This window comes from Seriola dumerili, unplaced genomic scaffold (assembly GCF_002260705.1).
Source record: "Seriola dumerili isolate Sdu_G_001 unplaced genomic scaffold, Sdu_1.0 BDQW01000388.1, whole genome shotgun sequence".
NCBI lineage: Eukaryota > Metazoa > Chordata > Actinopteri > Carangiformes > Carangidae > Seriola > Seriola dumerili.
The window spans coordinates 1-68,574 of NW_019174643.1; the positions used below are offsets into that span (position 1 = coordinate 1).

The following is a 68,574-nucleotide window of genomic DNA, read 5'->3' on the forward strand; positions in this document are numbered from 1 at the left end:
AGATGTACTTGCATGTAAATTTACAGAGAAGTCCGTACATTGTTCTCCAATGGAAAAAAAACACCAGTTACCCATCTACCCAGTGGGTGGAGAGACGCTGATGAAGCTGCCTGGGTTGTAATGAGTCAGAAACAGTCACAGCAGCAGTTTCATCCGGTGACATCGTACCGAGTTTTAAATGGACAATGAGGAGCTCAGTCAGAGTTTTTCACCGTTGATCTGTTTGACTCTCACCGTGTTTTTGCTGCAGTTCACCTGCATGTCTGCTGAAGGTAAGCTCATGCGATACACCTCATGTACCTGCTCATTAAGCTCAGTGTGATTAGAGCTCTAATTTAAGTCTGTCCCATATGGCATGAAAGTTATCTTTCATATTATTCTGTGACATATGTGTTGTTTTGTTCTGTTTATTTCTTTAGACATTTGGTAACAGTCGGTAGATTTGATTTGATAATCTAATAATTTAAAGATTCAAAGTCTCATAAAAACAAGCTGTTCTCGTTGAAAACCCAGTGATTCTGTTTGTTTCATCCAACAAATTCAAACTGGAACAACATGTTTGTCGATCCGTGAATCATTCATTTAACAAACAGCTGAATGAGAACCAGCAGACTAACCACAGGAGCACTTTATCTTTAACCTACATATTCACACAAAGAGCTGGACTCATAATGAATTGAGTAACAAAGGGCTGGAAAGATAAGCAGATCTCACAGTATGGCAGCTGGTTTTCCCCCCATCATGTCCATCTGGTTCCCCACACCCACACAGCCACACAGCCATAGATGCCAATCTTCTGAATAAAGAAGGAATCATTTGTTAAAGTGAAACACAATCTGCTTGTTTCCCTAAACTGTTTTAATCGGCCACGTTTCCGTATTTTATATTCACGAAATTCAGAAACAACAACTGCTTGCATGCAAGTTGCTCCTGTCCTCTCACAGGTGTTGTGAGTCGTCAGGGTTACATGAGCCATATGAGCCATAACATCCATTCACACCGTGATCTTACACTGTTTTGAGATCAGTTATAATATTGAATACATGAGTTCAGAAACCAGTGGTGTAGTGGTCCCTGGAGAAGTGGGTATACTCTCAATTTTTGCCCTTTTTTTAACGCAGCCCAGAAAAACGCCCTGTTTTAGAAACAGTGACATATAAGACTACTTTATTTAGTTTACCCAAAAATCCGTCAGTAGTATTTGCTCATTGTCACATAATTTCTGCTGTTTGATCTCAGGGAGGAAGGATTATGAAATTACTAAACCAATACTGGCCCACAGACTAGTGAGAGACAACTATGCATTTTGAGTGAACTATTCTTAGTCCATCCACAGTGTGGATGGACTAAGGAATAAGGAATAAGGAATGACACCTATTCTCTCACTTGGCAAGTCAGTAGTTTCTTTTGTAAACTGTCTCTTTGAACAGCTGATTTGCAACAGATAGCGTGGGCCAGAGTGTGCCACTATTATAAAATTAACATGACTTGATCAGGAGCAGTTTGTAGGTATTACTGGTCACACAGGCAGCCTGCATGAATGTAAAATATACATGAGGCAAACATGGTGTTTCAGTTATTTTTTGAACATTTATTTAAATAAAATACTTCAGATCTGAATTTGACAATGCATCCATGTTCATATTTCACCTTAGATGAAAAAAAACCGCAAATCATTCTCTTCCACACATCAAAACCAATCAGATAAACTCAAAAGTGCACTGTCATAAAATTTAAATAAACACTATTTTAGCATACCTCATTAGATATATATAAATATCATATGATGATTGGGCTTAACTGTACCGGTGTAGCGTCGCTAACATTAGCTGAGTTGCTGGCTGATGTTGATTCGCGAGGACGTTTGTAATTGTGAAATGAAATTTTAGTTTGAATAGCTCGCTTCATCTTACCGGTTCATTACATATCCTAAAGGCAAATCATTTCAAGTAAACTTGTAAAAGTAAATTTGTCAGTTAGCAATATTTACCTCGGCATGACCCGCCCTTCTCTGCCTCCGATTGGCTCATCAGTCCTCCTGCCTAAAGTTAACCAATCTAATCAGTAAAGGCAGCGAGTAACAGCCAATTCGAGGCAGAGTAGCGTGGGTCATGGCTTCACCATCATAGGGAAAAATGGGCAATTTGGCTCGCAGATACTACTGAATGGTGCGCATCAGGGGGGATTTAGAAGTGGGTATACGCAATGCTGGCTGAAAAAATAAGTGGGTTTAGCCGTATACCAGCGTATAGCCTGGACTACACCATTGTCGGAAACTATATTTAGGAGGTAGATGTAGAAAGAAGACGAGCAAATTCGTGACAGGCTCTGAAAATAAGAGAGATTTGTTTATCATCAAGAAGTTTCGGTTGGTTCAAAGTCACTACACAAAACCGTATCGTAGTAAACCGAGTATCTGGGGTTTGGACCGTTGGTCACTTTGGACCGTGGTATGAATTTGCGCAAAGTTTTATGCAGTTAAAATAATAACGTTGAAGGTGTTTTAATGAAAAGATTTCAACATGCACCAGAGCAGATTCCAGACTAAAATTTCCCTCCATCTCTCAGGTCCGTTACAGGTGATAGGATCACCTCAGCCCATCTTGGCCACTCCGGGCGATGACGTCATCCTGCCGTGCCACGTGGAGCCTCCGGTGAACGTGGCGGGGCTAACGGTGGAGTGGTCGAGGCCCGACCTTCGACCTGATCCCAATGATCTGCAGAAGCGGGTCGGTTTTGTGCATCTTTACCGGGACAGCCGGGAGGTCCTGGACATGAAGATCTCGTCGTACGTCCTGAGGACGGCGCTGTTCTTAGACGACCTGAGACGAGGCAACATATCGCTCAAGATCACTAATGTGACGCTCGCAGACGAAGGGAGATACAGATGTTTCATCCCAAAGTTAAAAAGCCTGAAAAAATCTTCTATTATTCGTCTTGACATTGGTGAGTTCATTTGTTGAGATGGTTCATGGTTTGACTTAAAACTAATTTATTAACCCAACGTTTTGTCTTGTCTGCACAAGGTCAAGTCATAATACACATACAAGATCACCTCGACCATTGAGGGTCATTTTGTGAACGACTTCTATGTTGCTGTTGCCCTGAACTACTGTTGTCTCCCTTAGATACTATTATGTTGTAAATCATTAAGAAACCTTCTGTTCTCCCAGATCAAAGCTCAAATAAGACGTCAACAGAGACGCCGCTATATCCCAAAATCCTCCAAACTCCGGGTCCTACAGAAGAGATGCACAGTGAGGGTGAGAAAATGATTCAAACATGAAATTGTCAACGTTATCAGCAGAAACGTTTTGCTTTTTAACCTCTTTTTATTTACATTGAGTATTTAACACTTTTGATAGTGGCAGTGGAGTCCACCATTCTTGCTCTGTGTTCACTGAAATGTTCAACTGGTGAAACACAGAGGGGCTTTTATTGTGAGAAGGTCACAGGAAATGTGACCCGATCACTCAGCGACAGCGTTCATTGTATTAAGCTGCACTTTCTGGTGCCACGGGTAACCACGGGTAACCACTGGTAACCACGGGTAACCACGGGTTACGTTGCTCTCGACTCTGCTTGATTTTCCAGCAGGTGACGTGTCCAGTCGGAGCAGACTGGCCCCCCTTTTCGCATTTTTGCTGATTGTGGCTTTTGTAGTCGGAGGATTTTTAGTTCGTGTGTGTGTGTGGAAAAAAAAAAAAAGAAAGAAGGTAAGTCAGATGCTTTATTTTTTATTCTTGGCTTCTATGTATTTTCTTCAAGTGCTGGAAAATAAAGGAAACAGAATGTGTAATTTGTGTGTAGATCTTTTTCTTTGGGAGACAGTTGACTAATAATTTTCTTTTAATTGTTCCTCCAGCTTATGACATCACCTGAAATATACCTGTGAGGTTGAATACTCTGACACCACTGTCAGCTGCCTTGCCCGGTAAACATTGTTAAAGGAGATGCGAGCACCTGCACATGAATCAGTGGTGGTGCCTATCACTTACCACAGCATCTGCAGTTTTGCCATGTGAACCTGAAAGTTGAATTTCCTGGAACTGGAATTTCGTGGAGCGCTTGAGCCTTCAGTAGTCTCCTGTTTCTGTATCCAAAGCCAGATCATTCGGCTGTTTAGAAATGTTGCAGTGTTTCCTTATCTCCAGTCACGGACGGAAGCAGATTGACTATGGCCCACATTTTGACGCCTTTGCCAAACTGTATCTCTCTGATTCGCTCCTGTGGAAGTGTGCTCATTGTTTGGACCTCTCACAGTTTAGATGCACATCACTGCAGGGCGATGTAGAAGCCTTTAGATAAAGTGAGAGGTGGTTATTTTAATTCTTCACACTTCCCACTAGACTGAAATAAATCAGACTGAGCAGTTGACTGGAGGTCAAGTTTCTCTCCTATTTTTGTGCTTTTTTAAAATGACTGTATTCTGTGTAAATGATCCAACATTCAATGTCTCTCAGTCAAACTCCGCAGTTATATAAAAGAATCACCCCCGTACAGTTACAGTTGTTATGAGGGAGTAAATCAGCTGTAGAGACCAGAAGAAGAGTCTATGAGGATTGACAGCATCTAGTGGTCAATAGAGGAATTGCATGTTTTGGCAGTTTCATGTTGGCTCTTCGAGGTTGCTGCTTGCTGTAAACCTATCTTTGAAATGTGATATTGTTCTGTCCTGTTGGGTTTGTTTTTATTTCTTTGTTTTTTAATGGCTACTTTTTGTAACCCTGTTGTTGATTAAAAACAGTAACTAGACTACAACTGTTGCCTTTTTTTGTGGTCAAATCTATACAGTCTATGGTTCAAACATTGTTAAAAGTTTATTTCAGTTAAGTGGCCAGTTGCAGTGACACGCATTATGATTGTTGATGATGTTATAGTTCTGATTTTGTCATCTGTGACAGTCTGGGTTAGTTAAAACAGTCACAAACAAAACTATATTTATTTATTTACTGATGAGTGCGAACAAAGTCAAAGTGTCTTACACAAATACTTTTATGTTTTGTTTTATTTTCAACACAACATGATACAGAAACATTTTTATTGACTTTCTACTCCAGATTTAGGATAATAGTAGTCAAACTAATAGTCTCATTCATGCATTTGCAATACATATGTTATTATGTGAATGTTGTAAATGAGTATTTTTATGTGAGTTTGTCTCTTTTTTTAAAAGATAACTAATGGTATTGTCAGAGACCCTGAGTATCTCTCAAAAAATAAAATAAAGTAAAATTAAATTAAATTAAATTAAATTGCATCAACAATCAAAATCTTTGCCCAAAATACATATGTTATTATGTGAATGTTGTAAATGAGTATTTTTATGTGAGTTTGTCTCTTTTTTTAAAAGATAACTAATGGTATTGTCAGAGACCCTGAGTATCTCTCAAAAAATAAAATAAAGTAAAATTAAATTAAATTAAATTAAATTGCATCAACAATCAAAATCTTTGCCCAATGTTTTCTTTTATGACAACATTGCCACCCAATGTAATAAAAGTAATAAGCTAATGATGATGAATATCGTTTTCCAGTCACACAATCATATAAAATGTTCAAATATCAACCATAAAGTTAAAACACACGACCACACAGTGGACAATGGGCCTAAATTAGAGGATACAGTCGTATTTTTTGTGTCAGTCAACATATTATATATCTGGCCTTCTTGGACAATGTATTTAATAATTGTAACATTTTGCTCAGTAACATTAATAATACATAAGTATTACAAATTTAGCAACAGCTCACTGGCTTCTAGCTTTTATTGCACACGCATGAGACTAAAACTAAAAACTTAAAATATTGAGGTGTTTTCGCCCAAGTCTTGAAGGGCTGCAGTACGTTGCTCAAACCAACAGATGGCGCTGTACTAGCTTCCTACATACACTGACACACCATCACCAACCACCTCTGAGTGAAACTAATTTTCCTGCAGCAGGTCTTTAGTTGGAAGAAACCAATACGGCAGGATCAACACTAGACCAATATAAAGTAATGATTAGTCACAGAAAACCAACATGATACAGAAATAAAAAAAACAAAGAATACACATTTACATTTATGCAAGTCGCCCCCAGAAAAACCCCAAACTCACATACTACCTAAATATTGTGTATATCAGTAAATGGTGATTTGAATTATAATATTATATAATAATAATAATATATAATGTTCAGTATAACAGGGAACACTGCAGCGGAAATTATTTGAATTGGTATCCCTTCACATTACATACATGCATGATACATTTTTATTGCATGAATATGAAAACAAGATATAAAATCTATATACCGTATCTTTAAATTTAGAGGTGGAGATTGTCTTGTTGGTTTAGCTAAAACAAAACGCCCACCAGGTGGCAAAGTAGCTCCCATTTGATGACGACTCCTCAGAATACTATAAATAAATCTCAGTACCTTGTCAGGAAATCACTGCAGTGACCTACAGTGATCATTTCTGTCCGGATGATGAAGCGAGAGCTCGGAGCTCTGCAGAGTTCAAAAGTCCCGACTTTCCTCTTGCACTTAAATACATCATATGAATTGAGGTTGTATAGCTGCTGCTTGTACTTGCTGTCTTTGCCCCTCCGCATTTTCACCTCACAATGAAAATATCCCACCGTGTGTTCCAGTTTTCTTTATCTTCATTTGTTTCTTCAAAAAATATTTTCATTTTCTTGTTAATTTGTTGTTTGTATTAGGAAAAGAAACTCAACGACACTGACTCACTTGTAGTAACTAGAATGGACAGCATCTGTTGTTTCCCCAATAAGTCAGCTGACAATCAGCTGAGAAGAATAATCTTCCTTACAGGAGATGGAAAGATCTATACAAGGATGCAGCTGCATTATTTCCGTGGTTTTGCTTGTTATTTCCCCTTTCTGCATCTGCTCTGGAAATCCGGAGCCAAACCAAACAGGTCACATTTTAGGTTAGCGTCGATTTGATGATCTTACAAATCAAGATTCCAGGTTAAAACTGTTTGAGTAAAAAGTAAATGTGGAGTAGCTGCACATGGAAATGCTACATCGATCAGCACTTAAGGTGTGAAGGCGTATATGCAGTACATATTGTAGGTGTGAGCTGCCAAAGAAATGGTAGACAAAGACAGGAAATGGAGGCTATTAATAGAAATAGACACCGTTTTATGACACCACAGACAGAAATGTTATCAGACCTCTCATCTCTTACTGTATTTGTTCAGTCTTCAGATCAGACACACAAAAATTCTCCAAATCAAACTTTGGGGTTTTTGTGTTGGAGAAAAGCAAAAGGAGACGTGAGGTGACAAACACAGATACAGACACGGAGCTTTGTTTCTTTAAATCGTCTCTTCTTTTAAACGTGAGTTAGTGTGTGTTTGAGTTTGTTTGTGCCTGTGTGCACTCAGCTGCAGGGACGAGGTGAGATACAGAGCAGATGAATAATAAAAAGTACTTAATTAAAACCATATTTCTGGTTCTGCCGGTTCCTCTCAGGTGGCCACTGCTTTGAGTTTTGAGTAGACAGTTGATTGAAAGTTGATTTCTGTGAGAGACACAAACATGAAACCTCTTAACAAGGTTACAGCAGTTTAAACAAGTTGGGCAGTTTTTAATGGAGACACAAACTGTATGACTTCAGGTTTCTGCTGCTTTAGTGATGACTCATGTCCTGTTGTTGTTGATAACACAGCGACTCATGACTGAAACCTTTCTGATAAAGAGAACAAGAGCTGGTTGTAGCTTGAGAAACTAAATGTTTTGGGGAAAAAGGTCTATCATGTGTGTGTGTGTGTGTGTGTGTGTGTGTGTGTGTTTTACCTGTTTGCCTTGTGAATGGCACTTCCTGTGTGATGGTGACGTCAGTGTATGCCACGTCACTCTCAGCTTTACCTGTAGCACGATAACACACCTGTTGAGATTCAACTTGTAATTGCCATTTATTTTTCGGTGATTTACAACGAATCAGAAAAGCTGAATGACAATAGGAAAATAACTCAAACTGTATTTTGTATTATTCAAGCTTTTGGACAATGAAGACATTTATGCAAATGTTGAAAATATGGATTTTATGGTTCTGGTCTTTTGTTCTAATTTTACAAATGTTATGTAATATAAATATATATATATATGTGTATGTGTATATATATATATATATATATATATATATACATAATATAAAACAACTTTATCAGTTTTGGTGATTTGTTTTAAATTAAATGTTTACATTTAATGGTTCAGATGCACATATTTGAAAGATTAAAGGTCCCACACTCGTGATTTTTTCTCTCTACACAAGGTCGTGTTCAAGCTGTGAATCAAACGTATGATTTGCTTAAAATGTTGGAACCACAAAAACACTTCAGCAGGTCTCATGAAGTCTGTGGGACGTTAAGAATAACAGACACTTCCTGTAACAAGATGCTGCTGTAGAAATTTTAAACTTGACTCTTCCATGCTGCGAGCATCACAAACCAAACGCAACATTCATTTCCACTGTGCCGGTGTGGAGGCTGACATGTCGGAGACGGATATCTGGAAACCTAATTTGTAATTCTTTTCCTAATTAAGGGAAATGACTCTTAAACTGAATATTTCATGGTGTCAAATAGGGCTGTCACAATACCAGATTTTCACTATGTGATCATTGTTGCCAAGAATTCAAAAGAACAATATTATCACAATATCTATAGAAAATCGAAAATAAATAAATAAATAAATGATCATTTTGTTTCCCGCGTTTTGTCTCTTTTTTTGGCAAATAAATTACGACTCAAATACAATCGTACGAAAAGAACAATTACATCTGATAAACTAAAGATCCACAATCAGTTACTGTCAATAGTTGAAGATTGGATTGGATTTTTCTTTTTTTTCCAAACTACATTAGTTTAAAAAAACAATCTTGTGTTTTTCTATATTTGTCTTAACGCTCATCCACGTGTTTTTAAATAGCGTTTGGACAACGATAGAAGTCTATGGCACAGAAGAATAAGACGTATTTATACACACACAATACTACTATTTTTGTCATTTTCATATTGTTAAGGATCAAAAACACCAATAGAATATCACCAGGCATATCAGTGTATAACAGAGGCTGACCTTTTCGTTTCCTCCACAGGTACAGCAGCGCCACAGAGGCCAGCGAGAGGCAGATGCCCCCCAGCACAGGAAGCAGAATGAGTGCGAGAGGTGGTTGAAAAGATTCAGGACGCCCAGCTCCAGCACAATAAATGAGAAAAACCACAGTCTGACCTCATTGCAAACACAACAACAGCTCTGATGTTTTGACACAGTTGGTGCTAGGCTAACGTATTTCACACCCTCATTGCTCTATGCTTTTGAAAGTGTGTCCATCTTCGAAAGATGACATGCCACTTAAAGCTAAGTAACAGTGTGTAGAGGGATCTTAACGACTATTTCATGGCTGAAGCTCGTCTCACCTCTGACAGCCAGCCAGCTCTTTGCTGATCTCTCTCCTCCAGTGATGTCACACTGGTAGAAGCCTTCATCAGACTTTCTAACACTGTGGATGGTCATGTCTCCTGTGGAGCTGCTTCTGACGAGGAGGTCGTCTTTGTAAAATTCAGCTGTGAGGTTGGTGGAGGACGTCGTCTGATTTGTGCAGCGCAGAGTCACGGCATCTCCCTCCTGCACGGGATGGACAGGGCTCTCCAGGATCACGGTGCCAGCTGAACGACAGAACGGCAGGAAGATTAAGAAATAGTTGGAAGCTCAAGTTGTCTTGATGCTACACTCCTGCAGAGGATGAATCCTACTGACTTTATTGAACCCCTGACGTTTACCTCTGGCGCCACCATGAGGTTGATATTTGTGGTTTGTATGTGAAACTTCTAAACAGCTCTTGAATGGATGGCCTGCTGTGCATTTGCGTTAATTAGCATATGTTAGCATGCGTGCTAAGATGGTGATATCTCAGTAACACCTTGACGAAACTTCTTCAAGTTTGGCACAAACATTCACTAGGACTCAAGGATGAACCGATTAGATTTTGGTAGCTGAAGGTCAAAGGTCAAGGTCACAATGAAGGTCCCTCTTCAAGGGAATCCCGTCACATTTGGCACAAATGTTCACTGGGACTCAAGGATGAACACAAAACACTTTTTAGCCATAACTCTTCACACAGCCATTATGACAAAACCTGAAACTGAGTGGCAGAGGCAGACAACCATGAGGCAGTAATTCTAGTTTTTCACCTTAAATTGCCCTGATGCATGAATGACTGTGGCTGGAGGTTTGATTAAACTCACCGGTCACAGTGATGTTGACGGCATCGCTGCACTCTCCAGCTCCAAACTCACACCAGTACGCTCCACTGTCTGAATGGTAAATATCATGAAAGTTGCAGTGGGACTCGTTCTTTTTCCCCCAAGGGTTGGCACACTCTTCGTTTTTCGCTGAGGATGTGTTCCTCTTTACTCTCCAATCAGAGGAGTTGGTACCAGGCTCCACACAGCTCAGACTGACGGTCTCATACTGAAAGAACTGGGATCTGTCGGGAATGATGTTCAGAGCAGCTGCAAGAAACAGAACGATGATGACAAATTGAGATTCTTGCAGAGGTGAACACTGCGGCGTGTTGGGACAGTCACTGAGTAGATTTAAGCTGATCAAAGCTGCGCCCACGGCTCGAATGACCCAAAGTTTACACCATCTGCCTCCTCTAAACATTGCAGTTGCACAATGTGCACGTGTTGCCCACACATCAAACAAGCTGCTGCCAGTGTGAACTAACAATAAGTGTTGTAGGTTTGCCTCTACAGACCTGCAGAGGCAAACAAGGTTTCAATTCATCTGAAAGAAGCTCTGTGGCTTTTTGAATGATGCTTATTATAACTGGATATCAGATATAGCTGGTCGTGAAGGAGGGCAAATGGTTTTGTGTTGCATTTTTGTTCACAGAGCTTTTCTTCCGGTCCTTTTTTTTACTCTTTATATCTTTTATATTTACTTCAATACAACACTTTACTGCCACAACAGTGTAGTTCATAGGAATTTGTTTGGGCGAGCCAGCGTACAAAAAAGCGACCACAGTCAACAATAAAAATTTAGTATTTATGAGAGTGAAATTCAAAATATAAGATAATCAGATTCATATAATAATTTTTGTAAAATTAAACATAAAAAAAAATACAGTAAAAAAATGTACAGGCATTATTTAGCACAACTACGTAAAGTAATCTATTGCAAATTGTATTGTGCAGTTTATTCTTGTGAAACACCAGCATGTATATTAATTTGATCATTTCTCATAATACAAGCAAAAAATAGATCCTAACATTAATGGTTCATATTAACACAGGCGACCACACACACAGAAACACACTTATAATAATGTATAAGTCACTCACCCACAATAGTGCAAAGTGCTATTACCTCCATGTTGCTAGACTGTTGCGAACCGAATGGCAGCTTGTGAGGGGCTGCGTCACACCTCAGTGCTGACTCTGTGCCGGATGTGTCAACATCAACCACAAATTCTTAAAGGTTTTGCTTTCCCTAAGTTGATGAAATCAAATGTGTTGCTTTGTACTGTAAACAGGAAGTGTTTAGGAATTCATTTATCTCTCAATGAAAATAGTGACAGAACTTTTTTTTTTTTTTTATTTAAAGATTGCAACTGTGCAACATTTCAGTTCCTCAGTGGCTTGTTGGACTTCTCGTCGCTGGGATATCATCACATTCTGCAGGGCCATTTGGAGGTTATATGTGCAGGTGTCACCTAAATATGACAACAGTTGCTTTTTCATTGCACAATGTCTCAAGGTGGCAGTTAATGTCAGAGAGGAGAGGAGCCACCTGGGGGGGCGTGGACACCAGTGCTAGTGTCTGGGCTTATCAAATATGTGTTGTAAACATATTTCCTCTATAACAGAGGTGATAGAAGATATGACCAATAGGAATCTCCCAGCAAGTCATTACCTCGAACCTGCTATTGTCCACTGATTAAAATCTGCACTACACAAGAATGAGCATCTAGGTTGTTTTGTTTTTTTATTAATCAGTACAAGAGACATACAGAATAAGGCAGAAAAGAAGCGGCCAAAGACAAACAAAAAGACAATCTTCTTCCTTTTTAAAGGCACAAGAGGAGGGTTTAGTTTTTAACATTTCATTAATGGGTAAAGAAGGAGGCACCTAACGTGGCCACACTCCCCTCTACACTTGGTCTGTGCGGAAGCGTCTGTGCCGCTCTTTAAGAAGCTGTTCAGAGAGCAGCTTCTGCTTTGTTACGGAAGACATGTGATGAAGTCTGGACCTCTTCTCCAGCTGCAAGACTGGACTGCAAAAACTACTTTCTGGTTCCTCGCTGCTTTTTTTATTTGACATTGTCTATCGACTCCTTTTAACTGGAAAAGGAGGGAAAATCCCTGCACGCGTTTCCTTTGTATTATTGTTCTTTGTTTGTCCATTTTTCGCTCTTATAGAACACAGCTGTGTGGTGACTAGGTGAAGCACAGATGTCTTTAGAGATGTACTTGCATGTAAATTTACAGAGAAGTCCGTACATTGTTCTCCAATGAAAAAAACACCAGTTACCCATCTACCCAGTGGGTGGAGAGACGCTGATGAAGCTGCCTGGGTTGTAATGAGTCAGAAACAGTCACAGCAGCAGTTTCATCCGGTGACATCGTACCGAGTTTTAAATGGACAATGAGGAGCTCAGTCAGAGTTTTTCACCGTTGATCTGTTTGACTCTCACCGTGTTTTTGCTGCAGTTCACCTGCATGTCTGCTGAAGGTAAGCTCATGCGATACACCTCATGTACCTGCTCATTAAGCTCAGTGTGATTAGAGCTCTAATTTAAGTCTCTCCCATATGGCATGAAAGTTATCTTTCATATTATTCTGTGACATATGTGTTGTTTTGTTCTGTTAATTTCTTTAGACATTTGGTAACAGTCGGTAGATTTGATTTGATAATCTAATAATTTAAAGATTCAAAGTCTGATAAAAAAAAAGCTGTTCTCGTTGAAAACCCAGTGATTCTGTTTGTTTCATCCAACAAATTCAAACTGGAACAACATGTTTGTCGATCCGTGAATCATTCATTTAACAAACAGCTGAATGAGAACCAGCAGACTAACCACAGGAGCACTTTATCTTTAACCTACATATTCACACAAAGAGCTGGACTCATAATGAATTGAGTAACAAAGGGCTGGAAAGATAAGCAGATCTCACAGTATGGCAGCTGGTTTTCCCCCCATCATGTCCATCTGGTTCCCCACACCCACACAGCCACACAGCCATAGATGCCAATCTTCTGAATAAAGAAGGAATCATTTGTTAAAGTGAAACACAATCTGCTTGTTTCCCTAAACTGTTTTAATCGGCCATGTTTCTGTATTTTATATTCACGAAATTCAGAAACAACAACTGCTTGCATTCAGGACTTTGCCTGGTCAACAGCTGACGGAGCAAGTAATTGCTTCCTCCATTCATCCCCTGTCTGAGGATGTATTGTCCCGCAGGGAGTATTTAACCCAGATGTCATGTGTCCTTATCCTTGCTTTTTGTCCTTCTTCACTCCTCTACATTATGCTTCCCCTTCCCTTATTATATTAAGACCTTGGTTGCCCCGGTTACACAAGATAAAGATATCTCCATCTGGACACCATCAGTTGTTTGACGTTTGTACTTCATAGATAAATTAAAGGAGAAGGACACTGGTGATTTTGTCCTCCCACAGGTGTTGTGAGTCGTCAGGGTTACATGAGCCATACCATCCATTCACACTGTGACTCATTTTCCACTGTTTTGAGATCAGTTAAGATATTGAATACGTGAGTTCCGAATATTTGCGCATTAGAGAATCATTTCAACGGTCTTGTCTTCATAAGCGTCAGGAGGTAGATGTAGAAAGAAGACGAGCAAATTCGTGACAGGCTCTGAAAATAAGAGAGATTTGTTTATCATCAAGAAGGTTCGGTTGGTTCAAAGTCACTACACAAAACCGTATCGTAGTAAACCGAGTATCGGGTTTGGACCGTTGGTCACTTTGGACCGTGGTACGAAATTGTGCAAAGTTTTATGCAATTAAAATAATAACGTTGAAGGTGTTTTAATGAAAAGATTTCAACATGCACCAGAGCAGATTCCAGACTAGAATTTCCCTCCATCTCTCAGGTCCGTTACAGGTGATAGGATCACCTCAGCCCATCGTGGCCACTCCGGGCGATGACGTCATCCTGCCGTGCCACGTGGAGCCTCCGGTGAACGTGGCGGGGCTAACGGTGGAGTGGTCGAGGCCCGACCTTCGACCTGATCCCAATGATCTGCAGAAGCGGGTCGGTTTTGTGCATCTTTACCGGGACAGCCGGGAGGTCCTGGACATGAAGATCTCGTCGTACGTCCTGAGGACGGCGCTGTTCTTAGACGACCTGAGACGAGGCAACATATCGCTCAAGATCACTAATGTGACGCTCGCAGACGAAGGGAGATACAGATGTTTCATCCCAAAGTTAAAAAGCCTGAAAAAATCTTCTATTATTCGTCTTGACATTGGTGAGTTCATTTGTTGAGATGGTTCATGGTTTGACTTAAAACTAATTTATTAACCCAACGTTTTGTCTTGTCTGCACAAGGTCAAATCATAATACACATACAAGATCACCTCGACCATTGAGGGTCATTTTGTGAACGACTTCTTCTATGTTGCTGTTGCCCTGAACTACTGTTGTCTCCCTTAGATACTATTATGTTGTAAATCATTAAGAAACCTTCTGTTCTCCCAGATCAAAGCTCAAATAAGACGTCAACAGAGACGCCGCTATATCCCAAAATCCTCCAAACTCCGGGTCCTACAGAAGAGATGCACAGTGAGGGTGAGAAAATGAAATTGTCAACGTTATCAGCAGAAACGTTTTGCTTTTTAACCTCTTTTTATTTACATTGAGTATTTAACACTTTTGATAGTGGCAGTGGAGTCCACCATTCTTGCTCTGTGTTCACTGAAATGTTCAACTGGTGAAACACAGAGGGGCTTTTATTGTGAGAAGGTCACAGGAAATGTGACCCGATCACTCAGCGACAGCGTTCATTGTATTAAGCTGCACTTTCTGGTGCCACGGGTAACCACGGGTAACCACGGGTAACCACGGGTTACGTTGCTCTTGACTCTGCTTGATTTTCCAGCAGGTGACATGTCCAGTCGGAGCAGACTGGCCCCCCTTTTCGCCTTTTTGCTGATTGTGGCTTTTGTAGTTGGAGGATTTTTAGTTCGTGTGTGTGTGTGGAAAAAAAAGAAAGAAGGTAAGTCAGATGCTTTATTTTTTATTCTTGGCTTCTATGTATTTTCTTCAAGTGCTGGAAAATAAAGGAAACAGAATGTGTAATTTGTGTGTAGATCTTTTTCTTTGGGAGACAGTTGACTAATAATTTTCTTTTAATTGTTCCTCCAGCTTATGACATCACCTGAAATATACCTGTGAGGTTGAATACTCTGACACCACTGTCAGCTGCCTTGCCCGGTAAACATTGTTAAAGGAGATGCGAGCACTACCCGCTTACCCAGATATAATTAGTTGATGGATTCACACCAGAAACGTCTCTGGCCACGAGTGAACTCAGAGCCTCTGCACCAGGGAGGCTTTCATGATGTGGATTAAAAATGGACCTGTAATATTTAAATACTGAAACCTGCTCTGATGACATCTGTTGAGTTGAAATAGTCTGTCCTTCATTTGAATTATATTTACATCTTCTGCGTGCACACCCACATGGACTTTGCATGCAGCTTTTTAGTTGGACGTGGACACACAGAGGCATTTCATACACTTCCTTTGGAGAGAAAAGCAGCGTACCAATATTAAAGTATACATGTTGCAATATGCAGGCATATTGCAGATCCATATGCAAATAACGCACCAAACAGGTTTGTATAATAACATAGTAAATTCTTTACGGCAGAGTCATGACATATATGTTCCAACTCATGTAATTTCACCTCCTCCAATGCAAATCTCTCCCGTGCACCACTTCCTCATGTGCGATGGTGGATTTCGCTGCATCATCCTCGCTTCCGTGGAAGTGTGCTCATTGTTTGGACTTCTCACAGTTTAGATGCACATCACTGCAGGGCGATGTAGAAGCCTTTAGATAAAGTGAGAGGTGGTTATTTTAATTCTTCACACTTCCCACTAGACTGAAGTGTCAGACTGAGCAGTTGACTGGAGGTCAAGTTTCTCTCCTATTTTTGTGCTTTTTTAAAATGACTGTATTCTGTGTAAATGACAAAGTCAGTACAGAATCAAGCTGCCACTATACGCATCAGTGGTGGTGCGTATCACTTACTGAAAGTTGAATTTCCCTACTAATGAAGCTGTTTTTCATCTGTTCCCTGGAAATTGACAAAGCTCCTTTGAGCAGAGCACATGTGTGAACATGTGTCTGAGTAGCTGGTTGATTTATTAACTAATTAACTAACCAATTAAAGCTGGTCTTTTTCACAACTCTGCTTCTTGTTCATTTGCAATTATAGCCACTTAAAGCACATTTGCAGCGCTTACAGCCAGTGACAAGTTCATCCGTTAACTGACTTGAGAGCAGTTAGCAATGTTCTGCCAAAAGTCCCCATTATCCTCTGGACAGGGTTCAGCAGTTGAAGGTTCAACCGTGGGTCTGTTTTCTTTTTCATTATGGTTCAAAGGGAGGAAATGGTTTTACACCTGTGTGATGTCAGTAATGTGATTAACAGTGTTGCTATATAAAATATTTCTGTTGAAGGGCCACATTTGCTTCCCACCAAATCTACATCCTCTCACCAAAGCATTACTAATTATTTTATATGTTGACCTTGTGTTCTCAGCTTCTATGACTCAATGAAAAACTGGGTGTTATCTTTGATTCTGAGTCATCAAGACTGAAACTGATTCTGTTTCCCATGATATGGAGAAAGTGATCCACGCCTTTGTCACAACTCGACTGGACAGTTGTAATTCCTGGTATTTAGGCCTTCAGCTGTCATTATCTTCACTCGCAGATGCTCCAGAACGCAGCTGCAAGGATGTTGAGCACATAGTTCCAGTTAACAGCCGGACCCTCTATCACACATCACTGGCGCTCAGCTCCGAGATCGCACAGATCTGAAAGCTCATCTCTCTTGTCTGTCCCACGGTCACGACTAAAACTAAAAGGTGACTGAGCTTTTTGAGTTGCTGCTCCAAAATTATGGAAAAAGTTGCCATTAGACGGTAAATGGACTCGCACTAATATAGCCACTTTCTAGTCTTACTGACAAGTCAAAGCGCTTTACAATACTTGCCACATTCACCCATTCACTCACATTCATACACTGATGGAACAGCCATCAGGGGCAACGTGGGGTTCAGTATCTTCAGTATCTTTCCCAAGGATACTTCGACATGCGACCTGGAGGAGTCTGGGATTGAACCACCGACCTTCTAATTAGTCAACGACTCGCTCTACTTCCTGAGCCGCAGCCGCCGCGCCCAGATGAGCTCACTCCATCTCTATTTTTAAATCTCGGCTGAAGACAGATTTATATTTATCATATTTAGTATGTTTCCCTTGTGTTTTCATTTAATTGTCCTTTGTTCAGCTCAAGCTGTGTTAAAATCTGCTCTAAAAATAAAGTTGACAAACGTGTTGGAGGAGCTGGTGGGTGTTCATCACCTCAAAGCAACAAGACTGAGCCTTGAAGCAAGATCTGAAGCTTTAACCTCCACATCGTGACGTCAAGAGTCTAAAACCTACAAAAAAAGCAAAAAAACTTGAAAGTGCTTAGTTTTTGGAAAGTTCTTTTATTTCTCCATTTTCATAAATTTACATTTCTATAGATGTGGCCTACAGTTTTTTGTGTCTTTCAGGTTGTTTTTCTTCATCAGTGCTCTGGGGGAAGCACCAGAAAAAAAACAAATAAAGGAACATCATGGAAACATTTGCTCAAATCTCACATGGTTATAAAGGATGTTGAAACAAGAGGAGTGAATTCAAGTGTCAAACTAAGACTGTAAACCTGTTTAACCTGCAAGCTGTTAGTTTCTCTAAAACTCCCACAGTGCACAAATAAATAGCTGGAGTTGCTGTTTCATTATCTTGCTGATCCAGCTAATTCTTTTTATTCATTTGCAGAAATGTACATTAAGGAGATCAAAACCTGAGTGTATAGGCTTGTTTTTCTCCACAATCAGTAATTTTCTTCTCATAAGAAGCTGAACAAATATCCAGTTAACACTTTTCCTCTGATTCACATAACCTTTTTTTTTAACAAATACAAATCTCTTCAAAACAAGCACAATTTCTTCACAGAAACTTGAATTTCTCATGCAGAGTTTTTTTTTTACAGGTTTGCAAAGGTTGATTTACAACTACAAACATTGGAATTATGGGTACAACTTCAAAATCATGTGGACCCTAGCTTGAGCACATATACATATTGGGTGCACATGATTTGCCATTTCTTGCTGGTTGTGTTCGACCAAGGTGTGATTCTGGCCTGAGTTGGATTCTGGCAACCATATGAAAACACATAATGGTAATTGTATTAAATAAAATCACTTTCCATATCATTCCTTTTTTTATTGTATTACATCGTGATCCATTTAAAGTCTTCTGTGGGACTCAGTTATAAACAAAAATAATGAATCTGATAAGTCAAATAGTTTATACGGAGACAATTTAGGACCAGTTAAGTAAATTAAATGATGGGCATCCAACAAAAATTGAATAAAATAGAAAAACATGATTAAGTAAATACCTAATACATAAAATATCAAACAGAGAAACAAAACCACTCCAAATAACAAAAAATATGGCGTAAAAACAGAAGACAAGAAAGACAGAAAAATTAAAAGAAAAAGCAACAGCATCAGCATCAGCATCATCTTCTTCTTCTTCTTCCTCCTTTGCCCGGGGCTGGAAATGGCTCGGCAGTCTACAGGAAGTCACGTGATTTCTGAGGAAAAAAAAACCAAAACACACGGGCTAGCACAGAGAGCTTGTAATGAAACGCAACCAAAACGCTCAACTGCCACGGAAATTACAATGTTAAGCAAACAAATCAGGCGGTGAATTAGCTAACGACGCCGGGAACTAATGTTAGCTCGTTTACAAGCCCTTGTTACACCATGAATTTAAGAGGACTGTTTCAGGACTTCAATCCCAGGTAACGTTGGCACTGCGATTTAGCACTTTAGCTAACTAGCTATGTAGCTACCTAGCATTGCATGGCTGTTCGTTGCCCTGCTGTACGAAAATGTACTAAAATGCCTGTATTGAATACATGTGAATACATATTTTAGTAGCTTAACAGATAAAACCAAACTGTGAGGTAACGACTAGCTCAGTAGCTAAAACGGAAAAAAATGTCTCTGGTTTAACAAGGCCTGGCAAACATGCTAGCTAAAGTAACGTTGGGAATTTGCTAGTTAAAGCTGACTAGCTGTACGGTAACTGATGGAACTAGCAATGGGGCTGCACATAAGGGTTCGTGGTGTTATTGATTGTTTAATTTGTTCTGTTTGATTATTCTGATAAATTTGGTGATCGCCCGAGTCGTTTGGTCAATAAGATGTCAGTAAAATGCCCATCATAGCTTTCCAAATCCTTAATATTCACATTTGAGAAACTGAAGAGAATTTTGACATATTTTCTTTAAGAAAGGCTTAAAATTATTCATTGGTTATGATAAAATAGTTGAGGATAATTTTTTCGATCAACTAATCAGTGCAGCTCTAAACTGTATGACATGATAACTGCAGCCATTTAGTCAATTCTTCAGGCATGTGTTCAGAAATTATACTTAATAATGTGAGACGGTGTCTTTATTAGCTAGGAGCCCAGGACAGCTGAGTTGTAACAGGAGCCAAAATGTCTACTGCAAAATTCAATAACTATACTGAAGTCCAAGGTTCAGTGAAATAACACCAGTCTCAGTTGTAAAGACGGTCCTGGTTTTAATGCTGAAGTCTGTGCCACAGTTAGCAGCTTGGGAACATTCACTATTTTGACACTCACTTTATGCTATCACAGTACAAGAAACCATGGTGCCTCTTTTTTCAGCCATCTATTTTCAATTAATGAAAACTCACAATTGACATCAACTCTTCCATGATCCTAACTTTCAGGTTGCTTATTTTATGTGTCACTCTCTTCAAACATTGATATTTTACTAATACACATTCTCCACACAGCACCATCTGTTTTTATAATGTTTTAAGAAAACGGTTCCCTCCATTGTCTGTAACTATAAGAACTTGGTCTCTCTTTCCCCTGTTGCAGTAAGTTCCTGATCTACTCCTGTCTGCTGCTGTTCTCTGTGTTGCTGTCCTTGAGGCTGGATGGAGTTATCCAGTGGAGCTACTGGGCTGTGTTTACCCCAATATGGCTTTGGAAGCTGTTGGTCATCTTTGGGGCCTCTGTGGGCACTGGGGTCTGGGCCCACAACCCTCAGTACAGGTAGACTTAAAACACACATTTATAGTTCAGAGGGGAAAACTAGATAGTAATGGGGCAACTGGAAGTCCAGCACATTAAACTGCTTCTCTTCTCATATGTTTACTGCACACTCAATGACTATGTGTGTCATTAGGACACCAGTGGTTGGGAAATTAAAAGTTTTTACCCACACACTAAAAAAAAGTAAACTGCATCTGCTCTCAATATTGACCTCAATATGTGTGAAGCGTTGACTGTTGGTGCTTTCAGAATATATTTGCACAATAGAATATTTGCTTTAAATCTGCAGTAATGAGGATTTAACCAAAAGCAGCATTTATTGTTATTCATTTAATGTTTGAGAGATTAAAAAAGCAAAAAAAATGTGTCCTCCTACATTTGTAATGTCGCCTAATTCAAAAGAACAGACTTTTAAACTGAGATGAACATATACCATAGATGTCTTTATGTGTGTATTGTGTGTGATTTTTTTTTTCTGTTTAGTCGGCCTTCTAAATAATAAAATTGGGCCTTTGTGTGTCTTCTCTTAGGGCCGAAGGGGAGACATGTGTGGAGTTCAAGGCCATGCTGATCGCTGTGGGCCTTCACGTCCTGCTGCTGATGTTTGAGGTGTTGGTGTGCGACCGCGTAGCGAGAGGAAACTACTTTTGGCTTCTCGTCTTCATGCCTCTCTTCTTCGTGTCACCCGTTTCTGTAGCAGCCTGCGTCTGGGGGTTTAGACACGACCGCTCTCTTGAGGTAAAGAATCTTAATACATACAAGGACCGACACCAGGAACGCAAAACAAAACGTCACAAACCTGCAGCCGAACTCTTGTAACTGTGGCTAGATAATTCAAGTTTGTTAGTTCGTTACTAATTCTGTATTAGGTGAGAGTTCAGGAATGGTTAATCCCTTTTATATGAACAGTCTTTGCATATAGATAAAGGTTAACACCTGTTGTAGGATATTTACATTGTTTTCATTAAATATGTTTCAAGGTGTTCATTTGCTCTTGACATGTCACTGTGTGATGTCATAATAAACATTGTAATCTTGTTTGATCACCATGCAAGACAAAACGAGCAGTGTTTCATACGTCCAAAGTTTCATATGTTGAAAATTACAAGTGCTGAACTTGTGTCTTCTTCATCCCTCCCTCTTCTCAGCTGGAGGTGTTGTGTTCAGTGAACATTCTCCAGTTCATCTTCATCGCTCTGAAGTTGGACAGGATCATCAACTGGCCCTGGCTGGTGAGATACTCTGATATAAACTAGATCAGAAATTAGCCATTGTTTGTTTATCATACACTACAGTTCCATTCACATGTAATCTATATGTTCATTATGCTTTCACTGTATGGGATTGCTATCTCTCTCTCAACCATTATCAAAATTTAAGGCCACAGTTGGTTATAATATTCTCCTTCCCTTCATCTTCTTAAATGAAACCTGTGTGTGTGTGTGTGTGTGTGTGTGTGTGTGTGTGTGTGTGTGTGTGTGTGTGTGTGTGTGTGTGTCGGGTTTGCAGGTGGTGTGTGTCCCACTGTGGATCCTGATGTCCTTCCTGTGCCTTGTCGTCCTCTACTACATCATCTGGTCTGTCCTCTTCCTCCGCTCCATTGACATCATCGCCGAGCAACGGCGAACTCACATCACCATGGCAATCAGTTGGATGACCATTGTCGTACCGCTTCTCACCTTTGAAGTGAGTTTCAGATACCAATATATTACTGTTCAGTTCGTTGTTTCTGTTTCATTTATTTACATCCACATTTTGGGCATTTTTCTCAAACTAAAATGACGCTGTTTTTATTCCATTCTTAAATTATATCATTAACTACACACATACTAATTATATTGTTGCGCCTGTCTCACAAAATTAAATAGAAAACTTGGATCTAAAGTGGCTGTACTAATATAAATAGCCTACCCTGCCCTTCACTGGCCTTAAATGTACAGTTCTTTTAATAGTCAGTTTAAAATGTACACAGGGTGTCCTGGAAAGGCTTGTTCAAAAATAAAACATTCACACACTCATTTTTATTTTACACTTTCATTATCCACCTTTACTTATATGCTGCATGCACTTTCACCCCTCCCCAATTACATCCTTTGACCCCCCCAACATTCCCCCAACATTCTCTCTTAGATCCTTCTGGTGCACAAGCTGGACGGTCACAACAGCCTGAGCTACGTGTGCGTGTTCGTCCCCCTCTGGCTCTCCCTGCTCACACTCATGGCCACCACCTTTGGTCAGAAGGGAGGGAACCACTGTGAGTATTTAAAGCCTGTAATGTGCTGTGAGCTGCTGAATGTCTCCACTGGGGGTGGGGGGGGGGTTTACTGCTATTCTTTTCTGTGAAGAACCAATAAAACCTTATAATCCAAAGTATTTGACAGCACTAAAGCGCCACTTTATTAGGTACTAAACTAATGCAACTGTTCAGCCATCAAGTCTTTTTTTATTCTGCCTATTGATTTAGTTTTTTTTTTATACTGTCACAGAGGTGATAGTTCAGTTATATTTTAACACTGAGCTCACAGTTTGAGATGATGATGATGTAATGCACTGTATCTTTACCTCTCAATATAAAGTGGTCCAGCACAAAACCACTTTTAGCTTTGGCCGCAGTAATAATCATATAATTTACATGTTTTTAACAGTGTCGCCATAAACTGAACATGAGTTTCATAAAGATAGCAATGCAGTACAGGTGTACCTAATAAAGTGGCCACTGGGTGTATACTGGTAGTCATTTATACTTATTATTTTGTTATACAGAAATTCTTTGATTTGCTTTGTGTGTCAAATCTAGGACAGAAACTGATGATTATTTTAATTACTGAAAAATATCAAAATCAAAAGATTCAGTTTATAATCACAGAAAACAGTTGTTGAGAAAACACGTCCTGACGGCTGGTTTTACGACTCAGTCTCTGAATACAGGCTTTGTGCATTTCTCTGTGGACTGAGAGCTTTGATACTTTCACAGTATTAATATAGAACCTAGACCTGCTTTATAATCTACCTTTATACAACATGGGACCTTTTAAACTTTGTTGTGCTCTTGTAGTACGTTCATTTTTTATGGTAGTTGTCAAATGAAAACATTGTCATTTCTGTCCTGATGTTCCTATAGGGTGGTTTGGCATCCGCAAAGACTTCTGCCACTTCCTGTTGGAGCTCCTACCCTTCCTGCGAGAGTATGGCAACGTGTCCTACGACCTCCAACGCAGCGAGGACCCCGAGGCAGTTGAGGATCTGCCCGTCCCCGAGCCGCCACCAAAGATTGCCCCCATGTTCCACAAGAAGACCGGCGTGGTGATCACACAGAGCCCTGGGAAGTACTTCGTCCCTCCACCGAAACTCTGCATCGACATGCCTGACTAAGTGTGTCAGTGCTGAAGTGGCGGGGGGGGGGGGGGGGCTGCTATACTGATGTGTTTAACTCATGAAGCCAAAACAGCAGAGGACAATGCGTTTGGCTTTTATCTACTGTCCTGAAGGATTTGGTCCCCTCACCTGAACTCTGGCAGGAAAGGACACGACACTAGAGCCATTATGGTGATTATTAATGGATCCAGAATCCTCACATTGGTTTCAGACTCCCCTGACTCCCCTGCGTCCTCTGTCAAGGAATCAAAATAGCAAACTTTTATTTTTCACCTGTAGGTGAACTCTCACTGTGTTGTTTACTCTCAAGTTTTATCCATTCTGAAGACTGACTCTTTTAGGGGAGGAAACTGACCACAGACGCATCTCAGATCCAATCGGATCTGAACATTAAGGCTGACATGACTGCAGAGTCACAGAAGAGGAACTGAAGATTTGACTCTAAAATAAAGCAGGGATCTACTGCTGTTACAAAGAGTGAGTCAGAGACGATGCTCGCCTTGCTTTGTGATGGGGACCAGTTGATCGAGACAGAGAGAGAGAGCGACTCTCTAGCTTGAATTTGGGATCAGTTTTACCGTCGTTGCTCCTGTTTTCACTGTTGACCATGTAGATGGAGAAAACAGGGCGAGGCGAGGTTAAAGGAAATGTTCAGAACTTTTCATGTCTGTTTTACATGCCCAGATGTACATTGAAAGAGTTATTGATCTCGAATCAGCCCTCCTATTCATACTAGCTTTGAAGCGATACCCTGCTAGTGCAACTCGATATTCAAGACGATGTTCTGTGCAAAATACGTTCCGATTTTGGCTGCAGTGGGAAAGTTATAGTCTTTTTAGTACAAAATTCACCTTTTCTTGTTCCATCAGACAGTGATTTCATCTGCATGACAGATAGAAACTCAAGTAGAGAATTTGATACCAAAAGATTGTAACTAAAAATATCCAAAATAACAGACTGGTGAAGCTTAATATTAGCTGGAATGGATTTTAACACAGGACGACGACACAGTCTTGTCCATTTCTTAAATTACACTTGAGCTATGAGGTGTTACCTGACTGCCAGTATGAACAGAAGAATAATTATAACTCTTTTAATATACATGGTTGTTTTAGGACAGATCGGAAAAAATTGGAGCCTTTCCTGAAAAAGACAAACAATGGATTATGGCACTTTGTTAACCTGTTCCAAGAGGAATCTTGTTAGTTTTTGTATTCCTGTTTTTCTTTTGTAAATAACAGAAGTTATCAGGTTAGGGACCAGAGTGGAGATGGCAGTGTTGAATGTTGGAGGCAGACCTGGAAAAAGAAAAACAAAGACTTTTCTTTCAAACACTCATTTGCTTCTGTTTTCATTGTGTGCAAACAATCAAGAGTCACCATATCAAATCAAGACGGTGTGAAACAAGTTGGTAACCACAGATTAAGATTCTTATCTGCCTTGACTTTTTTGGTTTGTCCACAACTTTGTCATTCATAATTTTACAATATGCAATGAATACTGTACCTCATATGGGAGTCAAAGCCCCTGTGTGTAGGATGCGATTTAATAGGTTTCAGATTTTTCAAATGGCTCAAGTTTTTGGTTTGAGAACAATGGTTTGTTCAGGAGCCGTTCAGCTATAACCAGTTGAAACAGTGAAAACTTTGGAATTTCTTTTTATCCAGATCTGATTTAGTAGAGAGTATAACTCCTGAAATTCCCCGTGTGTGTGTGTGTGTGCGCGTGCGTGCGTGCATTGCCAGATTTCCTCCAAAAAGCAAAAAACAGTCATCTGCATTGTTTAATATTTTATTTTGTTTGCTACAGTGTCCAGCATCTTCTTTGTACCTTTTTGTCCACACATTGTCTTTTTTTCCATTAAACCGGTCTGATTTATTCATCAAGCTCCAACTAGAACACCGTGGTTTCTTCTGATGACCATCATCAGACATTGATACTGTGTACACACATTTATTTATTTAAGAATTAGATGAAAAAAATTAAACGACAACAACAAAAAAATCCCCCTTGAATTGTTCTTTGCTGTCATGATATTACATTGGTTCTTTTGTACAATTTTAAACTTTTTGCATTGATTAATGTCAATCAGCCAAATACTATGGAATCTACCAGGAATTAAGTTGCAGATCAAACTTGCAAACCAGTGTGTTTGCAAGTTTGAACTCTTAGTTAAAAAATAGGACTGGGTACCATACTTTCATGCTTTTGTGTACCAACAGACTGATTATTTAAAACATTTTCCATTTTATCATCAATACTTACAAATAAAGTAAACTAAAATGAAATAAATGCAATGAATAAATGTGGATAATGAAACAAAAATGTTCTAAAAGGAAAAAACAAAACTATATACATAGGGATACTGTGAAACATCACAAACATTAAAGGAAAATATTTAAGGCTTTAAGAGATTCCACTGTTTTAATTGCACAGACTGTTGAGGATCAAAAGAAAAGTCACAGTATAGTAAGACATTAAAATGTCAAAAAAGAGTCATAGTATAGTAAGGCATGAAAAGCCACGAAAATGACATAGTATGTAAGGAAAAAAATGACATAGTAAAGTATATGAAAAAAGTAAAAAAAATGACTATATATGGCAAAAAAGTGAAAAAGAAACATCATGGTATAGTAAGGCCTAAGAAGTAAAAAAAAAAAAAGAGACATAGTATAGTATGGCAAAAAAGTTGAAAAAACGACATAGTATGCTATGGCAAAAAAGTGAAAAAAAAACTACATAGTATAATATGGCAAAAAATGTAAAAAAAAAACCCATAGTATATCAAAGCATAAAAGGTCATAAAAACGTCATAGTATGGTAAGGGATACAATGACATAGTAAAGCAGGGGTGGGCAAACTTTTTGGCTCAGGGGCCACATATACTTTTAAAATTTGACAGACGGGCCGGGCCGGGCCAGCACCAGATGCATACATATCAAACATAAAAAAGGCATTACAGTGTTAATACTTACATTCACTTTTAGTGGGAACAGTGTTGTTGATCACCCTTTTTTGCCAGTGCATCAAAGTCTGGTGTTAGTTTTGTTGTGGCAATTCTCAGAACAGATCTGAGGTTTTCATCACTCAACTGGGATCTGTGGGTTGTTTTGTTGGTGTTCATCACACTAAAAGTCTGTTCACACACATACGTAGAGCCAAACAACACCAGCATCCTCTGTGCTATCTTCTGGATGTTTGGAAATTTGGCTGCGCTTAATGAAGCATAAAACTCATCCAGTTTAAGAGAGTTGAACTTCTCCTTTAAGATGGTGTCACATTGGAGATCAGTCAGTTCCAACTGCAACTCCTGTGGCGCAATTTCAGGGTCTTGTGTGAAGGGACATGACACCAGCTGAGGTGACTTGTAAATTTTTCCAAAATCAGAGAACCAACGGCAGAATTTTCCATGCAGGTCATCCAGTGATTTCCTGTATTTTTTCACATGTCGAGTGGCCTGTGTGGGGAAATAAGCGAATGATTTGTTTGACATTTGCTTTGAGAATAAAGCTAGCTTGGTTTTGAAGGCTCTTATGTTTGTGTACATTTCATGCACAAACTGGTCTTTCCCTTGTAGCTCATTCATGTGTGTCAGTATGTCCACAGCAAAAGCTAAATCACAAAGCCAATCTGTGTCACTCAGCTCAGGAAAATCGTCAGCTTTCTCAAGTAGCTCCAAAAATGAGATAATCTCCTGTTTGAGCTCCCACACTCGTTGACATACTTTCCCCAAACTTAACCAGCGGACATTAGAGTGGTAAAGCAAGTCCTGGTGATCAGCGTCAGTTTCTTCAAGAAACTTAATAAACTGACAATGCTGAAGTCCCCTTGCTCGAATAAAGTTAACGAGTTTTACAACTGGCAACTGAAACTCCCCTTCAGGGAAAGGCTTGCTGGTCTTTGCTAATTTGAATGCCAGCAAATAACTTGCCTTCGTGCTTGATTCTTGGATGGCAGTTTGTCGGATAATGGTGTTTTGCTGAGCCTGCAAACTAGCTACCAACCTCTGAGCGGTAGCAGTCCGTTCTTGCGTTGACTGATTGTTAGCGTAATTAGCATGCTTGGTGGAAAAGTGACAGCTGATGTTGTCTTCCTATAAAACCGCAACGGTTTCTTGGCAAATAAGACATACAGCCTTTGACCGGACTTTAGTGAAAAAGTATTTAGTCATCCATTCCTTATTAAACACTCGGCACTCACTGTCAATTTTTCTTTTCTTTGGCCCACTCATTGTAGCAGATGAGTAATAACAAACAAGTCAATGTATCACTGTGCCTAATGTGCCACCTGGTGGAACACCAGGCATTACAGGACAAGGTCAAATGAATGCAGTCATAATTATGATATGATTTGATTTGGGCAATTCTGTACCAATCTTCGGCGGGCCGGATTAAAAAGACCAATGGGCCGGATGTGGCCCACGGGCCGTAGTTTGCCCACCCCTGTAGTAAAGTAAGGCCTAAAACCACTAAAAAACATCATAGTATAGTATGGCATAAAAATGCCAAAAAACGTCATAGTATAGTATGGCAAAAAATGTAAAAAAAAAACCATAGCATATTAAGGCATAAAAGGTCATAAAAACGTCATAGTATGGTAAGGCATCAAATGAAATACTATTGTGAGGCATAAAAATGCCAAAAAACGTCATAGCATAGTATGGCAAAAAATGTCAAAAAAACACCATAGCATATTAAGGCATGAAAGGTCATAAAAACGTCATAGTATGGTAAGGGATACAATGACAGAGTAAAGTAAGGCCTAAAACTATTAAAAAACATCATAGTATAGTATGGCATAAAAATGCCAAAAAACGTCAAAAAAACAGCATAGCATATTAAGGAATAAAAGGTCATAAAAACGTCATAGTATGGTAAGGGATACAATGACATAGTAAAGTAAGGCCTAAAACCATTAAAAAACATCATAGTATAGTATGGCATAAAAATGCCAAAAAACGTCAAAAAAACAGCATAGCATATTAAGGAATAAAAGGTCATAAAAACGTCATAGTATGGTAAGGGATACAATGACATAGTAAAGTAAGGCCTAAAACCACTAAAAAACATCATAGTATAGTATGGCATAAAAATGCCAAAAAACGTCATAGTATAGTATGGCAAAAAATGTCAAAAAAACACCATAGCATATTAAGGCATAAAAGGTCATAAAAACGTCATAGTATGGTAAGGGATACAATGACATAGTAAAGTAAGGCCTAAAACCACTAAAAAACATCATAGTATAGTATGGCATAAAAATGCCAAAAAACGTCATAGTATAGTATGGCAAAAAATGTAAAAAAAAAACCATAGCATATTAAGGCATAAAAGGTCATAAAAACGTCATAGTATGGTAAGGGATCCAATGAAATACTATTGTGAGGCATAAAAATGCCAAAAAACGTCATAGCATAGTATGGCAAAAAATGTCAAAAAAACACCATAGCATATTAAGGCATAAAAGGTCATAAAAACGTCATAGTATGGTAAGGGATACAATGACAGAGTAAAGTAAGGCCTAAAACCACTAAAAAACATCATAGTATAGTATGGCATAAAAATGCCAAAAAACGTCATAGTATAGTATGGCAAAAAATGTAAAAAAAAAACCATAGCATATTAAGGCATAAAAGGTCATAAAAACGTCATAGTATGGTAAGGGATACAATGACATAGTAAAGTAAGGCCTAAAACCGCTAAAAAACATCATAGTATAGTATGGCATAAAAATGCCAAAAAACGTCATAGTATAGTATGGCAAAAAATGTCAAAAAAACACCATAGCATATTAAGGCATAAAAGGTCATAAAAACGTCATAGTATGGTAAGGGATACAATGACATAGTAAAGTAAGGCCTAAAACCGCTAAAAAACATCATAGTATAGTATGGCATAAAAATGCCAAAAAACGTCATAGTATAGTATGGCAAAAAATGTCAAAAAAACACCATAGCATATTAAGGCATAAAAGGTCATAAAAACGTCATAGTATGGTAAGGGATACAATGACATAGTAAAGTAAGGCCTAAAACCGCTAAAAAACATCATAGTATAGTATGGCATAAAAATGCCAAAAAACGTCATAGTATAGTATGGCAAAAAATGTCAAAAAAACACCATAGCATATTAAGGCATAAAAGGTCATAAAAACGTCATAGTATGGTAAGGGATACAATGACATAGTAAAGTAAGGCCTAAAACCGCTAAAAAACATCATAGTATAGTATGGCATAAAAATGCCAAAAAACGTCATAGTATAGTATGGCAAAAAATGTCAAAAAAACACCATAGCATATTAAGGCATAAAAGGTCATAAAAACGTCATAGTATGGTAAGGGATACAATGACATAGTAAAGTAAGGCCTAAAACCGCTAAAAAACATCATAGTATAGTATGGCATAAAAATGCCAAAAAACGTCATAGTATAGTATGGCAAAAAATGTCAAAAAAACACCATAGCATATTAAGGCATAAAAGGTCATAAAAACGTCATAGTATGGTAAGGGATACAATGACATAGTAAAGTAAGGCCTAAAACCGCTAAAAAACATCATAGTATAGTATGGCATAAAAATGCCAAAAAACGTCATAGTATAGTATGGCAAAAAATGTCAAAAAAACACCATAGCATATTAAGGCATAAAAGGTCATAAAAACGTCATAGTATGGTAAGGGATACAATGACATAGTAAAGTAAGGCCTAAAACCGCTAAAAAACATCATAGTATAGTATGGCATAAAAATGCCAAAAAACGTCATAGTATAGTATGGCAAAAAATGTCAAAAAAACACCATAGCATATTAAGGCATAAAAGGTCATAAAAACGTCATAGTATGGTAAGGGATACAATGACATAGTAAAGTAAGGCCTAAAACCGCTAAAAAACATCATAGTATAGTATGGCATAAAAATGCCAAAAAACGTCATAGTATAGTATGGCAAAAAATGTCAAAAAAACACCATAGCATATTAAGGCATAAAAGGTCATAAAAACGTCATAGTATGGTAAGGGATACAATGACATAGTAAAGTAAGGCCTAAAACCGTTAAAAAACATCATAGTATAGTATGGCATAAAAATGCCAAAAAACGTCATAGTATAGTATGGCAAAAAATGTCAAAAAAACACCATAGCATATTAAGGCATAAAAGGTCATAAAAACGTCATAGTATGGTAAGGGATACAATGACATAGTAAAGTAAGGCCTAAAACCGTTAAAAAACATCATAGTATAGTATGGCATAAAAATGCCAAAAAACGTCATAGTATAGTATGGCAAAAAATGTCAAAAAAACACCATAGCATATTAAGGCATAAAAGGTCATAAAAACGTCATAGTATGGTAAGGGATACAATGACATAGTAAAGTAAGGCCTAAAACCGTTAAAAAACATCATAGTATAGTATGGCATAAAAATGCCAAAAAACGTCATAGTATAGTATGGCAAAAAATGTAAAAAAAAAACCATAGCATATTAAGGCATAAAAGGTCATAAAAACGTCATAGTATGGTAAGGGATACAATGACATAGTAAAGTAAGGCCTAAAACTGTTAAAAAACATCATAGTATAGTATGGCATAAAAATGCCAAAAAACGTCATAGTATAGTATGGCAAAAAATGTCAAGAAAATACCATAGCATATTAAGGCATAAAAGGTCATAAAAACATCATAGTATGGTAAGGCATCAAATGAAATACTATTGTGAGGCATAAAAATGCAAAAAATTTATTGTACAGTATGGCAAAAAAAGTTTAAAAAACGACATAGTATAGTATGGCAAAAAGTGAAAAAAAAACAGTATAATATAGTAAGGCCTAAATTGTAATAGTATAGTAAGGCCTAAGGAGTTAAAAAAATGACATAGTATAGTATGGCAAAACAGTGAAAAAAACGTCATAGTATTGTAAGGCCTAAATTGTAATATTATGGTGAGGCCTAAAAAGTGAAAAAAACGACATAGTATAGTATGGCAAAAAAGTTAAAAAATGACATAGTATAGTATGGCAAAAAAGTCATAAAAACATCATAGTATAGTAAAGCCTAAAATGTAATAGTATGGTGAGGCTTAAGAAGTTGAAAAAAAAGACATCGTATAGTATGACAGAAAATTTTAAAAAAAGAGATAAAAGTTGAAAAAATGACATAGTATAGTAAGGCATAAAAAATGACATAGTATAGTAAGGCGTAAATTGTATAGTATAGTAAGGCTCAAAATTGTAATTGTATAGTGAGGCCTAAGAAGTGAAAAAAAATGACATAGTATAGAATGGCAAAAAAGTGAAAAATTAGATAGTATAGTATGGCAAAAAAGTTGAAAAAACATCATAGTATAGTAAGGCATAAATTGTAATAGTATAGTGAGGACTAAGAAGTGGAAAAAAAACAACATAGTATAGTAAAGCTGAAAATACGACATAGTATATGTAGCCAGTGCGCAGGTTATGTTATGACTAGATTAATCAAAAGACAGGTTCGATTCTCGGAGGTAATGGTACAATAAATACACACAAACAGCACTTCAAATGCGGCTGGTACCATATATTAGCATGTGACAATATATACAGTGAACCCCAATATTTACAGTCTGCAGATTACATTAACTGGATAATATAGTGCACTCATAATTCTGATGCATCATCAACATTCAAAATCAAGCAATACACACAGTCCCAGGTTGAACTAATATGGCAATAGTTCCACATTCCACACACACAATATTAAGTAACGCCGAAGCACAGTTCATGGAGAATGAGATGCACTGAACTTGTCCAGCATGTGCGCCGCAAAGGCAGAGTCCAAGTTGTCTTTTTCCCAATGGCTAAAAGCCTTAAAGTGCGTGTGTGTGTGTAAAAGAAAAGGTGAGGGGTGGGAACAAGGCTGCCCAAGCCTCCTACCAGACCTAGTGAAAAAACACATCATAGTATAGTAAGGCATATAGTGATACAAACATCCTAGTATAGTAAGGCCTAAATTGTAATAGTAAAGTAAGGTGTAAGAAATGAAAAATAACGACATAGTATAGTATGGCAAAAAGTGAAAAAAATGACATAGTATTGTATGGCAAAAAAGTGAAAAAACATAATAGTGAGCCATAACGTCATAAAAACATCATAGTATAGTAAGGTCTAAATTTTGATAGTATAGTAAGGCTGAAGAAGTGAAAAAAATGACATAGTATAGTATGGCAAAAAAGTGAAAAAAATTCATAGTACAGTCTGGTAAAAAAGTAAAAAAACAACATAGGCAAAAAAGTGAAAAAACACATCATAGTATAGTAAGGCATAAATTCATAAAAACATTATAGTATGGCAAGGTCTAAATTGTAGTAGTATAGTAAGGCCTAAGAAGTAAAAAAAAAAAAAAAGTATACCATGGCAAAAAAAGTGAAAGAAAACTGACATATTACAGCATGGAAAAAAAGTAAAAAAAACGGCATAGTATAGTATGGCGTATAAAGTCATAAAAATATTATTTTATAGTAAGGCCTGAATTGTAATGGTATAGTAAGGCCTAAGAAGTTTAAAAAAAACAAAAAAACATACTATACCATGGCATACAAAAGCGAAAAAAGTCTAGAAAGCCATAAAAAGTTGTTGTTGTCATAGTATAGTAAATTCTATTAAGGCATAAAACGTCATAATATAATAAGGCATAAAAACGTACAGTAAGTTATAGCGAGGCATAAAATTGTTTATTGTTTATCTGGATCCCTATTAGCTTCCTCTACTGTGGTTGCTAATCTACCTGGGGTCCACATAAAATCAGATATAAACCTACAGCATATAAACCTACAACAATCCAACAAAAAAGTATTGATTGATCTCCTCTCAGTCTAAACAAAGTGACATAACTGAAAATGTTAGTAGTGAATTCCACTGACCGGAGGCTCTGTAAATTAGTTTTTAAGTTGATTTAATTTTTGCATTTTGCATGCTGAGTCTAGTTTGGTGATTGCGTTTGACCTGTCTGTACTAACTGTTATATAAAAAAGGCTGGTTTTCTATCTACAACAGAATTATGGATAAATGTAAGAAGGCTGGATGTTAATTTCGCCTCAACAGTCAACCATTACTGACTGTGGTGCATCTTAATGACATTACTTTGAAACGAGAAGTTGAGAGGTAGTCTTGCTGCCCTATTATGTGTGAGCTGGAGTTTTTCATAACTTTTTTTGCTGTGCTTGACCAAACAACCATGCAGTACCCTAGACGTGAGGGAACAAGTGCCTGTGTTAGCTGATTCCTAATCTATGGTGTTACATAAAGGGAGCATTTATGCATCATACTGATACTCATCCCCATTTTTGCAATAATTGCATTAATACGGTCTAACCACTTTAAGCATTCATCAATTATGACACCAAGTAATTTAATTTTCCTAACTTGCTGCATTGGTGTCCCCTCTATGGATAGATCTAGTTTGGGGTCACTAGCCAGCATTTTTCTGATGCCAAAGATAATGCACTTTGTTTTGAGTTCACTTCATTGCTTAATGCTTCATTTGGTTCATCAGTAGTAGACACAGCACAAAACAGGTTTGCATCATCTGCATACATTGCTATTTTTGCCTGGTATATGGCAAGTCAGTGGTGAAGATAGAAAATAAGAGTGGGCCCACGTAGCTGCCTTGTGGGACTCCCCAGCATACATCTTTGCTTTCTGAAAAGCTTCCATTAAAATAAACCCTTTGTTTTCTCCCAGACAGATAACTCTCCATCCAAGGGATAGGAGTTGGTAAGAAACCATAGTCCTTTCATTTGATGATTTGCAGTTCATGGTCTAAAACATCGAAAGTAGCACTGAAATCAAGCATCACAGATCCAACCAGTTTTTGTCCATTTCCTTCAACCAGTTATCCGTCATGTGAACTAAAGCAGAGTTGGTTGAGTGACCTCTATGCATGTTGGGATTTTGGTATGAGTTCATTAATAAAAGAAAAATTATAATAATGCTGAATTTGATTGAAAACTATCTTGTCCAATATTTTACTTAGAACCCTTAGTAGGCTAATAGTCCTGCTATTTGCCCCAGAAAAATGGAGCCTTTTGTCTTTTGGCAAAGGTATGACTTTAGATTCTTTCCATAGTACAGAGCACACAGAACTGATCAAACATCTGTTAAAAATATGACATATAGGTACAGACAAACATGTCATACGTGGCATAAAATGTCATAGTATAATAAGGCATAAAAACATAATGGAGCAAACCAAAAATGCAGGTAAGGAGTAAATAAATCAGTCAGTCAGTGAGCCAGTAAGCATGCAGCATGCCTGGACCAAGATCTAATATTGCCTGTGATTGGCTGAATACGAGGGCGAGCTTAAAAACAAAATTAGATTAAAACTAGAATTTTCAAGTTTGATTTTTTTGGACAGATTTTTCAATTAGTGGAATATGGACCAAAACATGAAAAACTACAGTATGGTCCTTGAAAGCTTGTAAAGCATTAAACAGTGATAAAGGTATCAACTTATAATAAAAATAAATAAAAATTTGACTTATTTATCTGGAATTCACTCCTATTGATGGATTCATTTAATGTCAGTCTGGACATGAGCCCCAGAGACAGTTCACAGAAGCATTCATATTCAACTTAAATGAACTCAGCCAGTTCCTGAGGGGTATCGCACAGAAGACATGCACATTTATCTTGTTTTCAGAAAGGAACTTGATTGTAGGTGGCATCAATGGAAAAGAATGCGTCTTGAGTGACATCTAGTGGCAGCTGAAAGGAACTGAAACATCTGGACATGCATGTGCAACTAAGTTACTAATCTGCCAATTATTTCCTCAATTTCTCCAGGTAATTTATTTCCCAGAGCCCAAACTGATGTCTTCAAATTGTTCATCTGATCAACAGTCCGAATCATAGCAATATTTCATCTATTTTCATTTATGACAAGAAAAGCAGCAAATTCTCACATTTGAGAAGCTCAAACCAGAAACAGTTACTGGTAGTTCAATCTATTTTGGGGATTTATCAAAAATTTTAACACCTGCTGGGAAACAAATCTAGCTTTAGATCACCAGACTAGTGTTACAGTCAATACAGTTCAGTCAGAACTGAAAAATAGTCCAATAGACTGATTAAAACAGAAACAGAATATTATCCAAAATAAACTTTATTGATGCAGTAACAGGACACGTTTGTGAAATTCTTCATACAAGTTTTCATTAGGAATATTTTAAAGTAAGTAAATATAGCAGCATCTTTACATTTACATAAACACATAGAAAACCATCCTCGGAGTTATTCTGTTCAAGTAAATGAGGAACTGAAAATTAATGACATTACATCACATTACAGGGTGAGTGAGCTTGAGTTTACATCCATCTTTGAGACAGAAAATATGTGAATGAGTGAAACAAAGTATTCACGTGACTGTGTTTATGACAGCGCTCCTTGTGTACAGTACAGCTGATAAACTGTTCTGCTCAGAGCTGGGCCCAGGTTTCTGAAAAACAAAAGAAAAGAAAACATTAACTATTTGCATTTACTCCTGTTACTGTCACCATGTAGCTCATGTAGTTATTTTATCTTATTTGGCAGGTTTTGTTGGGTGTAGACAGAGTTTCATAAGGTGCAAAAGATCCTTTAACTGAAGTTACACTGGACTGGCTGTCACCGGTGCGGACGCATAAAAAAAACAAAAAAAAAACAAACAAACATGCAAATAGACAAAAACACAAAACACAAACACGCTGCAAGTAGCACAGACGACAAAGGAAGTGTTTCCAGGCGACACTAAAAAGTGATGATAATATACATGTTATAATACATGTATCCCTGCACACCTCTTGTTCAACGCTTGGTGACTTTTGAAGTCAGACGCATTGAACAACAAGGGCGTTTGTGTATTTGGTCGTGTTTTTTGGATTTGCAGCTTATTTGTTGTCAAGTTTGTTTGTGTTTTGTCTATTTACATGTTTTATTAAGTTGCAATGCTTTGACTTCTCAGGGCCACTGCAGACGAGTCTGTTCATAACATAAAAGGTGTATTTTGTGATTTAATTTTTCAGTGAAGTGATATTGTGTCTTTCTTTTGACCTTTTAACAAGAATTGCTACATGAACATCTGGACCAGAAAACTATGACTCAAACGGCTGTAAACTCCACAAACCTTTTCAGCTTCCCGTATCGGATGGAAGAGAGGAGTTTCTCTTTCTCTGCTTCGCTTGCACACTGTTCGTAGGCGGCCAGAAGACTGAGATGGAGAGACAAGAGACACAGAAAGACGAAAAATAAAATAATCTCTTACAGCAGTTTGAGGCCATGGTGCTCATTAATTTTATTCTTTTCTTAACAGTGTGTTGAACAGATGTTTTTTTTTTTACCCTTGGGTGTTTATTTTCTTGTCCAAGTTCTACTGAAGTAACACAATCTCTTGTGAATGGGAAGTATGAGGGATATAAAACACAATCTGCATTTCAGAGTTTGGGGATTTTGTAGCTCTGAGTCATGTTTGGTGCTACAGTCTCAGTTCTGCCGTTTCTACATCATCCGTCAAAATGTGAGTTTCTGAAGATGCTGCAAGTTCTTTTTCTATTTCATCTAAATAAATCTGTTTAGCAGAATCACTTCCTGTGGCACCAGAGGAAAGAGTAAACACACCTGGTGAGTGAGTGAGTGAGTGAAATGTGTATAATATGTGAGTTACCTGTGTGGAGTGCTGTATTGCTCCAGTATGGCTGCTGCCTTGTCTCCAGACAAACCGCTGATCTGCATCAGCTGTCGGGCGAACACTTCTCTCACTGTCTGACACTAGAGGGCAAAAGAGGGACACAGGGATTCAAACATTCACAAGCACACCTGTAACAAAAGGCAACGCTGCATTTACACAAAATAAAAATGTTTAAGGTCACAAAGTCACTTTATTCAAAAAAGAAGAGTTTCTGTTTCTGAAGAGTGTTTCTGTTTTAAGTGCAATTTTAAAGTGTGGGTTAAAACAGGTGAATGGAAATGTACTCAGTGAGGGTTTATACACACAACACACACACCTTGTTTTTGACTGCACCATAGTTGAACTCTGCAAAAGAAATGAGAGCGCAGGAGGGGATCCCTCTCTCCTCTTCATCACTCCCTTCATCACCCTCCAGCTGTCTGGAGCGACAGATCAGCGTACGGTTCTGAGAGAAAGTGTGAAGCACAGGTCACAGTTAGGGAGGAGGTGAGTCGGAGAGTCAGCAGCTCTTTAGCTCTAGACAGATATATTCCACAGAGCTGCATTATTGTCCAAAAAATAGGATGACATGTTCCCTCATCACCATGAACACACACACACACTGTCGTTTATTTCGATTAAATCTCATACACGCTGTCCTGCTGCTGTAAAATACTCACTAGAGCACAAAATGTGGATTACTCCGCAGCAGAAAATAGTCCCCAACAAATACATTTTTTTTCTTATTCAGCCTTTCTAAAAAAGAGATAATTATAGATTATCGTCTTCAGTTGGCTCGTGGTTGAATGCCACATTTACGGTGGTAGGCATGGCAACAACAGCAGCTCATCTTTTAAGACAGGACAAATTACTAACTCTTTTTAGAGACATGACGCTTGTGTGTGTGTGTGTGTGTGTGTGTGTGTGTGTGTGTGTGTGTGTGTGTGTGTGTGTGTGTGTGTGTCTCACCTGGTACAGTTTAGTCAGGTATCGAGTCATGACAGTGAGGTAGGCGGCAGATTCCCTCACATCCTGGACCCTCTTCACAAAGAAGCCGTCAACCACCTGTCACACACACACACACACACACAAAATCAATTACACAAAAATACATCCACAAACCATCAACAGTCCCTTTTTTAATGAGGGTGAAATATATCAAATACATAAAACCTATAATAATTTATAATCACAAATGTGTCTATTCCAGTTGTTGTCATTATCAATTCATTTTACAATCATTTTTTCTGTGAATCGTTTTATCAATAAAAATTGTCAGGTATAATTTCCCAAAGATCAAGGTGATGTTTTAAAGTGTCGTTTCGTTCAATGAACTCTCCAAAATCCAAATAAATTCAGTTTACCATCATGTGACAAAGAAAAAAAAGCTGCTTATTCACTGATTAAAATAGCTGCAGATTCATTTTGCTGCTGATTGATTAACTGAGTAATCGCTGCAGCTCTAATTCTAATATCTGCGTTAACAAGTATTGTTCAATACTGTCCCGTGTATGGATCAGGCTCTAGTCCAGTCCACAGTAAACTGTGTGCTCACCTGTGTGTTGACGATGGCCTGCTGCAGCGTGGCTTCAGGTAAACTCAGGTGGGAGGCCGCCGTCCCACACTCCTCTACCAGGTAGACGGGCCGACGAAGACCACACCTCTTCAGTCGAAACTGATGGGAGGGAAGAGTGGGAGAGAGGAAGAGTTCAAAAAGTACAAAAAGCAAATGTTTCCTGGTTACAGCGCCTTAAATCTGGGGCTGAAATCTATTATTTTCATTGTCAGTAAATCTGCAGATTATTTTCTTGATAAATAGATGAGCTGTTGGAGCCATTAACTGTCCAAAAAATAAATATCACAGCTTCCCAGAGGTGTTGGTGACATCTTCAAATCTTATATTTTGTCTGAACAAGAAGCAGGTATTTGATATTTTTGCTGAATCAACAATTAATCAATTATCAAAATAGGTGAATTTCTGTTGATCAACAAATTGTTAAACTGGTACAATTTTTTTTGTCCATTTCATCACTATTAGATTTTGGGGTTCATTGACTGTTGGTTGGAAAAAAGAAGCACATGCTCCTTGTAACTTATAATTTTTCATTATTGTTTATGCTCCAATAGAGAAATCTAATCCAATAAATAACCGCAGCTTTACTGACAAGGAAAAATATGCACAACACACCGACCTTCTGTTCCCTGAAGCGTCCATCGATGATGCTGCCACACAGGTCGTCCATCCTCTTCCTCTCGATGATGTAATCGAGGACCAGCTCCCTGCCCGCGGGGGCTCGCAGCTGACCTGCGGAGTGAGATTATAATCCGTCTGTTCACTCGCTTTCCCCTCTGGTTTTGTCTCCCCATGTGTGTGTGTGCGTGTCTGCGTTACCTGGAACAGGTGCCATCTTTTCCCGAGCCACCCACAGGAAGTCTCCGACATTTAGTTTCCTGACATCGAAGTTCACTCCGTTTCTCTGGAGCTCTTTGACCAGCTCCTGCTTACGGTGATGGCTGCCGCTGCACGACAAGCGGATCAACACGTCATGAAATGTGTACACGCACTGACAGAAACCTTCAGGACGAGCACACAGGCAGCTCTCTTACCCAGTGGTCTCGATGAAGTCAACACACAGTATAATTTCATAGCTTCCAGGGAGAAGACATCCTCCATTCGCCTTTCTGCTTGTCGCCTGTGAATCCAAACCCACCACATCCACCTCCCTCCCTGGCTGGGAGACGCAGGTCGGCCTCTTTGTGGAGCTGTGGAGAAGGAGTGATTTGTGTTTGTGTTTTTTCTAGCAGGAAAACAAACACGACATGAAGACTCCATTTATTTAGTGTCCACTCACTGGATTCTCTCCTCCTCCTTCTCCTTCTCTTCTTCTTCTTCATCATCGCTGCCAGTAAGATCCACAACCCCAGGACCGCCCTCCTCGTCCTCCTCCACCTCCTCTCCTTCGCTCCTGACCTCCACTCTGTCCCCCACTGGCTTGTCTTTAGTCCCTTGCTCTGCTGACTCCAGCCGCTCAGCCAAAGACAGACCCTCTTCAGTCAGAGAATACCTGAGAGACAGAGCAGTTATGATTTCAGTCCATCATGTCTTTTCGTTATTTATTTACTTCCTGATTAAATAAAAGTATAAATTGGTGGTGTAAGCAAGTGTCGCAGCAGTGGTGGTATCGGTTCACAGTGCAGCCAAACAAACTCATTGTTTTAATGATGTTTTGATTTTAAGGTTAATTTTTGATGAACAACCCCAGTCAGTTACTGTTTCACAATAAAAGGAACCCCGTGTTTCACAACTTAGATGCTTTTAATATGAAGCAGTAAAACACCCTGCAAAATCTTATATATGTTGTATAACCCAAATTAGGTGAATCAGTCCGTCGGCTTCTGCTGGAAAACAAGCAGGTTTTTATCTCAATATAAACAAAAACAAATGCATGCACTTCCTGTGTACCTGGCAGGATTGTGCGTCTTGATCACCAGGTTCCTCTGGATCAGAGTGCTGACTGAAGACCAGGCCGTGTACTTACTGCCCAGATCTGGCTACAGCCAGACAGACAAGATGAAGTCGGGAAACAGAGAGAAGATACAGGCAGGAAGATTAATACCAGGAATTAACATGAGCAAACTGGTCGGTCGGGATTGTCGTGTTGTAAAAAAATATTTGACTTACTACACTAAAAGATTTGTCACAGAGAAGCTGAGCTTCATCTTGTAGTTCCAGCTTAAACATGTAACCTTTACTACCCGGGATCTGCAGAGAAAGATGATGATGATGATGATGATGATGATACAGAGTGACGCCACGGTGTAATACTACTAATATTTTTACTAAGTCTGATGTGCAGAGGTGATACCTGTGACTGTCTGTAAAGGGTGAGCAGTACAGCATAACCCCCAGACCTCTTCTGAGGCATGTACTCCCTCTTCTTCTTCCTCCCTCCTCCTCCTCCTCCTTTGTCCTTCCCTCGATCCCCTGCAGCATTCTTCTACAAAGAATGATGGATCACAGAGGAAAAGATCAATCACAGCTCAGTGAAGTATCCACACTGATCACATCCATTTCACTTCATCACTTCTTACTGGATGAAACGACAGAAAATGAAAATTCGACATTTCCTCGTCATAAAAGCTTTTATATTTACCACATTTACTCTTGGATTAGAAACCGATTCTTTAAACATCACCCTCGGCCATATTAGGAATTAAATGTTGCAAAACCTGTTTTGCATTTTCCATAAACTATCACAGGAGTGGAGGAACAAACAACCACACAGTCAGATTTATAGCTGTCCTCCTTCACTTAAAAACAATCATTCATTCATTCGTCATCATTATTTGACTGTTTTTACTGAAGTAAATAAACAGTAAATGTCTCTGCCAGTTTGGTCATCACATCCAGAAAGTTTATACTCTTATGAAGACCTGTCAGATTTTTTAATTGTCATGAAAAAGCAACATAACTAATAAAGGTTTTTTTATTAAATCCTCTACTCAAGAGTTCCCGCCTCTATTTTACACCTGTTTCAGGTATTTAGTCAAAACATATTGTTTTGGTTCGACTCTGACAAACTCACAGCTTCTGAGGAATTGAATTATCCCTATGAATTTCTCTGTGTAGAAACTATGATGTGTGTGTTGGTGTGTCTTTACACGGCCCGCACTCCCTTTATTACCTGTCTGGATGGAGCCAGGCTGTTGTTGTCTGGTCTGCCAGCAGGAGGCGCTCCTTTAGGGAGCGAGTGAATAGGAGCGTCTGGACCTGGAGCAGAGGTGAAGAGAAGAAAAAAAGTGGAGACAGAGGAAATAAAGAAGCTGCACATGTAAACTGATGACAGAAAGTCTTATACTGTAAAATAAAATAAACTTCCCTCCATCCACCTCCTTCTTGACGGCTCATTCTGTGGTTTATGTAGTTTGATAATTATATTTCTATCTCTTCCTTCTACATTCCCTCCTGTCTGAACATACTCATAGATAAATAAAGGAACACCAAAGCACATACCATCTTTTTCAAAACATTGTTGTTTCCTTCTTTATTCTTTTAAAATATATAGTTTTACTTACATGGTAATAAAATTACAACATCCTCGGCACCTGGCAATCTCACTTGATGCAAACATCAATTACTCCATCCATCCCTTCATCTGTTTCTCACCCTTCTCTCTGAGGTGTCGTTGCAGTTTTTCATCCAGTATTTTACAGATCCCGTCTCCAAAGTTTTGGAGGATCTTTGCCTCTTTGGCGTTTTGTAGCGGTAGTGGATACTTGTTCAAAGAGCTGATGGCCTGATGAATGACAGAAACACAGACGCACACAATTATTTTCAAGACATTTCGAATATATTTCGTGAATGATCGAGTCATTTCTGTGCAGGAAGTTTCTAGACTTTCCAAACATATTAACTGTTAGCTGTCTACTTCATTATTTTACACCAATTTACAAAATATGAACAAAAATATGTGGAAGTCTGAAAATTACACCCATATGTGACTGTTGATGTGAGCATCTCAATCCAAAACCATGAGCACTGGCAAAGCTTTCCACCAGATCTTAAAACCTAGCTGCAATGATTTGATCCAGTGCAGCCGCAATGATGATGTTGGATGATAATGTCTGGCTCATAGTCTGTAATTAAGTTTATCTCAACGATGTAGGTTGGGTTTGGGGATTCGTGCGCTCTGTCAGTCTGTTTTTGGCTGCCGGGGGTGGAACCTGATGTGGTTTTCTGCTGTTGTGGCCCATCTGCCTCAAGGTTGAACGACACGTTTCTGCTCACCACAGTTGTAAAGAGTGGTTATCTGAGTTACTGTTAGCCTTTCTGTTAACTCCAACCAGTCTGTCCAAGCGTCTCTCTCTGCAGATCTGTCGCTCACTGGATGTTTATTGTTTTTTTTTTGTTTTTTTTGCACCATTCTGAGTAAACGCTATTGTGAGTGTGAATCCCAGTTTCAGAAACACTCAAACCAGCCGGTCTGACACTAACAATCAAACCACGGTCTAAAGCCACTGTCACATTTTTTGCCCCCATTCTGATGTTTGATGTGAACATTAACTGAAGTTCCTGAACTGTGTCTGCAGGATTTTATACATTGCACTGTTGCCATGCGGACTACTGGATGATTGTAAGAATAAACAGGTGCACAGGTGTTCATCTGTTGCATTAAGATTTCACCTTTTGAGACAAATAAACTAAAAACAAAGAAAGTCCACATGGGGTGTCCACATACTTTTGGCCATGTAGTGTTTCTTTTCTTTTTACTTTAGCTTTTCAGATGTAATGAGGATCAGAGCTGCTTCCTGCTCAGTAAGAAGTTAGGGTTATGAAGTGAGCAGATCGTCCTCCTCACCTTTTGATAGGTGTACTGGATCTTCAGCCCCTTCTCTTTCGCCTCGTCCCGGAGCTCGGTGAGCCACTTGAGGAACAGCGGGTTCGGGCAGGAGGGCAGGGCACGTTTCCGACCCAACCGGACCGGCTCCGAAGCTGGCATCCCTTTGGGTCTGACAGGAGACGGACGACGGGATAAACCCCAGCTGCTGCACTACGACACGTTAAACTACATTTAGCCGAGTTGGTGCAAACAACACAAACATATCCTGCGACTTTAGCTAACTAACGCTAGCGTTAGCTGACAACAACTAGCAATTTGCCCGGTGTGAGAGTTTTCACCAACAAGACATAAAGTTTAAAAGTAGACAACAACATGTTGTAGAAGGTTTAAGCAAAGAAAAGAGTAGAAGAAGTCGTGTTTGTGCCTGGAAATTGGGCTCACCTGTTAGTTGAGAAGCTGCAGCTGCTGCTGGCGCCTTGTATTCAAACACACTGCGCATGTCCTTTTTGACACCAGTCACATGACCGGAAGTAGAACGTGACGTCACAAATGAGTTACCAAAAGGTAAATATAGAGGTGAGCAAACGCTTAAATTAGTAAATAAATGAATAGAAAGATACGAAAAATGTTATGAGTATAAAAAAAATAATAATAATGAAGACTGAATAAAGAAATTAATAAATACTGTATTATATTAAAGCCAATTGGTATTTCTAAATTTTATTTTAAAATTTTATTTGCAAAAGTAACCAAACAATAAAACACATAAATAGAAATGCAACTAACATTTATTGTCATTATAAATTGAATTAAATTTAATTCCTTATTTTATCTATTCAGTCATTCAATTTACTTTAATGTAAATCCTGGAAAAGCAGCAAACCCTTACATTTGTGAGTCTTTAGCCACAAAATGTTTGGCATTTTTTGCTTGAAAAGAAAGGGAATTTAATGATTAATGAATCATCAAAATAGCTGTAGAATTATTTTCTGTGAATCAATCAATCAACTAATTATTGATGGACTCTAGCATTAATTGTAATGAATTAGATATAAATAAAGGCTTTAAATACATTTGCAGTTATTTTGTTAGTATTATTTTGTAATTTACTGCAAGTAGGCTGATAGTAGTAGCAGAAGTCGTATTAAGGGCCTTGCTCAACAGCACCACAACAGTGTTGATGAGGGTTGGTAAGTGCTGCTTTTTTCACTTTTCCCACCCAGAACCCAAATTGCCTTTTAACACCGACTAAAAAGAAATAAATAAAATGTTAAAAATGAATTAAAAATGCAACATGCACAACTCTTCTGCCATGACAAATATGATGCTATACACAAGATGGATTTTGTGAATAAACAAATGACTTTCACCTCTCTTCAATGGGCGTCAGCTGACTTTAAAGACCGTTATGTGGTTGTCACCTGAATCCGCCTCTATGTATCCGCAGGCCGAAGGCTGTTTGCTGGAATCCTCCGACAAGACCCGACAGAGACCAGGAATCCAACCTCACCCTCCCAGCCACATCCTCTCCTTCTCTCTCTCTCTCTGTCTTTCAGCTCACACAGTCAAGAGCTTGGGGGGGGAGTAGAATAATTAGCGCATAACAGCCATCATTTGTGGACTCACACACTGGGTGAAGAGGCAGTGTAAAGCTTTATTAACTTACACTTTTATATTCAAATAAAACCAGGTTGTTTAATGTTGTGAAATGAGGCCAAAGGAAACACTTTTGTCATTCACACAGGAAACAGAAACCCACAAAAAGTAATTCTATACCGCAAGCAACTGGCTTAAATATGATATGTCAAAACTCTACTAAGTAGTATTTATTATTCGGAAGTGTTTTCACCAACTTACTGACAAAAAGTAGTAGTAGTGTGACATATGTAAACACGTGGATTTACAGCTGTAATGCCAAGAATTCCTTTTGTGCCTTCAGCAACGTCTTCACACATCTTGCTGTAACCTGTAAATATATTAAATTCTTTTTTGATTACATCCTTTATTACCTTTCATATATCACTTGCGGTGCTTTTTTCCTCGCAGGTCTCAACTGAATATTAGACTTCAAACGTTTTTTTTTGTTTTTTTATTATTTTACAAGAAAACATTAGAAACAGATTATATACTGTAATAGCTAAATCCAGTAAACAGATTCATATTACTGACTCATACTGTCAGGGTATAAATAGACGGTTATTTGTCAGACAAAGGAAATATGCGCACGCACAAACAAACACATAGGTTTATGATCGTCCTCAACAGCTTCATTCTCGTAAACTGTCGACCTTTATCACTGAAATAAAACAGGATTTTAATGACGGACAAGTTCCAGTTTGGTGATTTTAGAAATTCACCAACTGATTTGATCAATTTGGAATTTAACTGAACCTAAAGTTTGTAAATCAAAGTCTCTGAATGCTTAATGAGACGCTGAGTTAGTTTGCATCTGTGCATTTTAACAAAACATAACAAATCAAATCTTGGCAATCTGCATGAGTGGTGACAGATTTACTGCTGCATGCACTTGTCAATGTAAGGATATACTGCACATGCAATTAGAAGGCAGGGCCTTTATGTTCTACAGTGGTACAGACTGCATTTTTTAAAAGTCAGACAAGTCTGACACGTCTGACAAGTTTGTGTGATTAAGTGATCTTTGAATGTTGGCCCATATGAGAATTGAACTTTAATATCTTTATTATTTTACCATCCAAAAACAAACATTAATATTTAGTTGCAGGGGTGTCCATAACAATGCATGAATGAAGGAATGTGCGTCTATGTCTGTTGTCTCTAAACCTCTTTTTCTTTAAACCCTATATATATATATATATATATATATATATATACTGTATATATACTGTATATAATTAGCTGTAGTAAAGCATTTCACAACAGATTCATCCATTATGAGGTTTTCACTATTCTAGAAAAAACAGTTATGGTCTTTAGCGTTTAAGTCGTCTTCTCATTGTCTGCCTGGTTGTGTATCTTAATGCATATTTAAATGCATTTAAATATGAACTCTGATCGCTGTTTATATAAACACACGTCCACTTGTTGGTATGAATACAAATCTGAATGTATTTAAATCGCTGAAAATGAGTATTTCTGCTAATATTTCTTTTTTGTAATTTCTTTTATTTTTCTCTTCTCATGATTTCAATGTGACTAGACAATAATATTATTATTTACCAATATAACTGTTATAATTGTTTTAAATTTTCGGTTAATGTTGTATAAATTCAGCCAGATGATTTGTCATTTACTTTTTTCATATTTTTTGTTTGGATTAGAAAAGACAGGACTTGGGAGGGTTTTTCAAATGCTGCCAGTTAATTATATTTTCTGGAAAATCAGAAGCTTGGGGAAATGAACCACAGCAGGTTGTTGGTATATTTCCCATAAATAAAAATTCATTATATTTTCACTTTTTGTAGGCACCATTTCTAGAAGCATTCCCAGCCCATGAAAGAGACTCTGTTAAAGGATGAAGAATAAACATAATTCATAACAAAAAAGGAAATTAATTTTTTCAGTAATATATTATTCCCTTTAATATAACAGTTTTACTTTTTTTAGTAGATACAAAAATTCATCTTTTTGCTGTACAAACACACCCATAGGAAACCTTCACAATGTAAAGAAACATATGTTGTATTGTTAGATATGTACATTTTCTTACTCATGTAAATATATAAAGTCAAAGTACGACACGGCGTGTGTGGTGCGTTAATCCTTTCAACATTAGTCATATACAAATGCCCAAATCCAGACACACATACCTTCATAGATATTTACACATATACAGTACATGTATCGTATCCCTTTACCTACATGTCCATCATTTAATGCATCCATCCATCCATTCATCCATCCATCCATCCATCCATCCTTCATCCATCCCCCTAAGCTTATGTTGATGATCTTTCAGGCTCTCCTCCTCTCTACTGCCCTGCAGATCCGGTGGTGTCATCGCTATCAGCTCCTTGGGGAGAACCTGGCATGGATCCTCCGACTGACTGTCCTTCTTTGCCGGCTCCTCCTCCTCCTCCTCCTCCTCCTCCTCCTCCCGCTCTCCGCGCAGCCTTCCCCTTCAACAGGGCACTGTCTGGGTGAAGCGAGTGGAGGTGGACCGCCAGCTCGTCCTGAGCTCCCGCCGTGTGGCCGCACTCCTCGCAGACGTACAGCTTGTTGCGCCGCTCCTTGTAGGCGTACTTCACATTGACGCTGTGGATCTTCTTCATGTGGGACTCCAGGGAGCAGCGCTGGGTGAAGGCCTTGTCGCACAGGCTGCACTTGTACGGACGGACCCCTGCGTGCAAATAAAAAATAAAATGTCACATGCTTTCTTGCATTTGTTTAAATCTGACAAATTGTGTTTAACGTGGAGGTGTGTGGCTACCTGTATGTGTGCGCACGTGTCTCTTGAGGTCAAAGGTGTCGTTGAAGCCTTTGCCGCAGAAGGGGCACAGGTGTCTCTTGGTCTCGTTGTGACACTTGATGTGTCTGTTTAACATCCGCTGGTACTGGAATGTCTTCTGGCAAACCTACAGGCAGCAACAGTATGGTCAGGACCGTTTCACTCTACCTTCACCTTAGGAGCTTATTGCATAATTCAAACATTAAAAAGGTGCCATATTTGCAAAGACAATCTTTTTGACTATATGAAATATAGTTTTGTTTATATTCAGGTTTGTCCACTAGTGATCTTCTTCAATGTTGCTACATGTTTTTGCAAGTCACTGCCTCGCCTTTCCCCACGAGATCGAGCTTTTGCATGAAACAGACAAAAACATGGATCTACTCTTGAAGACAAAAATCCACAGAATTGTCAAAAGCTCCACAGGGTACCTTTAAATTGTGTTTTACAAAGTTTTTCTTGAATGTCATTCATTATTTTGACCAATTTGAAAATGTTTTGGTGTCAAGAAAGATCATGTTTCAGCCTGGACTAGTCAGCAGTTTTCTATTTCAAATATACAGGTGTTACGTAAATACAAATATGATATTTACACTCTTGGCAATGTTAACCAATGTTCTGTTAAACATTCGACAGCAGACAATGGAGAGAGTTCAAGGTAAACGTCCTGATACTCCACCACACTGATTTAATAACAAAAACTTCAAAATAAAACTTCCTGATTTTCCTTTTAAAGCTTCAACAAAGACTTCTGTTCCAGTCTCTCCGTCGTACCTGACATATAAACGGCGCTGTCGCACCCGTCGACGAGCTTTGACCTTGACCTACTGATCTGGTCACCATGGGGACCGGCTCCAGAGGGGCAGGGGTTGTCGTCGTTGTCGTCAAGGCAATTGGCATCACGGCGGCGGGAGGGGTCAAGGATGGCAGGGCGGGAATGGGAGGGAGAGCGAGAGGGAGAGGGGAGGGACTGGGGGGTAACTCGCCTGTAGTCACCTGTGGTGGAGAGAGAGAATAAAAAACCTCAGTGATGTCATCTCCATTACGTTTTAATTGACCTGTATTTGTTCATTTTCACACTGAGCTGCAGTTTGTGATTAAAGAACTGAAGCATTATCTTTGTGAAATTTGAAAACATAAGAAATCTGTTTCTAGAAGACGAAACAAGCCAGATTTCTCTGTCTAGATATTCTATTTCTTATCCACTAATACGAAAACGCTTTTTAAATGCTCGTCATCCAGACTTTACTCTGAGGGTCCCTGCTCGTTTCCTCACCTTGATTTTGGACCGGATGTACGTGGAGCCGCCCTGCGACCTCCTCCTGACCTCTGACTTCTCCTCCGGTGAAGCCGCGGGGCTCTGTGGTCGGCCCAGCACCGTGCTGGACGGCAGCTCGGCGTGGGTCCGCACGTCGGACACAGAGTGTTTGGTGAGGCAGAGCGGCGTGGACTCGGCGGGGCTGGCTTCAGCCTCCATCATCAGGACGGACGGAGGGAAGATGGACACTGGAAGGAAAGAGAGAGAGAGAGAAAGGAAAAGTCAGTGTCACATTTCAAATCTCTTCTTAAGAAACAAAACAAGACGTCAACTTGTGGTTTAGGAAATCATAACAGACATTTTTGACTATTTTCTGACATTTTATAGACAATTAAACAATAAATCAAAAAAATAACCTGTAACTGATTGTTTAATCATTCTGAGCTCATATATACAACCTCACCGGTTCATTTAGATGTCCAGAAGAACATTTTATTCACCTGATCCAAACAGCATATGGTTTGTAAATATAACTACAGGCTGAGAAAGACAATAAAGAGAGAGAGAGAGAGAGAGAGAGAGAGAGAGAGAGAGAGAGAGAGAGAGCTTGTGCCATAGAATTTCACAATGAGGCTGCGCAGCTTCATATTTGCACAATCCCTCAATTAGCAAACACAGAGTTAAACATGTGTGTGTGTGTATGGGTGTGGGTGTGCACATGTTTGGCCTATTGTTTTGAGCGAGTTATTTTTTGCACGCACGCACACAAACATACACACACACACACACACACACTGCAGTTAGACTCGTCCAGCCAGACAGTCTTGCAGCACCAGCTCTGTACCTTCATCAAACAATCCACACATACAGTGGATACCTGTCTCTCTCTGTGTGTGTGTGTGTGTGTGTGTATGTGTGTGTGTGTGTGCTCGTTGTGTTCATGAGCACACTATAACAAAACACTTCTGAAAGAGGCAGACAGACAGACAGAAATGTCAGTAATAGAAACCACTGAGCCTCCACCATACAGGTGTGTGTGTGTGTGTGTGTGTGCCTGTCTTTGTGCTCAGGTAAAACCCAGAGGCAGGTGTGGTCCGGCTCAGAGAAGAAGACAACGAATCAGTTGACTCTGCAGGGCCTCAGTCAGATAAAATTCAAATGTGGATGCAAATGAAGCGCGGCAGTGAGCTATAAAGATGAAACCGACACAACATCCGGTCTGTAAAGCAGCAGCGGAGGTAACGGTACGCTGTGACACAGTGACCTTTGTGCACAACAGCTGGTCCCTCATATGTGATAAAGAAACATCACTCATGGAGGCTTTGTTGGTCTCAGTCATGACCACACACTCACCTGGGCTCTATAGTGACCGTACGGCACTAAAACACACACAAGTCTCTCCGAATGCTTCCGTTATAGATACTGTATAAAAACAATAATAATAATAATAATAATAATAAAGTATGGGATGCTTAATTTCATTAACTGGGTTACTAGAGGTCAAGAAGAGAATCCCTCCCTTTACACATGGTTTTAAATCTTTCCTAATTGTTCCTGTGTGGTGATAGTTTCTGTGGCGACTGCTGCCGGCTGGACATTTAATCTCATCTTGTATTGTTTGTTCACCTACCCTTCCCCCCTCACCAGGGAATGAGGTGTAGGTGTGTGTGTGTGTGTGTGTGTGTGTGTGTGTTTGAAGGTAGGGGTAGGGGGTTCAAAATACCCCACCTTCAATAGAGAGAGAGAGATAGGGAGAGCAGGAGGGAGAGGGAGAGTTGTGTTGATCTAAACGCTTTTTAATATTTTCTTTCCGTCCATTTAACGTCGCTCAGCAGGTACAAAGAGTCAACAATCGGTAGATAAGTTTATCAAACACAGGGTGTGAGTCTGTTTGCGTGTTTGTGCATGTGTGTGTGTGTGTGTGTGTGTGTGTTTGCTAAAGGCGGACTGCAGCAGTAGGCTTGTCTCAGAGGTCCGTTACATTTCCTTCCATCCAATAAACATTAACCTCGCAGCAGCCTCAGAGCAGAGATCCTTAGTGCAAGATGATGAACCCGCGGCAGCGCTAAAGAAAAACTAATCAGGTGTCACTGGTTTAAGTGTAACTTCACAAGACTCCAGGAAGTCACCGTCGCTGTAAAACAACTTGTCGTTTTCACACTTCAGTCTTTGTCTGGATTAAACAAACACGATACAACATGTTAGTTTTGAGCTCTTGAGGTGCTGGAGGTTGGTTTTGTTACTTTTGGACACAGCCATGCTAGCAGTTTCCCTTTGAATAAATTAATAAACAAACATGTTTTCCCCAAATGTCAAACATTTCCTTTAATTACCAAATTTCGGGGATCTTCATTAAAATGTCTGTTTATCTGAAAAATTGTTTTCAGATGATGATAGATTTTATACTGGTGTGTAGAGGAGGGATAAACCGGATTATAAACTAAACAGAAGCTGATTCGGGACTGATGACCCATCAGAAACAGGTCCTGGCACATGTTTGTGGATTAGGAGATAAAAATAAACTCATACAACTACGAACAGAAACACACAGACAAAGAGGGAAAGAAAAAACTGTCCAAAGTGATGGCATCTGGCGCCTCATAAAAGTATTCAACACGCCTGTTTCTGAGGATAATCATCATACCTCTCTCTCTCTCTCTCTCTCTCTCTTTCGGTGTGTGTGTGTGTGTGTGTGTGTGTGTGTGTGTGTGTGTGTGTGTGTGTGTGTGTGTGTGTGTGTCCTCCTGTCTCAAGTCAGGCAGGTACATCAAGTAACGGCACATACCAGAAACTTTAGCTGAGACCGTTGCTGGGTTTGGTGAGGAGTGTCAGCTATGCGTAATTACGCACGATCGCTCTGGTGTTTATTATGGAAATACTGTAAGGTCTTGGGGCAATTTGAATCTTTTGATGGGGAAAAAATATATAGTTTTTTGCAACTGATTCTCATTTTAGTTGCTGCGTAAAGTCAATACTGACTGAGAGTCAGAGTTACAGAATCTCATTGTGTTCAACAGTTGAATTTCGCTTCAGGAAATTAGTTAATTGATTGTTTTTTTGTGCGTAAAAACAGCCTCAAAAAGCTTCACACGTGCTGTGGAACAAGCCTGAGACACTCGTGTGCCTCTGTTAAGATTACTAAATGTCATTTAACAAGAGCTTGAGTTTCTTCTTTGTTTTTTTTTTCAGGCGTTTAAAAACCACCTGGAAATCCGTGGCGGTTCAGTTCATCCATACGTTCCGGTTTCAAACACCAAAGCACAGAGGATGTAAAAGTCAATGATTAAAAGTTAACGGTGACGAGATGAGGAGAGAAACAGACACTCAGGGAGAGAGAAGGGGGGAAGGGTGAGAGAGAGAGAGAGAGAAGGAGAGCGAGAGAGAGGTTTTAGGGTGTAGTCCGTTACTTGTTATCTGATACCGACGTGGTCTTACAATAAAAACTCCGCCGATGGCAACAATGGGGATTGTTCCCAAGGAGGGAGAGGGAGAAAGACAGAGGTGGGTTCCCTCAACCTGTCATTCAAATGCAAAGTCGGAGGCAAACAGCTCAGATGAAGTCAAAGCAACAAAAGCTCAAATGTGACAGTTAACACATGTCAGCGCTTGCACTTCTTCAGTTAGAACACGTTAAACAGCGATGAATTCAATAATGTCATCAAATGAGGGATTATTTAACCCATTTAATGTCTTGACTCATACTTTAAAGACTATATAATGGGCTTATATATGCACACAAGTCAAGATAGTGCCTCGCTGCACAAGGAAGAAGGCAGGGGTTGAAGGTCGATATGAGAAAAGCAACGGGCCCTGACAGTTTATAGGCCGCAGCAGACACCAGAGCAGTTCCCTCACAGATATGAAAACACAAGTGTAAATATACGGAAACGGGGTGTTTTACTGTGACATTTACATGTTCTTTCGTTGATATTTGAGATGAGAGAATTCTCCCGTTTGGATCAAGTCAGGGTGGCAGCGTTGTTTCTTATGATAAAATAAGACTTAAAGATAAAAATACACCCCCACCCCCAAGGCAGGAACGACACTCTCCTCGCGGCCCCCCCCTCTGTGTTTCCCGTTATTCGGTGGCCCCGGACTGCAGCTGCCCCGTTACAATCACCACCCGACCCCCCTCCCCGCCCGCCCGCCACACTGACATTCCTGGTGAATCCAAACATTAAATCCACAAATAAATCCGTGCGTAAAAGCACCCAAACACGCGCCACTGCTTTGCGTTATGGTTTACTTTTTAGAAAGAAAAAAAAAAGAAAAAAAAAAAACCAAAGCAACAAATATGGCTCATTACGGCAGCGTGGACTCACCTGGGATGTAGACGTCTCCTCGTTCATGATCCGGGAGCTCGCTCCAGTTCCGCTTACCCGGCGAAACGTTCGCCTTTTTCACCAAGAAGGCCCGCGGCATGTTCGGTTATTACCTGGATCTTTGGAGGGATTTGCGTGCAGGTAGTTTTTTTTTTTTTTTTTTTCCGCGACGCAGAGGCGACTGGGAGCTGGGAAAGCAGGAAACTCCAAAGTTGGTGGACAGAAATGGAAGGTGTCGGTCCCCTCTTCTCCTTCCTCCTTGCACCTTTCTTCTCGTTTCGCAAGCCGTGGACCGCTTTATCTCCTTTTCCCGCAACTAACACACCTTTCCCCCTCGCGCTGATTGTCTCTAAGGCTCCGAATCTAAAAGGAAAGGAGAGTGTGTCTCGGCGTCGGGACAGGTGAGTCCGCTCAGGTGAGCAAGCCGGACAGGTAAAGACGAGTATCACCTACAGCGCTCTGAAATAACGGGAGTGTGTGTGAGTGGGTGAGAGAGCGGGCTAAGGAAAACAATATCCCTGATTACACACACACACACACACAGAGAGAGAGAGAGGGAGTCGACAGAGGTGGGTCAAAACGCAGCTCAGGTACTCATTTAAAAAGCAGGAAACAGGCGCCAGCGCGCATGCGCGTCAGAAATAACGGTGACAACAAGCTGAAGGGAGCCTGGGTTAGGCCTCAGTTACCTGCTGAACCGGTTTACCCCTCCTCTCTCTCTCTCTCTCTGTTTGCCTCAGTCTTTCCTTTCCTCTCTCTATCTGAACCTCCATTCAGCTTTAAGGTGTGGGGAATGGTGGAAGTGACAAGAAGAGGAAGAGAATATAGGGAATAGGCTACAGAGAGAGAGAGAGAGAGTGTGTGGGTGTGTGTGGGTGTGTGTGTGTGTGTGTGTGTGTGTGTGGAGGGTAATTATACAATATAGACACACAGGAACACACACGCACACACACCTTCCCCCCGGAGATGCGTGAACACAGCAGGCAAAACCAAACACGCTCTTATCTAAGTGTTTGACCTGTGACATTTTAAGTTAGCCATCTTTGATTTTTCTTTCCGTCTGAACGTCTAGAGCAGTCTGAGGTGTGTTCATGGCCGAGGGGAATATTTTAGGATAATTAAAACTGACCTCTGTCATTTGCAGACAAGGTTCCGGGAGGAAGCTCCATCATATCACCATATCTGATGTAGACCCACACGTTAAAGGCTGATTTGGGTGCTGATGTGATTTTCTCCCTTTATGCCAGTTTATTAGACACATCGAGCTAAAACCAGGACAGTCTAATACAACGGATCAGTTATTATCTCCACCGAGGAGGTCATGTTTTCAGCTGAAGCCATTTATCTGTTTGATTATCAGCAGGATCACACAAACAGTACTGAACTGATTTGCATCAAACGTGGTGGTGGGACGGGGCGTGGGCCGAGGGCCGAGGGCCGAGGGCCAACCCATTAAATTCTGTTGTGGATCCAGTTAATGTTGGATTGCAAGATAGGAAGTTCTCAGGAAATAACGTTTGGATCTTGAAGTAAACAATCAGACACATTTAAGGTGTTGAGATCTATGAGTTTCTGACAGAGCAGGTGTGAGATTGTTTGGCCTTGGCGGAGTCTAGGTGCTTTACTGAGTACCAGTGATACCGCAGGTTGTGCTGCTGTTGACAGTGACAGGTGTTTCCACCCCATTTATATCAACAAGTAAGTGAAACACCTGTTTTTGTAATGCAACATAATTCAACGGCACCTGAAGGAAAGATCCAGATATAGATTCACTGTTAGCTTTAGCTTTAGCTATAGGTGTAAATATAGGTGTTTATTATCAGTTCTTCTGCACACTATTGATTGTTGCATTTTCTGTGCAGGACATTCACATGATGTTGTATTTGCATGATACTCTTGGTCTTGAGCTTCTGAAATCATTACGAGGGATTGAAAACTAGACGAGAAATTCACTGGTTAAGGGACAAAATAAAAGCAGAAGTTCTGATAAAAGTATAACAGTCTTCTGTGTTCCTCTAGTGTGTAGTGATACATGGTTCATTTACTGTGACCACAGTGTTTTTGTCAAGTCATGGTGTAAAATCAGGCTTGTGTTGAAGAGATATCTTGTTCTTCGGGTTTGATTAAAAAAAACCTCAATGGTGCCTTTAGATCCTGCGGGAAATATCAGAATCATGATGGAAACGTGAAACGTGCTTCAAATTCAACAGATGATTCCACAGAAAAGTATCACAATCACTTTAGGGTGAAACACAGAACTTTTATATTAAATAGTGGAACTACTTTCTGAACTCTTTACTTTTCCACAGGAGGAAGAACGTCATATTTTTTCCAGCAGTAACCCTGATTATTCAACACAGACGCAGAGGAACGTGAAATCCAGAATGTAGATTAAAGATGAAACAACTTGTCATTTGAATAATTAGTCGATGGATGGAACAAAAATTTAAATATACCACAAATTCACAAGTTCCAGATTTGCTGTGTCTCTCTGTTGTTTAACATGAAATTTAATATTGAAGTGAATTTTTAATTTTGGACCAAATGTAATTTTGTAGACAGAACTTGATTAATTGAAGAATATTTACCCACTTCCTTATGAACTACAGCTGATATTAGCTTTAGTTTACCTGCTGATAACATATGTGATAGTAGTCTCATAGCATGTCCCAGTGATGCTTAGTTAATTAGATTAATATCACAGCTAAAAAGACCAATACAGGCCTGTAGGTATGTAAATGAGTCATTCAGCCCCACCTGTCCCTCCCTGCTGTGTGTTTACGGCCCCCTCCAGCTTCTGCACTGTTCTCTCGGTCTTTGTAATTAAACCAACTCCCACACACACACACACACACACACACACACCCTAAATGGCCTCTTGAAACACCTGAAACCTACACGTAACAACCCACCCACTGCATCCAAGTTCTTTCCCTACATGTTTCTCCACTTCTTGTCCATCCCACATTTGATCGTTGTCTCTAGTTTCAGTTTTGCAGCTGTGATTTTGTGTCGCTTGAGTCAGGTCCCTCCTCGCTGGGTTGTGCAGTATGGAGTCTACGATGATCCACAGACATCTTCTCTTAGTCTAAACTTCAGGAGCTACTTTTTGACCATGGGCCACCACACAGCCCATGATGGAGCTGCGTGTAATTATACAGGTGGAGGTTTGTTTTTTCTTTTAAATGAATGAGTTTTCTGTCTCTGCTACATCAGTAAAGTGAAAACAATAAGCAATAAGCCTCATTATACCTTACTTCCTTATAATAATGAAGATCTAGACTTGCTCTTAAATAGTTTTACATTTAGAAAAATTAGATTTAATGCAGAAGGTTAGAAAATACAATTGACATCATTGTCATGTTTGTATGTCAAATATGAAGCTACAGCAGGAGACTGTTTTAGTTTAGCTTAGCATAAAGACTGGAAACAAGGGGGAGGAGCTAGCCTGGCTCAATCCAAATGTAAACAAATCACCCACCAACACCTCTGAAGTTCACTGATTAACACGTTAGTTTAATCTGTACAAAAATGTGTGTAAAATGTGGAGCATTGCAGAAAGTAGTGCACAAATTCACGCTATTAATTCAGAGGCAACGATATAGTGGATAAATCTGCTCTCTCAGACTCCAGCTGCTGAAACAGGAAGTGTTTTTTCTTTACCTCTGGACAGAGGTAGGCTAGCTGCTTCCCCATGCTAAGCTAAGCTAATCGTTTTCTGGCTCCAGCTTCATATTTAATAAACAGTCACCAGTTTGATTTAGCAAGGTAGCCGGGATTTCATACATAGTGTTTCTCAACTTATGTTTGTGCCATTCTGTGAAAAAATAATAAAAGATTTAAAGATGGCCTCAATCAAACCCTGATTTCATGTAGTCTGGACCAGGTTCCACAATGCATCGATGATAACTGTGATAACACCTTTATCGTGTGGATCAGGAATATGTTAGCATTTTGTTTTGCTTTACTGGTTGCATACGCCTATGCCATTATTTTATTCCAAGGGCCTTAAACCAGGTTCCAAGAACGAACCCCTAACCCCGGCAAACACTCCTGTTACACTGTTAGATTCTCCTCTTTGTTTAAGTCCCTGCGTGTCGCCACCTGAGAGGTTTTTTCCATTTGCATGTGCAGATATAACAAACAGACACACTTAAGAATACAAAATGTACGCAGCCTTTTTTTTCCGCCTGTTACTTCCTGTGGCTGTGCAGAGGACGAGGAGTCAGTTATGAAAGAGAGGAGTGGTGAGGACTGAACGGGCTGCTGGAGTAGTTTGGGCGGGTTAGCTAAACCTACTCCTTCGTCTCTGTCATCGGAGACTATTCTCCTTTTTGTTACATCGCCTTCAAACCTCTTTCTTGTGTCTACAGGCGGTTTTTGGATGTGTTTTGCTAGGAGAGACAGATTTAAGTCGGTTAAGAGAGAGATAAAGATGCAGAGAGAGAGAGAGAGAGAGAGAGAGAAAAGAAACGAGAGAAGAGAACACACTTTAGACCAGTTCAACCTGATCAACAACCATCTCTTCTCCCGTCTCCTCCACACGACTGTTACTTGTTTGTCTTTCCTCTCTCTGTTTTTGTTCCTACATTAAAGGAACACACTGATTTTTTTTTTTTTTTTTTTTTTTTTGGAATCCTACCACTGTCGGCCATCTTCTTTTTTTAAAGTTAAGTTTGGTCGTTGGTCATGGTTATTTTAGTGTCACCAGTGAGAGATAACTGATAATCTCTCCATACTAATGGTAGTATAACAAAAACTAAATAAAAGTAACAAATGCAATGTGCATTATTTTTGCTCTAATCTTATTTAAAAACACATTTAGTGTCAGACACCTGCTAAATAATGTTGTATCTTTAATTATGTATAATTTATGTTTTCTTTTATTGTATTTTACCTGTTCTTTTATTAAGTTTTTTTTTTTGCTAATGTTTTAGATTTTTAAATCTATTCTATTGTATCTCATTGTCACTTTAATTGATTTGTCCTTTTCTTTTTATCTCATCAGTCGTCTGTGAAGCATTTTGAACTGAACTAACCTGTATGAAAAGTGCTGTGCAGATAAAGTTTGATTGATTGATTTAAGGGCACACGCTCCTGTATTGCCTTATCTTTAATTGATATCCACTTCCAGCACATTTTTTAGGAGAATAATAACACATTTTATCTGAAAACATGCAGCAGATGTGAAAGTACTTATGCACCTCGTATGTTGCCTGAGAAGCAAAACCCAGTGGGAAAAGATCTGCACCAACTGGTGGTGACTCAGATCATTTTGACACTTCCTGTCTTGATGTTGGTGGCCGGACAGTCAGTCAGAAGATGCTGATTTTAGTGGAAATTCTCATCTTATGTTCAAAGGCCCATGTGTGAAATTTGAGAATTTCACAGATGGGACTTTGGTGACCACCAGTGGCGGCATCAAAAATTACACCATGACAGATAGCAATGCATGCTGTTGCCTTCCCAAAACAACAACTTCCTGTACATTTTAGAATGGATTTAAAGGTGCTATAATAAAGAAAGTTGTGACATGTTACCAGACACCTGCCAGCCAATTAGAAACAAGTTTCCCTGGACACGGTATAAGTTATCAGGACATAAGGTAATTCAAAGTGTCTGTTGTTTGTTGACCCATTGGACCTATTTTTAGATCTAAGCATTTACCATGGTGAATACAGTGTAATCATAATGGTTTGGAGCCATGAAAATAAAATACAATTCATAATAAACCATAGTTCTTATGCTTTCTATGCAACACTACCGCTTTGTTTTGCACCACTGTATAATTGATCGTTGATACTTGACTGTAAAATGTCATAATAGAGCTTTAAAAGAATGTTTGGCACTTTGAACATGTCAGCCACTCCCTTACGCTTTTTAAGTTTCATTTGGTTAGAAAAGGAGTGGACATATTTTTTACTGACTTACTATTCCTGTATTTTGACTTTACATTCTCCTCAATTGTCTTTCTCTCTCGCCTCCCTCAGTCTCGCAGCGTCATGTCATAATTGTTGGCTGGTTTGCATATTTTATAGGCTTTATTTTTTCGGCAATATGCGGGAGCACTGGTCAGGTGGCATACCTGTGTGTGTGTGTGTGTGTGTGTGTGTGTGTGTGTGTGTGTGTGTGTGTGTGGTTGTTTACGCTGTGAGCTGACGTGTGTGTTGTAAAGAAATGAAAGCAATAAAAAAGTTAAATGACACAAAGAGCTGCACGAGAAAGAAAACAGAACGAAAACATTGTGTGATTAAAGTCCTTCTGAAGGAAGAAAAACTACTACAAATAACAAATGCAGGTGGGTGGGGATTGAACATGAAGGCCACACCCCATCAGCTCAGCCTTGTCTCTGTGGCGCAATCGGTTAGCGCGTTCGGCTGTTAACCGAAAGGTTGGTGGTTCGAGCCCACCCAGGGACGATTTACATTTACATTAACAAAGATACATCATCTATAGGGGAAACTAGGGACACTATTCATAGTTTGTAAATGGATGTTCTCTCTTTCTTTGTCACCCATTTCTCTGTGACGTGGTATTTTGACATGTACTTCTCAGAGATCAAATGCCAATCAATCAGTGTGGACAGGACTGTGATGTACTTGTGTGATTTCATGCTGATGTAGTTTATCAGATTTAACTTTTACTGTCATTTTGTAAATGTGTTGCAAAGATGTAATCAATACTCTGATCAACATAATATTATTTGTCATGTTACACACACTGTATGTGTTTAACAGTGATTACTGTATATGATGAAATGAAAACAGATATTGAAAAGCTGAACTGTCAGAATGTTTGAATGTGTTTTATGATGTGAACACAGTCAATTAATAAAGTTGATTAATTATTAAGAATGAATGAGGTATTTCTTGTGTGTTCATTGCAGCTGCTGGAGGACAAATGGTCTTACAATAAAGCTCAGCCCTAAACTTTTAGAAGAGAAACCAAAAGTAATCAGCAGTGTTAGCAAAGAGGGAGGGACAATCCTTTTGTTAAAGGAACTATTACATTAACTAGGATACATCGTCTATATGAAAAACCTAGTTTCTGTGGTGAGAGGGAAGGGTTAAAGAAACTAACAACAAAGCTATGAATGAGAAAGATTAAATAGGAAACATTATCATAGGTGACATACCCAATAGTACACTGCCATACCCTCAACAAGTCTAAATGAGACAATATCCAAAATACAGTCATAAATAAATTCATGCAGCGGCTTTCGAATAGTTTAACAATTGTTTTCAATACTAAGTTAGAGGACCGGCAGAAACATTATTCCAAAAATACACTTAATACCTTTTATTAGATTCCTCTAAAGTCTTCATTACATATATTGTGTGAGTCTGTACAGACATGGATGTAAAATGCAACTTGACTCCTTGGCGGAAACATACAACCGCATGGGTGTTATTTCTAGTTTTCTAACTGCGGTGAGGACGTGAACTTAAAAACCTTGAACCATAAGTCATGTGACACAAATCTGCTCCCAACAGTAGCACATGTTGAGAGGACTGAGTCAGCACAGCAATCTATATTAAAGAAGTGAACTGCGTTTTGACTTGCATCAGAAAGCAGCATTTATCTGATAATGAAACTGTTTGACCTCACTGGTCAAATGATATGTGGCGAAGCAAAGGTATCAGCTTGACCGGGAAAGATACTTGTAGGTTTTTGTATCAGTATCATTAAAAATGACTGAACTAGTCCCGTCTGCCTGATCAGCTGCTTTTGGATTCTCTTGTTTGTTTCCGACAAGAAAAAGAAGAACTCTGTTTTGGTTTGGATCACAGGACAGTATTTACCAAGAAGTGAAGCTGTTTGACTTTCATTGTTTCTGAGAGATGAAATGGCGCAACGAGGGAATCAGCTCGATCGGGAAACATGCTGCTGTTCAATCTGTTTGGATCTACTAAAGGATCCAGCGACTATTCCCTGTGGTCACAACTACTGCATGAGCTGTATTAAAAGCCACTTCAATGAGGAAGATCAGAAGAAAATCTACAGCTGCCCGATGTGCAGAGAGACCTTCATACCAAGGCCTGTTCTGGTGAAAAACATCATGTTAGCAGATTTAGTGGAGGAACTGAAGAAGGCTGGACTCCAAGCGACTCCAGCCGATCACTATGCTGGACCTGAAGATGTGGCCTGTGATTTCTGCGCTGGGAGAAAACTGAAAGCTGTCAAGTCCTGTCTGCAGTGTCTGGTCTCTTACTGTGAACAACACCTCCAGCCTCACTACAAATCCCCTGCCTTTGAAAATCACAAGCTGGTCGACCCTTCCAAGAAACTGAAACAGAAGATCTGTCCTGATCACAAGGAGGTAATGAAGATTTTCTGCTGCACTGATCAGAAGTGTATCTGTTATCTCTGCTCCATGAATAAACACAAAGGCCACAAAACAGTTTCAGCTGAAGCAGAAAGGACAGCGAGGCAGGAAGAGCTTGGGGCAAGTCTTCAAAACACCCAGCAGAGAATCCAGACCAGAGAGGAAGAAGTAAAGGTGCTTCAGCAGGAGGTGGAGGTGATCAACCAGTCTGCTAACAAAGCAGTTGAGGACAGTGAGAAGATCTTCACTGAGCTGATCTGTCTCATCAAGGAAAAAAGCTCTAAACTGAAGCAGCAGATCAGATTCCAGCAGATGACTGAAGTGAATCAAGTCAAACAGCTGATGAAGACGCTGGAGCAGGAGCTCGCTGAGCTGAAGAGGAAAGACGCTGAGCTGACGCAGCTCTTACGCACAGAGGACCACACAGAATTTCTACTCAGTTACCCACTGCAGTCAAACGTCAGTGACCCTACGGACACATCCAACATCAAAATCCGTCCTCTGAGGTACTTTGAGGATGTGAAAGCAGCTGTGTCAAAGGTCAGAGATAAAATACAGGAAATCATTGGTGAGGAATGGTGCAAATTCTCACTGACAGTGAGATCAGTGGATGTTTTGCTGCCTAAAGCAGAACCCAAGACCAGAGATGAGTTTTTAAAATATTCATATCAAATGACGCTGGATCCAGCCACAGTCCACAATCAGCTGATTCTATCTGATAGGGACAGAAGTGTAGAAGACAGATATTCGTTGACATATAATTCTGACCCAAACAGATTCACTGAGAGGCAGCAGGTCCTGAGTAGAGAGAGTCTGACTGGACGTTGTTACTGGGAGGTGGAGTGGAGCGGGAAAGAAGTTTCAGTAGCCGTGGCATACAAGAATATTTCCAAAATGGATGAAAGTGGATTTGGAAACAATAGTGAGTCTTGGGCATTGGATTGTTTCAAAAAGGGTTGCAAATTCAAACATAACAATGTCACAACTCTTATCTCAGGTCCTCAGTCCTCCAGAGTGGGAGTGTATCTTGATGCCAGTGCAGGTATTCTGTCATTCTACAGCGTTTCTGACACCATGACTCTCCTCCACAGAGTCCAGACCACATTCACTCAGCCGCTCTATGCTGGAATTTGTCTTTCAACGACTTTTTGGAACGATACCAGTGCCAGGTTTATTCAGCTAGAATAGACAGGAGATATTAAAAAGTCAATGGGGACACTATTCTTAGTTTGTAAATGGATTTTCTCTCTTTCTTTGTCACCCATTTCTCTGTGACGTGGTATTTTGACATGTACTTCTCAGAGATCAAATGCCAATCAATCAGTGTGGACAGGACTGTGATGTACTTGTGTGATTTCATGCTGATGTAGTTTATCAGATTTAACTTTTACTGTCATTTTGTAAATGTGTTGCAAAGATGTAATCAATACTCTGATCAACACAAAATTATTTGTCATGTTACTGACATACTGTACGTGTTTAACAGTGATTACTGTATATGATGAATTGAATACAGATATTGAAAAGCTGAACTGTCAGAATGTTTGAATGTGTTTTATGATGTGAACACAGTCAATTAATAAAGTTGATTAATTATTAAGAATGAATGAGGTATTTCTTGTGTGTTCATTGCAGCTGCTGGAGGACAAATGGTCTTACAATAAAGCTCAGCCCTAAACTTTTAGAAGAGAAACCAAAAGTAATCAGCAGTGTTAGCAAAGAGGGAGGGACAATCCTTTTGTTAAAGGAACTATTACATTAACTAGGATACATCGTCTATATGAAAAACCTAGTTTCTGTGGTGAGAGGGAAGGGTTAAAGAAACTAACAACAAAGCTATGAATGAGAAAGATTAAATAGGAAACATTACCAATGATGTACTAAGTACATCTTTGTACCTGATTAAATGTGACAATTTTCATAATTTTCAAAATAAATGAATGAATAAATTAAGGAGCAGTGTTCTAATACTCTAACAATGAGCCACTTTTCATTTAAATATGAAACTAGACGATAGGTAGCAACATTATTATTGATCAGCCTGAGGTCCAGAAGGGAAAAATGATAATAGATTTAACAAATTTAGGTGGGTGGAGATTGAAGCTACAGGCCACACCCCCTAGACATGTCTCTGTGGCGCAATCGGTTAGCGCGTTCGGCTGTTAACCGAAAGGTTGGTGGTTCAAGCCCACCCAGGGACGTTTTACATTTACATTAACAATGATACATAATCTACATGAAAACCCTACTTTCTGTGGTGAGAGGGAAGGGTTAAAGAAACAAAATGAAGATTTAAAACCAAGAATAGCAAACATAATCAGTTGTTACCCAACAGTAAATTCCCATACCATAGACAAGCCAAAACGAGACAGTTTCCATTTTTTACAAAATAGATAGGCCTAGATGAAAGAATAAATTATGAAGCATTGTTCTATTACTCTAACAATGAACACTTTTGGTTCAAATATTAAGTTAGAGATCAGGTAGAAACATTACTGATCAGCCTTCTACAAGGAATAAATGATACTATGACACGTTCAGGTGGGTGGAGATTGAACATTGAGGCCACACCCCCAGGGGACAGACGTGTCTCTGTGGCGCAATCGGTTAGCGCGTTCGGCTGTTAACCGAAAGGTTGGTGGTTCAAGCCCACCCAGGGACGTTTTACACTTGAATTAGATTAAATTAGCAGACATATAGAATCATTATTATTGATCAGCCTGACATCTAGAAGGAATAAGTCACGCTTCATTTAACAAATTCAGGCAGGTGGAGATTGAAGCTCAAGGCCAAATCCCCTCAAGCCAGACTTGTCTCTGTGGCGCAATCGGTTAGCGCGTTCGGCTGTTAACTGAAAGGTTGGTGGTTCAAGCCCACCCAGGGACGTTTTACACTTAAATTGTATTAAATTAACAGACATATAGAAACATTATTATTGATCAGCCTGACGGCTAAAAGGAATAAGTCATACTAGATCTAACAAATTCAGGTTTGTGGAGATTGAAGCGCAAGGCCACATCCTCTCAAGACAGACTTGTCTCNTCATACTAGATCTAACAAATTCAGGTTTGTGGAGATTGAACCGCAAGGCCACATCCTCTCAAGACACACCTGTCTCTGTGGCGCAATCGGTTAGCGCGTTCGGCTGTTAACTGAAAGGTTGGTGGTTCAAGCCCACCCAGGGACGTTGTACACTTAGCTTGGATTATATTAAATTTGTGGACATGTAGAAACATTATTATTGATCAGCCTGAGGTGTAGAAGGAACAAGTCATACTAGATTTAACAAATTCAGGTGGTTGGAGATTGAAGGCCACATCCACTAAGGCCAGACCTGTCTCTGTGGCGCAATCGGTTAGCGCGTTCGGCTGTTAACCGAAAGGTTGGTGGTTCAAGCCCACCCAGGGACGTTTTACACTTACATTAACAAGGACACATCATCTAGATGAAAAAGCTGCTTTGAATGGTGATTTGACTAAATTTCGATGAAGTACAAATTTGAAATTACTAAACAAAATGATTAAATGTTCCTGTGGTTAACTGTCACATTGACTTCAAATATATATTGTCATCTGTATCTGTTTTGGTTTTTCCCAAAATTGTCAAGAGGGTTTGGATATCTCGTCAATGGACACAGTTTATTTGAAATATGTGACTGGTAAGACTATCCAAACAACTGCAAAGACATGACGTGATCCCATGTTATTTGAGTGTGCATGAGTCCATAGATCATCCCTCCCTACCAGGGTAGAAAACATACTGCTAACATCCAGAAGGTGTCGCTGTTGCCCAGTTAAAGAAAAGAAGGACAAAGGAGCAGCAACTCTTATGCTGAAAGTTTCTTACATGTAATTCTTTGAATTTGTATGAACACAATATTGATTTTTTTATCCAGTTTTAAGTCACATTTGGAGCAATACAACTTTCCCTTGGGTTTTCTGTGTGTTAATTACTTGACACAGAAAACTTACTTAATTAATTAACATGCTGGGGCCACAATTGATGACCTGTTATAGTAAATGTTGGCGCAGCTTTCTGTTAAATCTGAAATTAATGAAATGATCTAGACCCAAATGATATGGAATAATAAAAAAGTTAAAAAAAAAAAAAAAAAAAAAAAAGAAAAGCAGCTGGAAAAAAGGAAATTGAAATTGAAGAGGGAATCCAGGAATGTACCCCCCCCCCTTTTTTTTAATTCAAATTTTATTATTTATTCATGAATTAATAAATGTATTTATAAATGATTATGCTGTTTTTGTAAATCCATTTTCAAATCTGAAGTATTTATTAATAGAGTAATCATTCATTTATAAATTCTTCTTACAATTTCTGTTAAAGCTTATCTAAATATGAAATTAAGTATTTTCTTTTTTACTTCTCCTGTCACATCCCTGATCTTTCATAGTGTAAATTTTTTTTTTTGTTGACAATTCGATGTCATGACCAGCAGGTGGCGGTAGTGAGCACAGTCCAAATACAGGCAACCATCATTGTACACCAGAAAAAATTACAACCGGAATCGAGTCTTATAAATAGACCCGCTGCTCTGGTCCTCAGCCTGGCCGTTACAGTGACACTTCGACCGAGCGGACGTGAGGAAGTCTCACCGGCCTGACTTGGCGTCTTCTTTCACCTTTTGGTTAAAAGGCTTTTTTTTTTTGACAGCGATATGATCTCCAGGAAAAGAGGCCTCCCGGCCGATAACGGGGAGCAGGACGGACCGCTGGTCGCCCCCAAGCAGCAGCAGATCCGGGCGGAGGGCAAGAGACACGCCGCTGCTGTGATCCTGGCGAGGGGAGGAAGTAAAGGGATCCCCCTGAAAAACATCAAAATGTTAGCCGGGGTGCCCCTCATCGGCTGGGTGCTGAGGGCTGCTGTGGACTCCGACATGTTCGACAGGTAGAGGAAGAATCGATAGGATTGATTAAAATAGTGCCTCCAAACCTGCTCCACACTTCCTATAAAAACGGTCAGAGGTGTCTCAGTATGTGTGTTTAATACTTTATTATAGAGGTTGTACAGCCCTCCGTGTGCACGGTGTCTCCTATTACAAACTTGTTTTATTTATAGTTTATATTTTAAGAAAAGCATAGAAGAGATTTAAAAAAAAAAATAACATCCGTGTTTGTTTAATCGTCATCAGGATTTATGCAAAAAGGACTGTACCGATTTGTAACGCTTGGTTGAAGGGTGGATCATTACATTTTGGGGCAGAAATGGATCATTTACTATGAATTTTATTTTGAATTAAGTCTGGTGTAAGTTGCTCGACACTGATCTTGCACTTCTAGTTCACGCTGTAGGCCTGGATTAAAACATTTTCTCCTTTTTACATCATTGTAACTTTATATTCTTTTACTGTTTTTGACTCTTGGACGAATAAAGTAAGTTATTTATTTCATGATCTGAAGTGTATAGGAATAATTTACAGAATAATAATGTCTACATCCTCCAAATTCTCCTCTGATGCACCTTTTCTTTCCTATTTAAAATGTCATAACTGAAATAAATAGATTAATCTTGCTGGTAAACTCACACTAGCTTGTATGTAGCATGAAGAGGAATGAACCTGTTCAGGTGTGCTGCATGGAAGAGAAAGATAAGACAGATGAGACTTTTAATCTTTCTAGTGTGTGGGTATCGACGGACCACGACGAGATAGAGAAGGTGGCAAAATCCTGGGGCGCCAAGGTGCATCGCAGGAGTGCTGAAGTCTCCAGAGACTCTTCTTCATCACTGGAAACCATCCAAGAGTTTGCCAGGCTCAACCCAGGTATGCAAACAGCTGCCAGGGAGTGACTGTCACTCCATTGTGTGTTCTGTGTGACACCAAACAGCTTGTTTGGTTTCACAGCTCGTCCTTTTGTTTGACTTTGTTTTCACAGAGGTGGATGTGATATGCCACATTCAGGCTACGTCCCCGTGTCTACATCCGCACCACGTGAAGGAGGCGCTGGAGATGATCACGCTGCAGGGCTTTGATTCGGTGTTCTCTGTGGTCCGGAGACACCAGTTCCGCTGGAAGGAGATCAAGAAGGGATGTAAGTCGGCAGATGTGTTGTTGCAGTCGGAGCATATTGTTTTCAGGTTGTCCGTCCCATTCTCGCGGTCACGATATCTCAGTAACGTCTTGACAGAACTTCTTCAAACTTGGCACAAACATTCACTAGGACTCACGGATGAACTGATTAGATTTTGGGGGTCAAAGGTGAAAGATCGAGGGCGTGGTGACCTCCTTGTGAACGTGATATCTCAGAAACGCTTTGGAGGACCTTCTTTAAATTTGGCACAAATGTCCATTTGGACTCAAGGATGAACTGATTAGATTTTGGAGGTCAAAGGTCACATCAGAAAACACTCAGCCATTACTCGAGACTTCACACAGATGGTTCATATTTTATATGATTGTGGATAAACAGGGTTGT

General features: G+C 39.4%; 8 protein-coding genes and 6 non-coding genes across 23 annotated transcripts in view; 11 read left to right on the top strand and 3 right to left on the bottom strand.

Moving 5' to 3' along the window:
- The first annotated feature begins 13 nt into the window (after positions 1-13).
- Positions 14-4,755, top strand: LOC111233356 (myelin-oligodendrocyte glycoprotein-like). 4 transcript variants are annotated; one of them, XM_022761162.1, is made up of 5 exons: positions 14-272; positions 2,569-2,946; positions 3,174-3,263; positions 3,595-3,716; positions 3,866-4,755. In XM_022761162.1, exons 1-5 carry the CDS (start codon positions 179-181, stop codon positions 3,893-3,895), a joined length of 714 nt encoding a protein of 237 aa, XP_022616883.1. In that variant the 5' UTR covers positions 14-178; the 3' UTR covers positions 3,896-4,755. The 4 variants fall into 4 exon arrangements, with proteins under 4 accessions (XP_022616883.1, XP_022616884.1, XP_022616886.1 ...); XM_022761163.1 differs by having other exon boundaries at positions 3,598-3,716; XM_022761165.1 differs by lacking the exon at positions 3,595-3,716.
- A 1,717-nt stretch (positions 4,756-6,472) lies between these two features.
- Positions 6,473-11,531, bottom strand: LOC111233353 (low affinity immunoglobulin gamma Fc region receptor III-like). 2 transcript variants are annotated; one of them, XM_022761155.1, is made up of 6 exons: positions 11,362-11,531; positions 10,261-10,527; positions 9,433-9,681; positions 9,092-9,208; positions 7,808-7,879; positions 6,473-7,532 (listed from the first exon to the last, which is right to left on the bottom strand). In XM_022761155.1, exons 1-6 carry the CDS (start codon positions 11,390-11,392, stop codon positions 7,480-7,482), a joined length of 789 nt encoding a protein of 262 aa, XP_022616876.1. In that variant the 5' UTR covers positions 11,393-11,531; the 3' UTR covers positions 6,473-7,479. The 2 variants fall into 2 exon arrangements, with proteins under 2 accessions (XP_022616876.1, XP_022616877.1); XM_022761156.1 differs by lacking the exon at positions 9,092-9,208.
- Positions 11,532-12,382: 851 nt separating this feature from the next.
- LOC111233354 (myelin-oligodendrocyte glycoprotein-like) lies at positions 12,383-17,927 on the top strand. Of its 5 annotated transcripts, XM_022761159.1 has the most exons (5): positions 12,383-12,751; positions 14,140-14,517; positions 14,748-14,837; positions 15,148-15,264; positions 15,414-15,528. In XM_022761159.1, exons 1-5 carry the CDS (start codon positions 12,658-12,660, stop codon positions 15,428-15,430), a joined length of 696 nt encoding a protein of 231 aa, XP_022616880.1. In that variant the 5' UTR covers positions 12,383-12,657; the 3' UTR covers positions 15,431-15,528. The 5 variants fall into 5 exon arrangements, with proteins under 5 accessions (XP_022616880.1, XP_022616881.1, XP_022616882.1 ...); XM_022761160.1 differs by lacking the exons at positions 15,148-15,264; positions 15,414-15,528 and adding an exon at positions 17,841-17,927; XM_022761161.1 differs by lacking the exon at positions 15,148-15,264.
- A 1,015-nt stretch (positions 17,928-18,942) lies between these two features.
- On the top strand, positions 18,943-25,691 carry tmem185a (transmembrane protein 185A). Its single transcript, XM_022761154.1, has 7 exons — positions 18,943-19,138; positions 20,254-20,430; positions 20,961-21,168; positions 21,579-21,662; positions 21,940-22,116; positions 22,561-22,684; positions 23,552-25,691. Exons 1-7 carry the CDS (start codon positions 19,101-19,103, stop codon positions 23,800-23,802), a joined length of 1,059 nt encoding a protein of 352 aa, XP_022616875.1. The 5' UTR covers positions 18,943-19,100; the 3' UTR covers positions 23,803-25,691.
- A 10,272-nt stretch (positions 25,692-35,963) lies between these two features.
- Positions 35,964-44,296, bottom strand: mus81 (MUS81 structure-specific endonuclease subunit). The gene is made up of 17 exons (XM_022761166.1): positions 44,259-44,296; positions 43,836-44,027; positions 42,644-42,773; positions 42,162-42,247; positions 41,343-41,474; positions 41,159-41,239; positions 40,940-41,028; positions 40,329-40,541; positions 40,084-40,227; positions 39,869-39,996; positions 39,669-39,781; positions 39,032-39,151; positions 38,446-38,541; positions 37,814-37,942; positions 37,474-37,577; positions 36,937-37,020; positions 35,964-36,270 (listed from the first exon to the last, which is right to left on the bottom strand). The coding sequence occupies exons 2-17, from the start codon at positions 43,974-43,976 to the stop codon at positions 36,204-36,206; spliced, it is 1,857 nt and encodes a 618-aa protein (XP_022616887.1). The 5' UTR covers positions 43,977-44,027; positions 44,259-44,296; the 3' UTR covers positions 35,964-36,203.
- A 3,081-nt stretch (positions 44,297-47,377) lies between these two features.
- LOC111233351 (transcription factor Ovo-like 2) lies at positions 47,378-53,967 on the bottom strand. The gene is made up of 5 exons (XM_022761152.1): positions 53,824-53,967; positions 49,520-49,749; positions 49,018-49,239; positions 48,226-48,370; positions 47,378-48,135 (listed from the first exon to the last, which is right to left on the bottom strand). Exons 1-5 carry the CDS (start codon positions 53,921-53,923, stop codon positions 47,768-47,770), a joined length of 1,065 nt encoding a protein of 354 aa, XP_022616873.1. The 5' UTR covers positions 53,924-53,967; the 3' UTR covers positions 47,378-47,767.
- A 6,201-nt stretch (positions 53,968-60,168) lies between these two features.
- Positions 60,169-60,242, top strand: trnan-guu. The gene has a single exon. It is a non-coding gene; the product is annotated as a tRNA-Asn (tRNA).
- Positions 60,243-61,669: 1,427 nt separating this feature from the next.
- LOC111233309 (tripartite motif-containing protein 16-like) lies at positions 61,670-63,687 on the top strand. The gene is made up of 2 exons (XM_022761090.1): positions 61,670-63,071; positions 63,147-63,687. The coding sequence occupies exons 1-2, from the start codon at positions 61,670-61,672 to the stop codon at positions 63,335-63,337; spliced, it is 1,593 nt and encodes a 530-aa protein (XP_022616811.1). The 3' UTR covers positions 63,338-63,687.
- Positions 63,688-64,276: 589 nt separating this feature from the next.
- On the top strand, positions 64,277-64,350 carry trnan-guu. The gene has a single exon. It is a non-coding gene; the product is annotated as a tRNA-Asn (tRNA).
- Positions 64,351-64,737: 387 nt separating this feature from the next.
- trnan-guu lies at positions 64,738-64,811 on the top strand. The gene has a single exon. It is a non-coding gene; the product is annotated as a tRNA-Asn (tRNA).
- A 150-nt stretch (positions 64,812-64,961) lies between these two features.
- trnan-guu lies at positions 64,962-65,035 on the top strand. Its single transcript has one exon. It is a non-coding gene; the product is annotated as a tRNA-Asn (tRNA).
- A 227-nt stretch (positions 65,036-65,262) lies between these two features.
- trnan-guu lies at positions 65,263-65,336 on the top strand. Its single transcript has one exon. It is a non-coding gene; the product is annotated as a tRNA-Asn (tRNA).
- A 149-nt stretch (positions 65,337-65,485) lies between these two features.
- Positions 65,486-65,559, top strand: trnan-guu. The gene has a single exon. It is a non-coding gene; the product is annotated as a tRNA-Asn (tRNA).
- A 1,121-nt stretch (positions 65,560-66,680) lies between these two features.
- The window catches only part of cmas (cytidine monophosphate N-acetylneuraminic acid synthetase), an 8,771-nt gene continuing 6,877 nt past the window's right edge, over positions 66,681-68,574 (top strand). For both annotated transcript variants that reach the window (XR_002665596.1, XM_022761091.1), the window contains exons 1-3: positions 66,681-67,048; positions 67,780-67,922; positions 68,035-68,190. Coding sequence is in view for 1 of the 2 variants with exons in the window: in XM_022761091.1 (XP_022616812.1) it covers positions 66,819-67,048; positions 67,780-67,922; positions 68,035-68,190 (529 nt within the window). In the remaining variant the exon portion in view is untranslated. The remainder of the gene's footprint in view (positions 67,049-67,779; positions 67,923-68,034; positions 68,191-68,574) is intronic.

Excerpts from the sequence above, each read along its gene's own strand:
- LOC111233356 (XM_022761162.1), top strand. The coding sequence starts at position 179 with ATGGACAATGAGGAGCTCAGTCAGAGTTTTTCACCGTTGATCTGTTTG. Across the intron at positions 3,264-3,594 it reads AGAAGAGATGCACAGTGAGG|CAGGTGACGTGTCCAGTCGG; the intron begins GTGAGAAAATGA and ends TTGATTTTCCAG. Across the intron at positions 3,717-3,865 it reads AAAAAAAAAAAAGAAAGAAG|CTTATGACATCACCTGAAAT; the intron begins GTAAGTCAGATG and ends TTGTTCCTCCAG.
- LOC111233353 (XM_022761155.1), bottom strand. The coding sequence starts at position 11,392 with ATGGAGGTAATAGCACTTTGCACTATTGTGG. Across the intron at positions 9,682-10,260 it reads CGTCAACATCACTGTGACCG|CTGGCACCGTGATCCTGGAG; the intron begins GTGAGTTTAATC and ends TCTGTCGTTCAG. Across the intron at positions 7,533-7,807 it reads GCCATTCACAAGGCAAACAG|AAATCAACTTTCAATCAACT; the intron begins GTAAAACACACA and ends TGTCTCTCACAG.
- LOC111233354 (XM_022761157.1), top strand. The coding sequence starts at position 12,658 with ATGGACAATGAGGAGCTCAGTCAGAGTTTTTCACCGTTGATCTGTTTG. Across the intron at positions 12,752-14,139 it reads CACCTGCATGTCTGCTGAAG|GTCCGTTACAGGTGATAGGA; the intron begins GTAAGCTCATGC and ends TCCATCTCTCAG. Across the intron at positions 14,838-15,147 it reads AGAAGAGATGCACAGTGAGG|CAGGTGACATGTCCAGTCGG; the intron begins GTGAGAAAATGA and ends TTGATTTTCCAG.
- tmem185a (XM_022761154.1), top strand. The coding sequence starts at position 19,101 with ATGAATTTAAGAGGACTGTTTCAGGACTTCAATCCCAG. Across the intron at positions 21,663-21,939 it reads TCATCAACTGGCCCTGGCTG|GTGGTGTGTGTCCCACTGTG; the intron begins GTGAGATACTCT and ends TCGGGTTTGCAG. Across the intron at positions 22,117-22,560 it reads TACCGCTTCTCACCTTTGAA|ATCCTTCTGGTGCACAAGCT; the intron begins GTGAGTTTCAGA and ends ATTCTCTCTTAG.
- mus81 (XM_022761166.1), bottom strand. The coding sequence starts at position 43,976 with ATGCCAGCTTCGGAGCCGGTCCGGTTGGGTCGGAAACGTGCCCTGCCC. Across the intron at positions 40,542-40,939 it reads AAGACGCACAATCCTGCCAG|GTATTCTCTGACTGAAGAGG; the intron begins GTACACAGGAAG and ends TCTGTCTCTCAG. Across the intron at positions 40,228-40,328 it reads AAGGAGGAGGAGAGAATCCA|GCCGACCTGCGTCTCCCAGC; the intron begins GTGAGTGGACAC and ends CTCCACAAAGAG.
- LOC111233351 (XM_022761152.1), bottom strand. The coding sequence starts at position 53,923 with ATGCCGCGGGCCTTCTTGGTGAAAAAGGCGAACGTTTCGCCGGGTAAG. Across the intron at positions 49,240-49,519 it reads ACATCCGGTCCAAAATCAAG|GTGACTACAGGCGAGTTACC; the intron begins GTGAGGAAACGA and ends TCTCCACCACAG. Across the intron at positions 48,136-48,225 it reads ACACGTGCGCACACATACAG|GGGTCCGTCCGTACAAGTGC; the intron begins GTAGCCACACAC and ends ATTTGCACGCAG.
- LOC111233309 (XM_022761090.1), top strand. The coding sequence starts at position 61,670 with ATGGCGCAACGAGGGAATCAGCTCGATCGGGAAACATGCTGCTGTTCA. Across the intron at positions 63,072-63,146 it reads AAGTGGATTTGGAAACAATA|GTCCTCAGTCCTCCAGAGTG; the intron begins GTGAGTCTTGGG and ends CTCTTATCTCAG.